Here is a 72,089-nt window from a genome sequence, read left to right on the forward strand (position 1 = left end):
CAAAAATTGGGCTGGGTGCCATGAGCAAAGTGATCGGATGTGGCTGTAATAGCAGCCCACGGGGTGGTTTCAAGCCACGAGCTGAGGATTTTGAAGCCCAGTAACAAGTGTTGGCTTAATTGAGGCCGAGTTATTGGGTTGTGGCACAAGCCCAACAACCAAAAAGGTTGTGGCATACAGGTCGGGGCGAGGTAAGGGCCTAGCAACAAGTAGGACATGGCAGAGAACTAGTCCAACTAACCATAAAACTGATGCAGACGGGCTAGGGCTTCAAGCCCGTGACAGTGACAAGCCCAACATGGCTTCAGGCATACGAGTTGTGGGTTGGGTTATGGACTAGGGCTTTCAGGCCCTTGAGATAACCATCCCAGGCCGAGGCTTGGTTGAATGGTGAGGGAAGGCAATAAGCCCCAGAAGGCTGCGCAAAGGTCCAAATCGGTGTCACAAGGTCTGTCGCCATGGTGGTGCTAAAAATTACCCAATTTTTTTTTCGAACCTAAGGTTTAAAACCCTAATTGCTTCTAATTTATGAATATACTTTGACTCACATATTCCACATAGCAAATATAATTGCATAATGCATGAAACAAATATATATATATATATATACATTGGCAAATATATGAATATATACAATATATATATCGGAAGGAAAATATAAATATAGGGGGGTTCATGCATAATGGGGAATGTTTTCATGCTTCAAGGTCGTTTCAATTATCTTACTTTATTTTAAGCGTACCTGATTGGCAGAAAACAATAAAAGCCTTTGAATTTGTAGAAGATCATTCGCAGAAAGCCAGAATTGCATCTCCTCAACATAGAAAAATTAAATTGAATCAATAGCATGTAGATCAATTCAAAATAATAAATTAATCAAAAAAAAAGAATGATTAAAAAGTAATACTCCCCTGATTGAAAAACAAACTCTCTTTAGCGCAGTGTCAAGAGCGTGCTGATAACGCGTTGTAGGCATAATTTATTGAACGATTATGGAGGCCATAGAGAGAGAAGGGGTGAGGCACATAGAGAGAAGAAGAGAGATATGTGTAATTGTGGGGGGTATGTTATTCCACCCCTTTGTGCCTTTATTTATAGTAGTAGGAAAGGTTCATTCCTTACCCTTTAGGATTACAACATTTAATAGGTAATCTACTCCTAATAGGAAAATAAGATACATTCTCATATCTACTAGGATTTACAAAATCACATTCCTATTCTAATAGAACTGCAACAAGCGGTTATAGTTTTAACACGTTGAAAAAAAAATTGGCGTTCAAATTTGAAACTGCAATTAGTAGTTGCAATTGGTTTTATTCCTTTCCCGCAAAAACTAAATCGTCTTCACTCTCAGGTATGTTACTTTGATGTTTGATTTATTTTTAATTTCCCTTTTTATCATTAACTCCGGATTTGATCAAATATATAGGAGTGATTGGTGAACCCCCAGTGAATGATGCATTTTCAATATATGAGTTGGTGGTTTCACAAGAAAATTACAGAAGAGGGGCAACAAATAGTTCCATTTTTTTGGGTAACTTTGTTTAATTTTTTTTCCTCCTATCCATGAATACAAGTTTGAACTTTTTTATTTGTGTAATCAGTTTTCAAGTTTGTTTCACAGGGAAAATATGGAAGAAGGAAGAGAAACAACAGAACAAGAGGGAATCGAAATAGTTTTGAGTCATCCTCTTCTGTTTTGGGTAACATAGTTTCATCCCTTTTCATGGTGGCCATGGTTTTGGGGAGAGAAACGAGGATGGGGAAGCTATCTTGGATTTTGCAATGGCATATGATCTCTTCTTAGCCAACACCTTCTTTAAGAAGAGAGAAGAACATGTGATCACCTACAAGAGTGGGTCGTCAAAAACACTAATAGATTTTCTTCTAATGAGGAAAGGGGACCGTATAACTTGTAAGGATTGCAAAGTTATACCGGGAAAGAGCTTGGCTAATCAACATCGCTTGTTGGTGATGGATGTACATATAAAAAGAGAGAGAAAAAAGAACAAGACTTGGAAGTGCCTTAGGACTAGATGGTGGAATCTAAAAGGAGAAAAACAAGCCATTTTCAAAGAGAAAGTAATCACCCAATGCGTGTGGGATAGAGAGGGGGAAGCTAGCCAAAGGTGAGATTCCATGGCTAGTTGTATCTGAAAAGTAGCAAAAGAGGTCTTAGGAGAGGTATTAGGAGAGTCCAAGGGCTTTGCTCCACACCAAAAGGAATCTTGGTGGTGGAATGAGGAGGTACAAATAAAGGTGAAGGCTAAGAAGGAATGTTGTGAAGCCTTATACAAGGATAGGACCGATGAAAATGATGAAAGGTATAAAAGAGCGAAGCAAGAGGCGAAGAAAGTTGTGAGAGAAACTAAACTAGCGGCTTATGACGATATGTATAAGCGACTAGATACCAAAGAAGGAGAGTTGGATATCTATAAACTAGCTAAAGCAAGGGAAAAGAAGACAAGGGACCTAAACCAAGTGAGGTGCATCAAGGATGAGGATGGAAAGGTTCTTGCTACAGAGAACACGGTCAAAGACAAATGGAGAGGTTATTTTCATAATCTTTTCAATGAAGGACATGAAAGGAGTACTTCTTTGGGGGAGTTAAGTAACTCAGAAGAGTGTAGAAACTACTCATTTTATCGTCGAATCAGGAAGGAATAAATGGTTGTAGCTTTGAAAAAGATGAAGTGTGGGCCCAGATGATATACGGATCGAAGTGTGGAAGGTCTTGGGAGAGACGGGTATAACATGGCTCACTGACCTTTTCAATAGGATTTTGAAAATGAAGAAGATGCCAAATGAGTGGCGAAAAAGCACTTTGGTACCTATCTACAAGAATAAGGGCGACGTACAAAATTGCATGAACTATAGGGGTATTAAGCTAATGAGTCATACAATGAAGCTCTGGGAGAGAGTTATTGAGCGTAGATTGAGGCAAGAGACACGGGTTTTGGATAACCAATTCGGGTTCATGCCAGGGCGCTCAATCATGGAGGCAATCTATCTCTTACGAAGATTGATGGAAAGATATAGAGATGGGAAAAAGGATTTACACATGGTCTTTATAGAATTGGAAAAAGCGTATGATAGGGTCCCAATAGACATTCTTTAAAGGATTTTAGAGAAGAAAGAAGTACGAGTAGCATATATCCAAGCTATAAAGGATATGTATGATGGAGCAAAGACTGTTGTAAGAACTCATGAAGGACAAACCGAAAGTTTCCCCATAATTGTAGGGTTACATCAAGGCTCATCCTTAAGTCCTTACCTTTTTGCATTGGTAATGGATAAGTTAACAGAACATATTCAAGATCATATTCCTTGGTGTATGCTTTTCGCAGACGATATAGTGTTGATAGATGAAACTCAGGAATGGGTAAATGCGAAGCTTAACCTTTGGAGAGAAGTGCTGGAATCTAAAGATCTTCGCCTAAGCCGATCAAAGACAGAATATATGGAGAGCAAGTTCAGTGCAAATGGAGGCCAAAATGAGTTAGGGGTGAAGATCGGAGATTAGGAAATACCAAAGAGCGACCGCTTTCGCTACCTAGGATCTATCTTGCAAAAGAACGGAGAATTAGATGAAGACGTCAACCATAGAATACAAGCTATATAGATGAAGTGGAAGAGTGCATCCGGCGTGTTATGTGACTGTCGTATGCCACTGAAGCTCAAGGGAAAATTTTATAGAACGGCAATAAGGTCGGCGATGCTGTATGACACAGAATGTTGGGCGGTGAAGCATCAACACGTACATAAAATGGGTGTAGCGGAGATGAGGATGCTTTGTTGGATGTGTGAGCACACGAGAAAGGATAAGATTAGGAATGAGGACATCCGAGGTAAAGTAGGAGTAGCCGAAATTGAAGGAAATATGAGAGAAAATCGGTTACGGTGATTTGGACATGTGCAAAGAAGGCCTACTGATGCTCCGGTTCGAAGATGTGACTACGGGACAGAGATTCAAGGCCGAAGGGGTAGAGGAAGACCTAGGAAAACTTTGGAAGAGACCCTAAGAAAGGACATAGAGTACTTGGATTTAAAGGAGGACATGATACAGAACCGAGCACAATGGCGTTCTAGGATTCATATAGCCGACCCCACTTAATGGGAAAATGCTTGGTTGTTGTTGTTGTTTTTTGGTAATTAAAGTTTGAACCTTTTCTATTTGTTATAAACTTTTAAAAATTGGGTTCATGTTTTCTATTTGTTAAAAACAAGAAGGAACCAAATGTCTTATCTGCACATTTGTCTTATTTAATTTGTTCAATTCTATCGGTTCCCCTAATTCAGTGTGATCTATTTGGAGTTTAATTATCTCACTTTGTTCATTTATTTTGGATTAATTATTTTTACTTGACTAATTGTTGGATTGGTTGGGTTTTGATATGGTAAGGTGTTGCGGTTCTTAGTGGATTAACTTCATACCTAATCAGTTTATGATAAGAAAACATGGGATCCTGACAAGGCATAACATGACAAGGGCTTCATGTATAAATGATGCAATCTGGTAAATTACACATTCATGTTTGTCGATTCATCAAATTCTCTGTCAAGTCAGTATTTTCATTTTCTTTGTTTCTTTGAATGTGTAGAAGGATACAGATTTGAATGGAAACAGAGCCACAGATAAAGATATTCACCTTCTCCCTAACTTTTTCTTCGTCATTATGTGTTCTCGAATTTGAAATTTGGTCTATTAGTGTTTAGTAATTTTGTATAGCTATTTCATGTTCTCCACTGTGGAGTTTTTTTGTGTGCTAATTAATCAATTTTATTTGTCTTTGTTTATGGAAAATGTCTACAGCAGCAACGATGATATTCCGTATAAAATGGCACATCTTGGCGGTTGGGAAATCGACAAGCAGGTCACACCTTTTGTACTTCGAGAAGGGGAATTCTCCAGTTTAATGTTGTTGCTATTTTGATCCTCCACGTAGCGGATTTCACCTAAGTAACTTTGTGCGTTTCATATGATATTTCTCAAATATTTTGAGATTTTGCTGCTAGTGTAAACGGTCAATATGAAGGTGCTATTTTTACTTTTTTTTGTATCTCTTGCACATTGTGTCTCTTTTGCAGAAAATGTGGTGTGGAAACACACCAGCGGGGCCTCACACACAAGTAGATAGTGTAGATATCTTTAGTCACCAGGGAGATTAACTGGTAAGAGGTTTTAACAAAGGCTTCGATAATAGTGTGTGTGGTACTAATAGATGGTTATCCTCACTTTTATGTCGAACTCAAATTTGGCTCTAACCTAAGCCCCCAAATTCCAACATAGCATGCAGGAACACTAATGTTTTCCCGTGTGATCTTCATACAAAGGTACGAAGAACTAAATATGGTTAGTTTACTTTTTGGATGCTTAAAAATATAATTTTAGCCAAGTCCCAACATGAGGTTGATGTTATAAATTTTTGGACTCTATTTTTAGAAAAAATTGGCATTTTCATCAGATAAGGTTCTTTCTATTTTGGATTGTGGGTCGAAATTATTAAGACACTGACGCTTGAGTGTTTTAAAAATAGGTGCATGACATATGAGTGTTTTGATCAAGAAAGAGCTGCTACAATTGCTGTATCATTTGACTTATTGTATAGTGCTTCAAAGAGGAAAGTAGAGACAATAAGTTCTCATTAGAGTAACTCTGTAACCGATTCAATGGATCATGTACAATTCTTTAAGTCTAACTCTTCAGATTCGTTTTTCCTTTTTATTACACAATAATAGATTCATTAATGATGCCATGTACAACTCTTTGAATTTATAAGAGCTATATGTAAAGTTACAATGACTGTATCAAATCATCATATAATCAGTTGTTTGTTAAAATATTATATTTTCTATTTTTAAACACATGTAAAACATCTTACGAGGCGCGTAGCACCCATGATTAAAAAAAAACTTGGTTTAAAAAGAAAATGTTAATGAAGCACGAAGCAATTCTTGAATAGACTAACGTATGTAATTATATTTGAAAAAGAATTTGTAGTTTGATTGCAAACAATGTGAAGCAACAAAAAAGAATTTGTAGTTTCATGAGTAACCATTAATTCACCAAGGATTTGAAGCAGCAAAAAAGGGTACGAAATGCACCAAAGCATCTCGAGGATTTTTTTTTTTGTAAACAATGTGAGCCTTTCTTCGTTGGTTGATGTGTGTTATTTTTTATATGCTAGCTTTTTCATGTAATTTTGTTGTTCAATGTATTCAATTGGGGTGGTTTTTCCTTTCTTTACAAACTATTTGATTTGGTTTGTATCATTGTTTGTTTTAATAGGCACAAGAGACATGTGATTGGCATTCTACCAAATTTTTTTTTAATAATCTTAATCATGCTTTTATGTGTAGAATATAATATGACAGGAAGATAAATGTGAAAATTTGCTACCAGTAAAAAATAAAAGAAGAAATCAACAGAGAAATTACACATTATGGATTAATCTAAAGTAAAAATAGAGGGAGTTAGAGCTAGATTACAAATAAACATCGGATATTTAAAAGATTTTAGGGCCACACAGCACCCTTAATAAATAAAAGCCTAACAAAGGAAGAAATCAATAGATAAATTACACATTATGGATTAATCTAAAGTAAAAGATAGAGGGACTTTGAGCAAGAAACTTTGTACGTAGCCACATGTGATGTAAAAAAGGACCTTCGCACTCGTAAGGCATGAAGAACAAGTATGAATTGTTTTTGTAGTAAAGATGTCCTTACGTATGCATAGATGTGAAAGGAAGAAAAAAAAACTCTAAATGCCACGCGTAGCGCACCATGATGTAAAAAAAGCCTTTTGCACACGTAAAACAGGTGCAGAAAGGCTAGTTTTAATAATTGATTTGTTAGTGTGGTTTTAATAATTGATTTGTTACTGTGGTGTTGATTTAATAATTGGTGTTGTTGAATTTATTATACTCGTCCATGAAGTTTTATTGTTCTTTACTCTCTTGATTATCAAGTTTCATTGTTCTTCACTCTTAATCTTAGACTCTTGATTGCAAATATTTAGTACGTTTGCGTCTAAAAACGTGAGACGTGTAATTTTTAAGTAATGCTTATATATCTTTTTTTATTATTATTAATTTTAATGATACTTGATGTGAAATAATTTTTTTTATGTATTTAGGGAATATATATCAATGTATGAAGAACCGAGACTCAAAAAATTTTAAGACCCCACTTCGAAGGCTCGCTTAGGGCTCCTAAATTCTCAAGATCGACCCTAAATGGAAGTAGTGTGGTCTGTAATGTAAATTAGGGATGAGAAGAAAATAAGAGTTTAATATTTTTTGCTAAGAAAAGCAACAGAAAATATGAAAACCAAAATCCCAAAACAAAAAATAATAAAAACGAAAAAAAAAAAAAGCGGGAGAGCGTTACGAACCACATGATGTGGCTTAGTGTGAAAAGGTTTTGAAATCTCTCATTGGCGGCAACCAGTAGGTTGGGAACACGTGTCAACACCATGACGTGCCATCTCCTAAAAGCGGGTGGGTCGGAGGTGCACGCGGTGCAAACGGGAACAGCTTTGCTCTTGACATTTTGTGTTTCTACTCATATAAGTAAAATGCCCCTCCACTTTAATAATGTTACGAAACTGCCACTTACAAATTAATACGGAGGGGTTTCTCTCTCTCTATTGTCTAATTCGTTGCTTGCATTACCAAATTACAAAATTTGAACAACATCAAACAAACATATACTTTCCCTTCGTCTCTCTCTCTTTTTTTTTTTTTTTTTGTCAAACAATAGATGTGTTAGATTAGATGACAGATTATGGAGTCGACAGAGTTTCGATATCTACAACGTGGTGCAAAGGTAACATTCTTCTCCATCACTGTGGTGGAGGACCACTTACCCCACTTGCTCTTTTCCTTCATCATGATGAGTACTTTTCCTTTCCAGCTATAAGTGGATGCATGATGAGTATTTTGAATGTATAGTGGTGAGTATTTTGAATGTATAGTGGCTTTTTTACATTACTGTACTATTATTAGGGGAGGGGAGGGAGAATTGAAAACTATTACAATAATTTAGGGGAGGGGGCCAGAACACATGAGTAAGAATTCAACACCATATCTACTAAGATATTAGATCACATGCATGAATGTATAGAGTGTTAATATCATCATTCTCTTCATTAACATTTCTTTTGTGGATTAAAGTTATACTCATTGAAAGCAAATTTCCTAAAAAATATTATCAACTTTGACGATATAAAACTTTAGCTTTTGTCTTCTGACGGTTCATTTCTTCTTTGTTCTATTAAGCCATTTGTTCTACATCACATAAGTTCAAATCTTACTTACTCCCCTTTACTAGATGGAAAAAAAAGGGAAATTCTTACAAGGCATTCTTGTGAAATACAATTTAGAAATTTTGAGAAAGGATAACAATTTTGTTCCAAAAACATTATCGGTTTTTGCTTTTAGTTCTTCATTCATTCATATCTAGTATTTGATGTTTATCCGAACCTTTAACCCATAATGACACACCTCGACTCGGAATGTCCACTAGAACTCCGAGTCGAGAGTGTTGGCCGACACCTGGAAGGTGACGAAGTCATAAAGTGTGATAATGTATAAAATGTGAATAAATTAAAACCTAAAAAATCCCTAAGTACGCGAGTGCGCGGTGAGCGGATCTAGACTCATTTCACGCGTGATACAGAGTATAGGTATAGTGCAGTAAGGTGAGGCAATGATTATACCATCACAAGAAAACATCTGTACCGAAAAGTGCCACGAATCCTCGTCGATACGGAACTCTGCTGCTAGAACCTAGAGGGGTACAAAAATAGAAAATGTGAGTGAGTGAAACAAAACTTTTCAAACAAATTCCAACTACCAAAAGTAATAGTCCTTCACCATAATACCTGTATAATTTCCTGGAAAGTAACAGGCGTGACTATAAATCAATACCATAACCAAAATAATAGTCTCACAATTATACCGTGTCAAATATCTCAATAAGAATAAGTACTCAGGTGAAATAAATCAATATGAAATGGCATATTAGCCGAATCCACCTATAGTGGCCTGTAAGGCTGAATTAATAGCTCATCAACATGCTAGTCGGAGTCACCTCATGTGACTTATACGACTTATCCATATCTCATCAATCAAGGCTAGCTCATAAGTCGGAGTCACCTCTACGACTTCTCCATATCTCATCACATATGCTAGCTCATCACATATCTCATCCTATATGCTAGCTCATCGCATATTTCATCGTATATGCTAGCTCATCACATATCTCATCATATATGCACATATTTCATCATATATGCTAGCTCGTCACATATCTCATCATATATGCTAACTCATAAGTCGGAGTCACCTCAAATGATCTGTACGACTTATCCATAGCTCAATAAGTATACCTGCACACGAGTCGAAACCACTTAAAGTGGTATGTACGACAGGACTAGGTGTAAATAAATATGCTCAAGTGCTACGATCACGTGAAGACTATGCGAATAATCGCGGGTCATCTACGAGTCGGAACCACCTATAGTGGTCTGTACGACAGGATTGTGCACCTACCTTGGATCCAAGGTGAGCGTAAGGTGCGGGAGGTGAACATCACGTGAAGGACTGTGTCCTGACCATGGGTGGGAGCACTAACACCGGGGTGCAAGTTTATGAGCTCTCAATGCATCTTAACATAACATGTACGATTCATGGGTAACCCGTACAACAGTGTCGGAGTTGCTTAAAACATTATATAGTCATTCCATAACTCCATCATTTTAACTAATACCATAAACTCACTTGAACTTACCTGGGTGTCATGTGTTCACCTTTGTACTTTAAGCATTCACAATAATTATGTGCAGGTAGTATACATATAGATAAACCACGATGAAATCTGATATTCAACCACTTTATAGCATTTCCAATTATACATATACATATATATAATGTGGCATAAAAATGCATAAACTATAACGCCCTACTCCCGAATTATTTATTTTCGGGAATAATTATCGATGACAAGCCCAACTAGACATTAGTTTAATTAATTATCATTACTTACGCTTCCTTTCTTCAGATTCTTGACCAACATTTAACCACCAACTCATAAGGTTAAATCTCATATTTTCCACCAATGTCTCTTACACTGCTTAATTCCCTAAACAAGGCTATTGTCTCAATTATTGTATGGTTGCATCTAACGTCTCGTTAGACTACCTATGTACCCTGAACAAGGATCAAGCCATTCGTAATTCACAATAGTATTTCAAAGCATTCACAATAATCATAAGCAATAATCAGTTTATAAACATTTATGGAATTGTCAATCATATATATACATATATATAATACATGATAGAATGGAAAAGACCCACCCACCTGAGGTCCGTACCACAACTTCCAAGCATGCATATCGGGACATTACAAACCATCATCGCCTATGACCAATTATCAAATCACATCTCAGAGTTCTGATCAATAAAATACATAATTTACATAAAACGCATCCCTACGTAATTCAATTTGAAAGATCTGCATCACGGATTTCTAATCCGTTACTTCCAAAGATTCACATTATACTTCTAGAACAACATCCTAAAGTTTCATTGTGATCCAACAGTCGGATCTCCGCCAATTGCCAAAATCAAGTGGCGGTCAACATTTTATTTTATGAACTTACAAATCCAATTTGGGAAGATCCATAAGTCGGATTCCCGATCCGTAAGTTTCTATGGTTCTCAAATATTACGTACTATAACATATTATAGTTTGGTGACGATCCAACGGTCGGATCGTCGATTCATATAATGACATATTAACGTAACGTAGAGAATTTAGATTCTAACAATCAACCTACGTCATACAATAACCAAAACTGAACTCAAAGCACCTAATTAGCCTAATAATAACATCGACAACCCCCTGGCCACGCGCCGCTGCACGCGTTGCAGCGGGTGGCGGTCGGCCGGCTTGACTCACCGGAAAATCCAACTATTTCCAAAAATTACCAAAATTTACAGGAATTAAGATCTCAATGAGTAGAGTAAACTTTATACCTGAGACCAAGTTTGATTTGGCCGGGAAAAGCTCCAATTTTGTTCAAACCCGCTGGAACCCTAGAAAATGGTGTGCTTCAATTCGACCTCCATACTCACTTTGACGCCTCGACCATTGCCTGGGCTTTGTTCTTGGGTTCTAGAGGAGTGTTCTAATGGTGGTAATTGAAGGAGATGGTTTCACAATTGATGGATTTTGGGCAAGGTCTCCCACGACACCCATTACTGTTTTTGTACTAAAATACTATCAAATTCCCTCTAATTTTTTGTGGAACAAGAAGAGAAAGGGCCAAGGTGATGATTGGGAGCAGTTTATAGGTCCAATTCGTCGAAAAATTGGACGAGAAAAGACGAGGAGTCACCGGTTTGAGGAAACGAGTTGCACAGGTCAAGGAAGACCCGTTTGGGTTCCCTCATTTTCTTCTTTTCTCCTTTCCCTCCTGGTTATTCTCTTCCATTCGTCACTCTCCCTCTCTCCTCATTTCTGATTGGGCAGTGCCCATCTCCTTCCTCTCCATCTCTTTTGCTGCCATCAGGCAGCCATTCCCCTTTCTCTTTCTTCTTCTATTTTCTCCCACAACCCTTGACATAAAAAAAATATAATAATAAGAAATGAATAAGATAATAAATAACAATCCTTACCCACGTACTTTTGAAATACGGTAAGGTAATAGTTCATAAGCGTCATGAACTAACGATCAACGAAAATCAATACCCTCGCCTCTAGAGTATTCTCATAAATTTCACATTTTAAGATTTATAAAATAATAAAATTTGAAACGGGTTGTCACACATAAAGTGAAATAACAAAAAGGAAAAGTAGATAAGCATGACATTAATTTGAAATATGTAAACCAAAGTGTTATTATAAATTTCTTTTAGGACAAAAGAAACTATTGACAGTGAGATTCGAAATCCCAACTTATTCAATTGGGAAGTTGAGAGATTTTAATGAATTTATAAACCTATGGATTTTTATGGAGTTTAATTGATTTGTAGAGATTCATATAAAATTTTGATTCAATTCCCTAAAAATCTCATGATAAAAAATGAGATTTGTGGATGCTCAAAATAACTACGAAATCTCTTAAATTCCCTCTAATTCCTCAACTTTTTCAAATTTTTTAAAATTAAATTCTAATTAAATACATGTTATAAACTTTTTAAAAATTTTAAAACACTTGGTTTTAAGTGACTAAAAAGTTTATTTTCAGTATGAGGGTATTTCAGTAATTCTGTAAACTCTACAAACCCAGCTCAAAATCTTTACCTTGTTCCTTGGTCCAAGAGGAAGAGACCGTCGTTCTTCTCCTCAAATTTGTAGCGCTTGACTTGTTCTGCACTGTTTTGGCTTGCCATAAGAAAAGTAGACCAAAAAGCCAAAGCCTTTGGTCTGAAGCTTCTTCCGCCACCCCCAGCCCTTCAACATATTCAGGGTCAGGCGGTAACCGTTGCTTTGCGCGTTAAAACTGTAAACTCAGCCACAAACACAAAACACCCTCACAGATATTGGTTTTTGGAGAGAGAAAGTTAAAGATAAATGCAGCCTAATAGTGTTTCTTAGAGAGAGAAACAGAGAGAGAGAGAAGGGACATTGCTTCCCGCATTTTCCATGCCTATTTCACTCGTTTCTCCCTCATGCGTGCAAGTTATTCCCAAAATCTTAAATCTCAAAAACCCAAACCCCATATTTTCTTTCCCATTAAAATCTCCTCTTTCTCTTTAAACTTCCTCATTCATCTCTCATACACCATTATTTTCCCTTTATTTGATCAAAACCCATCATCTATTTTATCGATTTGCTTTATTTGTTCTCGGTTGCTCTTGTTTATTGTGGTCGGTTGGAAAAAGCTCACAAGGTTTGCTGCTTTTAATGCTTTTACACTCTGATTTGTGGAGGTGAAGTCTTTCAAGGTTGATTTTTTTGTATAAAGGGTTTAAATTCATTGGATTTGGCCAAGTGGGTTCGGTTTAGGATCTGCAATTCCTTATTATTTTGGCAGAAATCTGGGGCTGGAAATTGATTTGGGGAAGATTTTCATGGTTTTTGGTTGTTTAGATCTAGATTGAAGCCATGGGAAGCCATATGAGCAAGAAGAGCGCTGAAACATCATCCTCTGCAACCAATCTTCATACAAATTTGCAGTACACAACTGATCAATTGAGTTCTTACGAGGCAGCTTGCAAGCTCGATGCAGACTTGCAGTCCTTCGACACGAATCTCCAAACCCGAACCAATCATGTCATCAGCACAATCGCGGCAGGAGTCGAAGTCCGAGCCCTCTCGTTGGATTCGCTGAAGGAGGTGACAGGATGCCTGTTGGAGATGAATCAGGAAGTTGTGAAAGTTATCTTGGAGTGCAAGAAAGACATATGGAAAAATCAGGAGTTGTTCGAGCTCGTTGATGAGTATTTTGAGAACAGCTTGCAGACTTTGGATTTCTGTACTGCGTTGGAGAAGTGCTTGAAGCGAGCTCGCGATAGCCAGTTGCTTATTCTCGTAGTGCTTCAGCGATTTGAGGAAGAAACCGAAATGGGAGGCGGTCAATACACAAGGACTTTGGAGGAGTTGAAGAATTTCAAGGCGATAGGTGATCCCTTTACTGAAGAGTTCTTTCAGATATTTCAATCTATTTATAAGCAGCAAATACTAATGCTCGAGAAGTTGCAAATGCGAAAGAACAAGCTCGATAAGAAGCTCAAATGTATTAATGCTTGGAGGAAGGTCACGGGTATGATATTTGTTGCTACATTTGCTGCTGTGTTGATTTGTTCTGTTGTGGCGGCAGCCATGGCTGCTCCGCCGGTTGCAGCAGCTCTAGCTGCGGCTAGTTCTATCCCAGTAGGCTCAATGGGGAATTGGATTGACTCTTTGTGGAAAAACTATGAAAATGCTTTGAGGGGTCAAAAGGAAGTGATTAGTTCAATGCAAGTAGGAACTTATGTTGCCATTAAGGACTTGGACAACATTCGGGTTCTCATTGATCGATTGGAAATTGATATCGAGTCCCTCTTGCACAATGCAAGCTTTGCCATTGACGAAGAAGCTGTGAAAGTTGCGATAGAGGAGATTAAGAAGAAGTTGGGAGTATTTATGAAGAATGTAGAGGATTTGGGAACTGAAGCTGATATCTGCAGCCGTGACATTCGAAGAGCAAGGACTGTGGTTCTGCAGAGGATCATCAAACATTCCAACAACTGAAAATCGACGACCCTCATATAACCAGTTTCTGTTTTTTGATGTTTTGAGGAAATTTCGAATTTGTGTAACTTTCTATTTTTTTTTTTTTTTTTTTTTTGCTTTCATCGTATTTGTTCGTTCTTTAGATTGTAACTTGAATACAAACAACTGGATTGATGTATATAAGAAATAATGCAAGATTATATAGCATTTTACCTCGTGTCTCAATATTTAGGCAAGAAATTGACTTCAAATAGTTCCGATTTAATGACAACATTTTGTCTTCAACCTCCTATTTGATTGCTAGATTTGATGAAATCTTTCCGTCCATAACTTTGCGATCTCATGGATTTTCGGAATGTCGTGCCGAACATATTTGAAGATATCGGAGTAAGAAGTCTCTTATTCATTTGGATTGCCATATAGGCATCTTTCTTCTGTTTAAAGAATGCTTAATTGTTACACGTTGAGAGTTGAAACTTGCAAGTTCCAAGAGGAGTAAGGTTATAGTCTCTCCCTCTATGGTTGGTTTCCAAGTTCACAACTAACTAAGCCAATTGTATGTAGTTCTCTTGTATCCATGTTTTTTTTTCCGGTAACGAGGAAAAACCCTTATGATTCGTTTAATTTAGGTGTTCTGTTAGGCTCAAGTTTACAGCTTGTCTCGTGCTCACTTTTTCCCACCGAGCCAATTGTATGTATGGCTTTGTATGCATGAATTTCCAGAAATTCACAAAAAAATAAAAAAATAAAAAATAAAAAAACACTTCTTCATGTTGAGACATAGCATCGAACTCGTTCATACTGAAAACAAGAACATCTCACAATCTAAAGGTCCTCAACCTGATAATTTAACTAGGGTGACAAGCCTCCCAACAGCATTGTGAAACTTTGGTACCTGCGTGTGCCCAAACGCAGACATGATCTCACCTTTCTGTCATCTGGTTATGTATTGAATCTCTCCATACTCTCTCTACAATTCAAGCCCCTTCCTCACTTTCGTAACTATGGGGGCATAAGCTGACCTGTCCCCTAACGCATTCCTCATCGTAATCTTGTTTTATGACCTCCTTGACAAGCTCCCTAAGTCGAAATCTGCAAAAGCAAATAGATCCATAGTTTCTGCGAACAAGATCAAGGCGGAACCATCAGCTACTTGCTCTCAAACTATTTGGTTCACTTGCAAGAATCTATCGGCAAGGAAGACTTGTAGTTTGGATAAAATCTCCGTAAAATAATACTTCGCATTCAACCTAAAGGAGAACTAGAGAAGCAAAACATGAGATCTTTCATCTAGATAGCTTGTAAAATTAAACCATAAATTGATAAATAACAGGTGACTTGTAATACAAGAAAGCTATGGCTAAAGTTACACTTCGTGTTGATGTGAAAAATAAGTTAACACACAAATTAACCCTCTTGTTGACAATTGTAGTATGGATAAGTAGGGATTGTTCTTAAACCGGGGATTAGGAGGGATTGCTAAAACACTCTAAACTGACTCAAATCTGTGAAACAAAGTTTAAAAATACGAAACTAGACTCAAAGAATGCAAAACTAAACTCTAAAACACTAAAACGAACCAAAATAATCAAAACAGCAACCAAACACTCAAAACTGCCTAAAAACCACTTTCTGGGCAGTTTTGAACACAAAGCATCAAATTGGACGAATTTGGGTTTTAACTTGTACCAAAACACTTAAAAACATAAACCAACACACTTTCCAATTAATCTAGGAATTCAAAATAATTGGGGATTTGATTTGGACGAAAATAAACTTAAATGGCAGATTGTAAGAGAAACAGATTGTAATACAAAGTTATGAAGAATCAATGGATGATGGAATGGCTAAGGGGTTCTTCTCCACACATGAAATATATGCAACCTAAATCGATTTCCAGTTATCAATTGAATAAGTTATGAACCTCGACACTCCAAGTTAATTAGGTCCGCTTAAATTAACCTTCAGATTTCCCAAGAATCATTGAATCGGATGAATATGCATCGCAAACAAATTATTCCTAACAAGTTCTCTATATGAACAGCATGATAAAGACACAAGTTAGAATCATTACATTCTTTGGAAATCATAAGCATCGACAAGGCATTTGTAACTATGGAAAACATGATACTCTTGCCAGGAATCTACTTAACACGATCGTGACTAGCGACCTTCACTACTTGCGAATATAAATTCATAACGATTAGGTGAAACAAATTTATATCCTATCACCAAATTCAAACATGCAAATCAAGCGTGCACTCTCAATCAACATGCAAGAATAAGTTCTAAATCCAATGGTTAAGCAAATTGTATTCACAACTTATGCAACGATAACTGGAAGTAATCAACTTATTTCACATATATAATCATGGTTTTGAATACACCCTTAGCCAAAACAAAATTAGCCAATCATACTTAAAGCAAAACAAAGATTACATGAATTAGACATTAAAATCCAAAGAAAGAAAACACCTAGAATGCTCCAACTTGGCAGCAAGTGCATCCAAGAATTCTCCTTTCCCTTGCTTGCGGCAGATTGGTTTGTGGACAGGTTTTGGGTAGTTTTATGGTGTAGAATGGATGAGGAATGATATAGAAAGGTTTAGGGTGAGTGTGGAGGAGTGTTTGATGGTTGGAGGGTGGTGGAAAACTCGGCAAAGAGGGTGGAATAAGGTGGAGTGGCTGTTATGTTTTCTGGGCACTAAAATGGTGTTTTTGGGGTGTTTTGCTGCCTAAGGTGAGTATGGACGAATTTTCTGCATGAATGATGAATATGGGAGGTTCAACCCTTTGCCAAGGGTTGTAAACATGTATATATAGGCCCCAAAAACCCTAGAGAATCAGATTAGGCAGTGGGGGAAATGCACAGCAAGGAGGGTGAATTTGTGGTGTGCAATGGTCCAAGGATGAAAATGGAGCAATGATGCAAAGTATGGAGGGTAAAATGGAGTGGTATTTCAGCTAGAGAGCATGAATGATTGTGTTCATTGCATGGAAATGAAAAGGGGAGGTGAAATGTTTCAGAAATTAGTCAAAGGTGCAGCAACATGTGTTGCACACGGCATTGGATCCCAAATGTGGATGATGGAGCATCAATTGGTGCATGGAATGGTTGTGAAAGTTGTGTGAAATCAGATGGGTGAAGGGAACAAGAGGTATGCAGCAATTGAGTGTGATAATTGAGTGTATTGGGGCATGAAATCAGAAATATTTTAGGGGACAAGGATGATTAAGCATGCATGGGAATCCAAAGGGAATGCTATGTGGATTGCACGGCAAGGATGTGTGTCCTTTTGTGGCTGAATTCATGATCCTTTGTACACTAATTCTTCACATTCTTAGCCTCTTTAAGTCTTCAATTTCGTCCAAACCTTGGTTCCAAATATGTGACATGCATTCCAAGCTCCATTTTGCTCCAAAATGCTCCAAAATGCATCTTCTTGCCTACTTTGTCCTTAAAATCTGAAAACACATGAAAATGACTTTAAACATTAAAATAACTAAGGAAACACGACATAAATGCACAAGAACAAGCCAACTAAGTCGCATAAATATGCTCCTATCAAATTCCCCCACACTTAGCTTTTGCTAGTCCTCGAGCAAACAAAGAAATAAAACGAAACGAAACGAATACAACACAACCTAAACCTTCCAACATTTGCCTCAGGGATTTCCAATGCACATGACATGTTAAAGATTATCATCCCCACAGATTTGAGTCATCTCTACACTTAAGCACATACTTAATCATAGTCACTACTTACTTGTTCACGTTAATCAATTAAAACAATGTTTTTGATGTAGTAACATGCCTTAGAGAAATCACTCAATTCCTTACAAGATATGCACTCAATTTTCACTTAGATTTTCTAACTACACACCCTATACTAGTTATATGTGAGAAGATTGATGTAGATATGGAAACGAACGCTCACATATATGTATAACAAAGAACGCAATTTCTGGAGTTAATAAGCATGTTAAGATATGATCTCATGAATGGAATGCTACTACTTAGATGCGAGAACCAGTGACACCATATGCTCATACCAAATTCAAACTCCACAAATTGAAACACATAACACTCAAGATTGAAGTCAAGGGTTGTAACGGGGCTTGGGGTGTTGGCTAACAAATGAAGGTAAGGGAAAACAAACGTTCTTAAAGCAATAGCAAATAAAATAATGAACTTGAACTTAGAATTCACTTAGATTGCAGAAATCAACTTTTAGACGTAAGGGAAAGATTTAAGCAACTCTTAGGGTCAAATTCAACTCTTTTTTTTTTTTTTCTCTTTTTTTTTTTTTTTTTTTCTTTCCACCCGTGCCTATGGCACACTACTTACATGAGAAACACTTCCCCCACACTTATTTTCTGCCATACATAATTACAAGGAATTCAATTTGAATCATGCTTTACTATGCTTTAAGAACAAGGGTATGGATGGTCCTAATCTAGGCTAGGTGAGGATAACGTGGGTTAACAAAGAACGTAGGCTAACAAGGCTCAATGGGGTTAACTTAAACAAATGATGAAGTAGGATACAAGGCAATTTGGCTTTGGTGGTGGTAACTACACAACTTTATCTTGAATATGTGTTATGCAAATCAATATCATGCTTTGAATGAAATGGGCATGAGTTCTAGCATTTGGAACTAAATGATGAAACGCTTTCTAAGTAGTAACCAAGCAAAAAAAATGAGATCATGCAACGACTTTAGAAAACAATAATGCACAGATTATCAACTCTCCAAATAACGTTTAGGCTCAAGTCTCACAAGGTTGTAGCGTTTGTTTGAGTTCCTTTCTTCAAGCATGTTACAAAAACTAATTTTTCCTTTATGATTGCATGTGAATTCATAAATTATAACTACAACCAAGTATAAACCAAAGAGCATATCAAACTTTCATCCATGTTTATAATTCTCTTTAACAGTCATGTAATTAAAAACCAAATCCTCATCATTGTGTTGGAAGGTACCCTAAGACACAAAATAAACAAACAAAAACAACTCTTTTTCAGTTTTTCAAAACAATTTTTCAAATTTTTATGAGATTTTTAGATTTTTATGTCAAAACATACTGAAACACTCCAAAACAGCTTAAAAACACTTAAACAGCAAGGAACAACACTAGAAGTAATGGGTGATCATTTTCTACAAATTATTTTTAGATTTTTATGTCAAAACATACTGAAACACTCCAAAACAGCTTAAAAACACTAAACAGCAAGGAACAACACTAGAAGTAATGGGTGATCATTTTCTACAAATTTTCATGCAAAACAATAGTTACCAATTCCCCCACACTTAAATCGAACATTGTCCTCAATGTTTCAAGCATATACTCACACCAAAAACAAGCAAATAACAAACGACAAATAAACATGACAAATATGGCAAAGTAAAAACCAGACAGAGTAAAGTTTAAGAACGCAAATCTGGTTTTGGAGATAGTTGATCTTGTTGACTTTCCACAGCTTTGATCTTGAACTGGATTGGAATTGTACGGCGAAGCTTTGCTCTTTGGCGATGTTGCAATTCCTTATTTGTTCTCCAAGCAGATGTGGCAGCTTCTCTAGTTCTTCATCTCAGACTCCTTCTGCTGGGTTGATTGTGCAAGCTGCATTCTTCTCTGCTTGTTTCTTCTGCACGACGGGCAGGCACGAGGTAAAGGTGTTGGTCTGTTTCTTTCTTCAATCTTTCCAAGTGCCCACCTCTTGCTTTCTTTCTCCTTGTCCCTAGTTGAGGATGAATCAGCACGTTGTCTCCACATGCTTCGAGGTATCATCTTCACTTCCCTTATACGTGAGAGACGAAGAGGAAACACAAGATGATGAGTACTCGAGAGCAAGTGCTGGCTGGAGAAAGGACAGGGAGAAAGCATGATATGAGATACTCGTGATCTCAACCTTTATGATATGAAATACTTGTGCTCTGGATGGGTTGTTTGCGGGGGTATCCCAGGGGATGAGAAATACAGAGTGACTCGAGAGGGTTTGTTGGAAAGCCATTTCAGAGAGGATGAAAGGTTAAGTGAGGCTGAAAATTGGGTGAGACTGCTTCACTTTGAAGTTCAACATTTATAGAATTTTCTTAATGGCTGGGAAGGCATTGTTCCATTACTCGTGTCGGCAAGCCTGGGATAATTTAACAGTAGTTTTCACGTGCATTCCGCTTCTCCAGAAATTTTTCGACAGATTGTGCGTGATTTACGCAACGCAGATGTGCAATTTGACAGATGCTGACACGTCTCGATAAAGCAGATGCCTTTTTAATATCCGGAATTTACGCTTCGAGTTCTGAGCTTCGTTGAGGGCAGAGATTGCATGTGACAAGTGCTGACGAGGCTGAGAGAGACACATGGTTGGAATCGGCGCTTCGACAGACTGCCCGTGATTTTCGCAAAGCTGAGTTTGTGTGTGACAGGTGCTGACGAGGCTGAGAAAGCTGACACTCTTCGATATCTGGAATTGGTGGTTTGTGAGCAAGCCCAACTTTTGAGAACTCTGGCGCCTCTTCAATCTCTTGAAATCCCATCACATGTTGATTTTTATAGAGGTGCGTAGCTCATTTCAAAGTGCATTGAAATTCCGCTTGTAAAACTCCCCTTTGCACTTCTAACCTCTGAATTTAGCCCATCTCTTCTTTCTCCAAAACCTCTTAAATATGTCTGGCCCTTCCGATCGTCGTTTTGACTTGAACCATGGTGAAGAAGCAGCCCCTCCTTCTCCAGACAACATATGGCGTCCGTCCTTCATATCCCCTACTGGTCCTCTTATAGTTGGGGATTCGGTGATGAAAAATGACATGACCGCTGTGGTGGTGGCCCAGAACCTTGTCACCCCCAGAGATAACAGACTGCTCGCTAGACGGTCTGATGAGTTGGCGGTTAAGGAGTCTCTGGCTCTTAGTGTGCAGTGTGCGGGTTCTGTGTCCAACATGGCCCAAAGCCTATTTGCTCGAACCCGTCACGTTGAATCGTTGGCGGCTGAAATACTTAGTCTCAAAGAGGAGATTAGAGAACTCAAGCATGAAAATAAACAATTGCACAAGCTTGCACACAATTATGCCACAAACATGAAGAGGAAAATTGACCAGCTGCATGAATCTGATGGTCAGATTTTACTTGATCATCGGAGGTTTGTAGGTTTGTTCCAACAGCATTTGCCGTCATCTTCTAAGGCTGTATCGCGTAGTGAAGCTCCAAATGATCAACCTCCGGTACCTCCTCCATCTGTGGCTCCACCGACTGCTGAGATTCCGCCGACTACTGAGACTTCTCCCAAGCAACCATTGTGAAGGCTCCCTCTTGTCTTATGCTGTGTTTCTTTATTTCCCAGTTTCCTGTTCATTTCCATGAAGTTTAATGTTAAAATCCTTTGCATATTTGTTAATGTTTCAAAATAGAAAGTCATACCCCAAAAATAATTAAACAAGCAAAAATATTAACAATCAAGCAAAATAAATGGTTTGCCTCCCTTGAAGCGCTTGCTTTAACGTCTTCCAGCCGGACGATGCCACATTGATCAACCTTCATGGGAACCCATGGCATGCAGTGGGATCTCCTCCACAACATGCTCCACAAAGTGCTCGTAGTACGGCTTCAAGCGATGTCCATTCACCTTGAATTCTTGCCCGGTTCTCAAGCTCTTAATTTGGACTGCACCATGCACAAAAAGATTAGTAACAACAAACGGGCCAACCCACTTGGAACGTAACTTACCAGGGAATAGACGAAAACGGGAATTGAACAACAACACTTTCTGCCCAATTTCGAAAGTCTTGCCTCGAAACATCTTATCATGGAATGCCGTGGTCTTCTCTTTGTAAATTCTAGCATTCTCATAAGCTTCATGCCTTATCTCATCAAGTTCACTCAATTGAAGCTTTCGATGAATTCCAGCTTGGTCCACATTCAAATTGAAGGTCTTGATGGCCCAATGAGCTTTATGTTCTAATTCCACGGGAAGATGGCAAGGCTTGCCATACACAAGTAGAAAATGAGACATACCAATGGGGGTTTTGTAAGCCGTTCGATACGCCCATAATGCATCATCCAACCGTAAGCTCCAATCTTTTCTATTTGGCCCAACGGTCTTCTCCAAAATCTGTTTGATCTCACGATTCGACACTTCGGCTTGGCCATTAGTTTGGGGGTGGTAAGGTGTGGAGACCTTATGCGTCACATGGTACTTCTTTAGTAATGCCTCAATGGTACGGTTGCAAAAATGAGACCCGCCATCACTAATTAGCACCCTAGGCATCCCAAACCTAGAAAAGATATTAGTTTTCACAAAATCTGCCACAACTTTAGAATCGTTAGTTCGAGTGGCTTTCGCTTCCACCCACTTGGAAACATAATCAACGACAAGTAATATGTAAGTGAAACCAAAAGATGAAGGAAAAGGACCCATAAAATCGATACCCCAAACATCAAAGATTTCAACAACAAAGATGGGTACCTGCGGCATTTGATCTTTTTGGCCAATATTACCTGTCCTTTGGCATCGATCACATGTTAAACAAAAGGTTCTAGCATCTTTAAACAAAGTAGGCCAATAAAAACCACATTCAAGAACCTTAAAAGCTGTCCTTTGGGTGCCAAAGTGACCCCCACATGCATATGTGTGACAAAAACTTAAAATTGAGTGAAAATCTGATTCATGCACACATCTTCTTATAACCTGATCTGAACAATATTTCCACAAGTATGGGTCATCCCAAACATAAAATCTAGCATCCTTTTTAAGTTTATCACGTTGGAATTTGTTTAGGGTGCTAGGAACTTGTTTAGTCACCAAATAATTCACCAAATCTGCGTACCAAGGAGCACTTACCTGAACGGACAAGAGTTGTTCATCCGGAAATGTTTCGGAGATGGGAAGATCCTCTTCTTCACGCACCAACCTGCTTAGGTGGTCGGCAACAACATTATCACTCCCCTTCTTGTCCTTGATTTCGATGTCAAACTCTTGAAGTAGAAGCATCCAACAAATGAGTCTAGGTTTAGCTTCTTTCTTGGTGAACAAGTACTTCAAGGCTGCATGATCAGTGAAAACAATAACTTTAGTACCAATTAGATATGATCTAAATTTATCTAAAGCAAATACAACCGCCAAAAGTTCTTTTTCGGTTGTAGAATAATTCAACTGAGCATCATTCAAAGTGCGTGAAGCATAATAAATAACATGTGGCTGTTTATTTTTTCTTTGACCCAAAACAGCGCCAAGTGCATAATCCGATGCATCACACATCAATTCAAAGGGAATGGACCAATCCGGGGGAGTTATGATGGGTGCCGTGGTGAGGAGGTCCTTGAGATGCTTGAATGCCTTCTCACATGCCTCGTTGAACTCAAATGACACATCCTTTTGTAGGAGACGGCATAGGGGTTGTGCAATCTTGGAAAAATCCTTGATAAACCGTCTATAGAATCCTGCATGACCAAGGAAAGAACGAACCTGTCTCATAGAAGTGGGAGAGGGTAAGTAGCGTACAAGATCTATTTTAGACTTATCAACTTCAATTCCACGTTCAGAGATAATATGACCCAAAACAATACCTTGTTAAACCATAAAATGGCATTTCTCCCAATTTAACACAAGGTTTGTTTCAACACAACGTTTCAAGATTAAAGTGAGATTATCCAAGCAATTATCAAATGAATTACCAAACACACTAAAATCATCCATGAATATCTCAATAATTCTCTCAACATAATCAGAAAAGATGCTAACCATACACCTTTGAAACGTGGCAGGAGCATTGCACAAACCGAATGGCATGCGTCGATATGCAAACGTTCCAAAGGGACAAGTAAAAGTGGTCTTTTCTTGATCATCCGGGGCAATAACAATTTGATTATAACCGGAGTATCCATCAAGAAAGCAATAAAAGGAATGACCGGCTAACCTTTCGAGCATTTGATCTAGGAATGGCAATGGGAAGTGATCTTTCCTTGTGGTTGAGTTTAGCTTCCTATAATCAATGCACACTCGCCAACCGGTTTGAATTCGGGTGGGCACAAGCTCATTCTCCGCATTCTCCACAACCGTCACTCCAGATTTCTTGGGTACACATTAGATAGGTGAAACCCAACGGTTATCGGAGATGGGATAAATCACCCCACAATCTAGAAGTTTGATTATCTCCTTTTTCATAACTTCCATCATCGGAGGGTTAAGACGGCGTTGAGCCTCTCTAGTTGGTTTGGCCCCCTCCTCAAGAAATATGTGATGCATACAAGTCGTAGGGCTTATACCTTTAATATCGGCCAATGTCCATCCTAGGGTAGATTTGAATTCCTTCAACACACGCACTAGCTTCTCCTCCTCTTGTACCGTGAGGGATGAGGAGATGATGGCAAGTAGTGTCTCGTTTTCCCCCAAAAAGATGTACTTCAAATGGCTTGGTAGGGGTTTGAGATCAAGTATGGGTGCCTGAACGATGGATGGAAGCAACTTGTTAGTCGAAATTGGAATGAAATTAAAGTTAGGAGACTTACCACCATGCTTAGGTAGTGACTCAAGGGCAGCAACCAACTCAAAAGTTTCATCACTAGGAGGCACGACATGGCCTAGTCCATGTATGCCGTGGGTTACACTAGAATCTGCCCCCTTGGTTGTGAGTTCCATTCCTCGTGTAATGACTTTTTCAAGCGCATCGTCATTCAAATCTTCAAGATATCCCTGCGCCAAAGAGTCAATTATATCAATAGAGAAACATGAATGGTCCTCACTAGGGTACTTAATGGAATCAGAAAGATTAAAATTAACAACTTCCCCATCAAATTCCATGGACAACGTTCCACTATACACGTCAATCTTCGTCTGGGCCGTCTTCATGAATGGCCTTCCAAGGAGGATGGGCAATGAAGGAGCATGATCTGATTCATCCATTTCGAGCACATAAAAATCTGCTGGGAAGACTAAATGATCAACCTGCACCAAAACGTCTTCCAACACTCCATTTAGATAAGCGTTAGATCTATCAGCCAATTGTATGATTACACCATCATGTTTCAACTCACCTAAGTTCATGGATACATAAATGGAGTATGGCATAACATTTATAGAGGCTCCTAAATCTAGCATGGCAGATTTGAAAGGGGTGTTACCAATGACGCACGGAATTGTAAAGCTACCCGGATCTTTGCATTTAGGGGGTAGTTTGCGTTGCAAGATGGCGGAGACATTCTCACCTACCTTTACCACTTCCTTAGTTGAAATCCTCTTCCTAGTGGTGCATAGCTCATTTAAAAACTTAGCGTATCTCGGGACTTGCTTAATGGCATCCAACAAGGGTATGTTGACTTGAACTTTCCTAAGTGTCTCAAGGATGTCCTTTTCAGCTTCTTCCTTCTTTGTTTGCACAAACCTGCTAGGAAAATGAGCATTCGAAGGCACAACATTAGTAGAAACTGGATTTGACACATTCTTACCTTTATTGGATGAATTGGACAGATTTGGAGCCATGGGGGCTTGCGGCATAGGTGTGTCCACCTTTGCCGTGGGTGGGCATGCTTTCTCCTCCTCAAATTGAAGTTTTTCATCCTCTTTGTGAACTGTTTTTTATGAAGAACCTGCCCCAATCTCTTTTCCACTTCTCAAGAGTATGGCCTTTGAACTTTCAAAGCCTCCCTTCGGGTTTGGAATGGTAGAACTAGGAAGCCTTCCTTGGTCTCTAATCTGCCCAACAACCTCGGCAATCTGCCCCATTTGTTTCTCTAGTTGGTCCACTCTTTTGTTTTGATTTTCCTGCCCATTAGTCAAAGTGGTTAGTAACTTAACAAGTGTATCATTATCCAAAGCATTACCTGAAGTATTTGGGGCAGATTGTGGTTGGACTTGAGGGGGTGCGTATGGTTTGTTGTAGAAGCCCGATGGTTGTTGCCTAAAGCCTCCTTGTGGTTGGGCTTGTTGTGGCTCTCTCCATTTGAAGTTTGGATGGTCTCTCCACCCCGGATTATACATGTTGGAATATGGATCATGTCTTGGCTGATTTTGGCTTTGAAACCTAATGGCATTAGCGCTCTCCCATCCACCATTCTCAATGAGTTGAGGACACTTTTCGGATGCATGTCCTTGGATAGAACATACGCCACACACCATGGGTCCTTGAATCTTCATTCCCTCGGCCATCTGTGAAACAAGAGAAGTAAGATTAGCTAACTGAGATTGAATATTGGAAGTGGAACTTACCTCATGCACTTGTTGCCGTGGGGGTCATCTTTGGCCTACACCCTCGTATTGTTGAGCGTTCAATGCTCGATTAACAATCAAGATTTTTGCAGCCATGGGCGTTTTGTCCACCAATGCTCCACCCGCCGAAGCATCGAGCATTTGACGTTCTAATGGTAGGAGCCCTTCGTAGAAGTATTGCAAAAGCAACTCCTCCTTCATCTGATGCTGTGGACAAGAAGCAACAAGTGATTTAAATCGTTCATAATATGTAGGAAAAGACTCACCTTCATCTTGTTGAATTCCACTTATTTTTTTACGAAGAAGAATGATGCGAGAAGTTGGGAAAAACTTCTCCAGAAACGCCCTCTTCATACTCTCCCAAGATGTAACTGTACCAGGAGCCAACTCGTATAACCAATCCTTGGCTTTGTCCATTAAAGAGAATGGAAAAGCCTTCATCTTTAAAATACTTCCGTCAACGGTAACCGGAGTCATACTTGAGCACACCACTTCAAATTCTTTCAAATGTTTGTTCGGATCCTCCATGGACAGCCCATGGAACTTTGGAATGTGGTGGAGCAAACTTGACTTTAACTCGAACTCTTCGGTTTTACCTTGAGCAGCCATGGGATATTGGATACACAATGGTGCGGCATTATCCAAACCCGAGGCGGCAAGCTCCTTGAGCGTACGGTTGTCCATGGCTATACCTTGCTCTTCTCCACCCACTTGTGCCGTGGGATCCTCCTTGTGCTGTTGGTTCCTCCTTCTTCTCAAAGTTCTCTCGAAGTCGTCGTCAAAGTCCAAAATATGCTCACGAACAGGTCGGGAACTTCGAGTCATGCACTAGTACCTAAAAACAAAGAAAACAAAACAAATCAGCAACTTCAACAGAAACTTAAACAAAATACAAAAATTCGAAAGAAAACAATCCAAGAGATTAGCAAAGTTGCTAATCCCCGGCAACGGCGCCAAAATTTGATGTGAAAAATAAGTTAACACACAAATTAACCCTCTTGTTGACAATTGTAGTATGGATAAGTAGGGATCGTTCTTAAACCGGGGATTAGGAGGGATTGCTAAAACACTCTAAATTGACTCAAATCTGTGAAACAAAGTTTAAAAATACAAAACTAGACTCAAAGAATGCAAAACTAAACTCTAAAACACTAAAACGAACCAAAAGAATCAAAAAAGCAACCAAACACTCAAAACTGCCTAAAAACCACTTTCTGGGCAGTTTTGAACACAAAGCATCAAATTGGACGAATTTGGGTTTTAACTTGTACCAAAACACTTAAAAACATAAACCAACACACTTTCCAATTAATCTAGGAATTCAAAATAATTGGGGATTTGATTTGGACGAAAATAAACTTAAATGGCAGATTGTAAGAGAAACAAATTGTCATACAAAGTTAAGAAGAATCAATGGATGATGGAATGGCAAAGGGGTTCTTCTCCACACATGAAATATATGCAACCTAAATCGATTTCCAGTTATCAATTGAATAAGTTATGAACCTCGACACTCCAAGTTAATTAGGTCCGCTTAAATTAACCTTCAGATTTTCCTAGAATCATTGAATCGGATGAATATGCATCGCAAACAAATTATTCCTAACAAGTTTTCTATATGAACAGCATGATAAAGACACAAGTTAGAATCATTACGTTCTTTGGAAATCATAAGCATCGACAAGGCATTTGTAACTATGGAAAACATGATACTCTTGCCAGGAATCTACTTAACACGATCGTGACTAGCGACCTTCACTACTTGCGAATATAAATTCATAACGATTAGGTGAAACAAATTTATATCCTAGCACCAAATTCAAACATGCAAATCAAGTGTGCACTCTCAATCAACATGCAAGAATAAGTTCTAAATCCAACGGTTAAGCAAATTGTATTCACAACTTATGCAACGATAACTGGAAGTAATCAACTTATTTCACATATATAATCATGGTTTTGAATACACCCTTAGCCAAAACAAAATTAGCCAATCATACTTAAAGCAAAACAAAGATTACATGAATTAGACATTAAAATCCAAAGAAAGAAAACACCTAGAATGCTCCAACTTGGCAGCAAGTGCATCCAAGAATTCTTTTTTCCCTTGCTTGCGGCAGATTGGTTTGTGGACAGGTTTTGGGTAGTTTTATGGTGTAGAATGGATGAGGAATGATATAGAAAGGTTTAGGGTGAGTGTGGAGGAGTGTTGATGGTTGGAGGGTGGTGGAAAACTCGGCAAAGAGGGTGGAATAAGGTGGAGTGGCTGTTATGTTTTCTGGGCACTAAAATGGTGTTTTTGGGGTGTTTTGCTGCCGAAGGTGAGTATGGACGAATTTTCTGCATGAATGATGAATATGGGAGGTTCAACCCTTTGCCAAGGGTTGTAAACATGTATATATAGGCCCCAAAAATCCTAGAGAATCAGATTAGGCAGTAGGGGAAATGCACAGCAAGAAGGGTGAATTTGTGGTGTGCAATGGTCCAAGGATGAAAATGGAGTGGTATTTCAGCTAGGGAGCATGAATGATTGTGTTCATTGCATGGAAATGAAAAGGGGAGGTGAAATGTTTCAAAAATTAGTCAAAGGTGCAGCAACATGTGTTGCACACGGCATTGGATCCCAAATGTGGATGATGAAGCATCAATTGGTGCATGGAATGGTTGTGAAAGTTGTGTGAAATCAGATGGGTGAAGGGAACAAGAGGTATGCAGCAATTGAGTGTGATAATTGAATGTATTGGGGCATGAAATCAGAAATATTTTAGGGGACAAGGATGATTAAGCATGCATGGGAATCCAAAGGGAATGCTATGTGGATTGCACGGCAAGGATGTGTGTCCTTTTGTGGCTGAATTCATGATCCTTTGTACACTAATTCTTCACATTCTTAGCCTCTTTAAGTCTTCAATTTCGTCCAAACCTTGGTTCCAAATATGTGACATGCATTCCAAGCTCCATTTTGCTCCAAAATGCTCCAAAATGCATCTTCTTGCCTACTTTGTCCTTAAAATCTGAAAACACATGAAAATGACTTTAAACATTAAAATAATTAAGGAAACATGACATAAATGCACAAGAACAAGCCAACTAAGTCGCATAAATATGCTCCTATCACGTGTATTGTAACTACAACCTCTAGTGGTATTCTATATGTGAAATATGTAACTACTAATTTTATATGATCGAATAATGTTTCATTTTTCATGTAAAATATGTAACTACTAATCTGGACGAGTACATGGGTAGATTTTACTACGGCAAGCGAGGGTAGCTAGCCGCTAAGATCCTAAAAATCTCCCTACTTGACCGGATTTTGTCCACCCAAAAGTTGGTTAAGGCGGAGCAAAGATTGTCATTTCCATGATTTTAAGTTTCCAAAACATAAATTGAAATAACAAAGAAAAAAAAGTGAAGAAGGCAACTTTAGAGTATGCTTCATAGGGAGACTTTTAGTGAAGAAGAAGACCTATCTAGTTTATTTTTCTTGAGTCGAACGGTGCTGTTACGATATGTTCTTACTTTTAATGTAAAATCGTTCCCATTATGGTAAAGGACCAAAACGTCCCTACCAACCCATCTTATTATTGGGCCAGGCCAGGCCGAATAATGACATTTCCAAAAGCATGCATTCGGTCCACTTTCTTATTTTCTTTGCTTTTTAATTTAATTTTATTTTAATCCACTTAATGCTGGGTATTCCTTCACTTGGCTTGAAGGCGAGAGCAACAATAAGCATTATTTTGCCATTAAAATTAAATAACCAAAAATCCACACCTCTATTTTTCTCAAATCCCTCTTTCTTCCATTTCTCCATCTCTCAATCCGCTGCTGCACCTCACTGAATCGCGAGCTCAGAAACAGGCCGTAGAGATCCGGCACCCCCGCCAATGGAGGCTTCTCCGCAAGGCGGATTCGACAGGGACAAATCCAAGCCCTCCTCTCCCATCTCCGTCGTCTCCAATTTCTGGAAAGCTAATTTTCAATTTAATGTTAAGCTTTCAGTTGAAGCTTTAGAGTTGCAGTTTTGCTTGAACAATTTGAGAATGGTAGCTCTGTAAGGACCCGCAAGTTTTTCTTTATGTCAGCTCTGCAATTTGCTTATTGGATTCTGCCTTACTGGCAATACAAGGAGAAAATAAGCTTTGATTTATGCTTCATTTCAATCAGATATGTGTATATATAATTATATACACACACAACGTTTGTATGTACGTATGTATGTATCAATGTAAATTGGCGCGCACAATTTTTTAACATTTTTTTAGAGAAATGGTGCAACTGACTAATTTTATTGGGCGTTATCGAGTTTTGTGTTGAATCACTAAATATTCAAGTAAAAGTAAATAAATTGCGTGATCGTTGTGTTGTGTGAACTCCACCTATGTAAGTTTATCTTATATTGCCGGTCCCAAGCCCGGATAAAGGAGGAGGGGGAGGGCGTCAGGTAGTCGACAACTGGCACTCCACAGTTACGTCGAATCCTTATGACAATGAATCCAGAACGAAATCGCACTAAAGCTAGGACGTCACCCGTAAGTGGCGCGCTGTGTGGCCCGAGCACAATGATAAGTGAGCAAGGGTCGCTGTATCTCCATCGGCACCCGGATGCAGTGTTAAATGAGCAAGGGGGCCATAGAAACTTCTTTTCGAACGACTCCACTCAAAGTTGTTTGGGAGCATATGCTCCTATCAACTTTACACAAGACACACAAAAGAAGTACTTTGATCCTATTAGACGGGGGATGGTGAAGAAGCTAGGACAGAAGGGTAGAGTTCAAGAGAGTAGAATGCGTTTAGGAACGTGGAATATAGGAACCTTAACGGGAAAATCTATGGAAGTAGTGGAAGTTATGGTGAGGAGAAGGATAAATATTATGTGCCTACAAGAAACTAAGTGGGTTGGTCTTAAGGCAAAGGATCTAGAAAACTCAGGGTTTAAGCTTTGGTATTCGGGCACAAATAGAACGAGAAACGGTGTTGGCATCATTGTGGACAAGACCTTGACACAAGATGTTGTAGATGTTAGAGGGTAAGAGATAGAATCATGGCAATCAAGATTGTAATAGGGAAAGAACTCATCAATGTGATTAGTGCGTACGCACCTCAAGTAGGGTTGGATACGAGTTCGAAGGAGAAATTTTGGGAAGACCTTGGAGACTTGGTGCAAGGAATTGCTCAGACGGAGAAGTTATTTATAGGAGGAGATTTAAATGGACACGTGGGCAGGGAGAAAGGCAACTATGGAGATTTTCATGGTGGCCATGGTTTTGGGGAGAGAAATGAGGATGGGGAAGCTATCTTGGATTTTGCAATGGCATATGACCTTTTCTTAGCCAACACCTTCTTTAAGAAGAGAGAAGAACATGTGATCACCTACAAGAGTGGGTCGTCAAAAACACAAATAGATTTTCTTCTAATGAGGAAAGGGGATCGTATAACTTGTAAGGATTGCAAAGTTATACCGAGGGAGAGCTTGGCTAATCAACATCGCTTGTTGGTGATGGATGTACATTTCAAAAGAGTGAGAAAAAAGAAAAAGACTTGGAAGTTCCCAAAGACTAGATGGTGGAATCTAAAAGGAGAAAAACAAGTCATTTTCAAAGAGCAAGTAATCACCCAGTGTGTGTGGGATAGAGAGGGGGAAGCTAGCCAAATGTGGGATTCCATGGCTAGTTGTATCCGAAAAGTAGCAAAAGAAGTATTAGGAGAGTCCAAGGGCTTTGCTCCACACCAAAAGGAATCTTGGTGGTGGAATGAGGAGGTACAAACAAAGGTGAAGGCTAAGAAGGAATGTTGTAAAGCCTTATACAAGGATAGGACCGATGAAAATGGTGAAAGGTATAGAAGAGCGAAGCAAGAGGCGAAGAAAGCTGTGAGAGAAGCTAAGTTAGCGGCTTATGACGATATGTATAAGCGACTAGATACCAAAGAAGGAGAGTTGGATATCTATAAACTAGCTCGAGCAAGGGAAAAGAAGACAAGGGACCTAAACCAAGTGAGGTGCATCAAGGATGAGGATGGAAAGGTTCTTGCTACAGAGAACGCGGTCAAAGACAGATGGAGAGGTTATTTTCATAATCTTTTCAATGAAGGACATGAAAGGAGTACTCCTTTAGGGGAGTTGAGTAACTCAGAAGAGTGTAGAAACTACTCCTTTTATCGTCGAATCAGGAAGGAAGAAGTGGTTGTAGCTTTGAAGAAGATGAAGCATAGAAAAGCAGTGGGCACAGACGATATATCGATTGAAGTGTGGAAAACCTTGGGAGAGACAGGTATAGCATGGCTCACTGACATTTTCAATAGGATTTTGAAAACGAAGAAGATGCCAAACGAGTGGCGAAAGAGCACCTTGGTGCCTATTTACAAGAATAAGAGCGACGTACAAAATTGCATGAACTATAGGGGTATTAAGCTAATGAGTCATACAATGAAGCTCTGGGAGAGAGTCATTGAGCATAGATTGAGGCAAGAGACACGGGTTTCGGACAACCAATTCGGGTTCATGCCAGGGCGCTCAACCATGGAGGCAATCTATCTCTTACGAAGATTGATGGAAAGATATAGAGATGGGAAAAATGATTTACACATGGTCTTTATAGATTTGGAAAAAGCGTATGATAAGGTCCCAAGAGACATTCTTTGGAGGATTTTAGAGAAGAAATGAGTACGAGTAGCATATATCCAAGTTATAAAGGATATGTATGAAGAGCAAAGACTGCCGTAAGAACTCATGAAGGACAAACCGAAAGCTTCCCCATAACTGTAGGATTACATCAAGGCTCATCCTTAAGTCCTTACCTTTTTGCGTTGGTAATGGATGAGTTAACAGGACATATTCAAGATGATATTCCTTGGTGTATGCTTTTCGCAGACGATATAGTGTTGATAGATGAAACTCAGGATGGGGTAAATGCGAAGCTTAACCTTTGGAGAGAAGTGTTGGAATCTAAAGGTCTTCGCCTAAGCCGATCAAAGACAGAATATATGGAGTGCAAGTTCAGTGCAAATGGAGGCCAAAATGAGTTAGGGGTGAGGATCGGAGATAAGGAAATACCAAAGAGCGACCGTTTTCGCTACCTAGGATCTATCTTGCAAAAGAACGGAGAATTAGATGGAGATCTCAACCATAGAATACAAGCTGGATGGATGAAGTGGAAGAGTGCATCCGGCGTGTTGTGTGATCGTCGTATGCCACTGAAGCTTAAGGGAAAATTTTATAGGGCGGCAATAAGGCCAGCGATGCTGTATGGCACAGAATGTTGGGCGGTGAAGCACCAACACGTACACAAAATGGGTGTAGCGGAGATGAGGATGCTTCGTTGGATGTGTGGGCACACGAGAAAGGATAAGATTAGGAATGAGGATATCCGAGGTAAAGTAGGAGTAGCCAAAATTGAAGGAAAACTGAGAGAAAATCGGTTACGATGGTTTGGACATGTACAAAGAAGGCCTACTGACGCTCCGGTTAGAAGATGCGACTACGGAACAGAGGTTCAGGGCCGAAGGGGTAGAGGAAGACCTAGGAAAACTTTGGAAGAGACTCTAAGAAAAGACTTAGAATACTTGGATCTAACGGAGGACATGACACATGATCGAGCACAATGGCGTTCTAAGATTCATATAGCCGACCCGACTCAGTGACTTGGATTTTTCAAGTCTCCAATCGAGAAGTTTTCCCCACTCGGGAAATTAAGGGAACACTACCTCAACCTACATGCTCCACTCACAAAGCTTCAACATACAAGCTTTAACAAAAGAAAAATTCAAAGAACTTAGTGAAGAAGCCTTTGGTGTATTTAACACAATACGTTGAAATGAAACAAAGCTTATTTATTGATATCTCTAAGAAGTTACAAATATGTACATATACACGAGTCAAAATAAACAAACAAGAGGGAGCATTCACAAAGGTTGCTTAGGAGAAGTCTCAGCAGTCAGCAGAGCCCCAGAAAGAGAAGGCACCGGAGGGGGATCATTCGGAGCCTCAGTATTGGACAACACCCTAGAAGGACGAGGCATCGGAGGTTGATCATTTGGAGCTTCATTACGCGGTACAGCCCCAGAAGACGAAGGCAATAAATGCCTTTGGAACAACAAACCCACAAACCTCTAATGATCATGTAAAATCTGACCATCAGATTCCTTCATCTGGTCAAGCTTCCTCTTCATGTTTGTAGCATGGTCATGAGCGAGCCGGTGCAACTGTTTATTCTCATGCTTGAGCCCTCTAATCTCCTGTTTGAGACTCATCACTTCAGCCGCCAATGATTCAACTTGGCGGGTTCGAGCAAATAGGCGTTGGGCCATATTAGACACAGAACCTGCACACTGAACACTGAGAGCAAGAGAATCCTTAACAGCCAACTCATCAGACCGTTTGGAAAGTAGTTTGTTATCTTTGGGAGTGAGAAGGTTCCTGGCCACCACCGCAACGGTCATATCATTCTTCATCATGGAATCCCCAATGGTAAGAGGATCAGTAGGGGATAAGAAGGATGGGCGCCATATGTTGTCTGGAGAAGGCGTGGCTGCCTCTTTAACAAGGTTCAAGTCAAAACAACGGTCGGAGGGGCCAGACATTTTCAAAGGTGTTGAAGAGAAAAGAGGTCGGACAAATCAAGATCTTAGAAATGCAAGAAGGGAGCTTCTACTGGTAGAGATTCAAGTGTGCTTTGGAACTTAATACCAGCCTCTATAAAAATCCGCACTCGATGGAGCTTCAGAAATCGAAGAGGCGCCTGCTCAGAAATCGAAAAGGCGTTTGCTTTCTCAAAAGCTGGGCTGCTAAGAGACCACGAGGGCCGATCTCAGGAATCGAAGAGGCGTTTGCTTTCTCAAAAGCTGGGCTGCTCAAAGACCACGAAGGTCGATCGCAGAAATCGAAGAGGCGCTTGCTTTCTCAAAAGCTGGGCTGCTCAGAGACCACGAGGGCCGATCTCAGAAATCGAAGAGGCACCTGCTTTTTCAGCCTTGTCAGCACCTGTCACATGCACACTCAACTTTGCGGAAATTACGGGCATTCTATCGAAGATTTCTAGTGAAGTAGAAAGCACGTGAATGTTACTGTTCAATCATTCACTTTCCACACGCAACATCAGCTCACGGGTACCACAGATAACTTTGCCAAAAATCTCTGACAAAGTTTAGACACGTGAAGCTTGCAGCTCCCATTACATCGCTATGACCAAGAAAGGTAAAAGAATAGCAAAGAAACAGCACTAACAAAGTTTAGACACATAAATTTTGAAGGTCTAGCTACCATATTATTACCCACAAGGGTAAAGGAACAGGACCATTGCTGGATAATTGGAAAGTCCCTGTGGGTCAACCTTTGTGCTCCGTGGCAAGGTAGACTAGCAAACAGGCCTAACCTTTACTCACATTCGAGAAAACACTCCCAACAAGATTGCTTGCTTCAAGATCGAAGAGGCACCGTCCTCCGAATCTCGAGAGCCAGACTCCCAACATGATTACTTTCTCAAAAAGCGACGAGACATCGCTCTCCGAATCTCGAGAGCCAGACTCCTAGCAGGATTGCTTTCTCAAAAATCGAAGAGGCACCGTTCTCCGAATCTCGAGAGACAGATCCCCAACAGGATTGCTTGTTCGAAAACCGAAGAGGCACCGCTTTCTCAACTTCGAGAGCCCCTTAGATAAAACTTGTCTGTAATCCTCACACCGCTTTCTCAACTTCGAGAGCCAGATCTCCTTGGATAAAGCTTGTCTGTAATCTTCACACGTAACATCAGCTTTCCAGATACCACAGACCACTTTTTCAAAGTGCTCTGACAGAGTTAAAACACGTGAAGCTGGCAGCTCCCACTACCGTGCTATGACCAAGCAGGGTAAAAGAATAGTATTACTCCTTGTTAGGGAGACTCCTATATATGTCGACCTCCATCCTCAACGGACAGGCAGACCTGCAAAAATGCTCAACCCTTCCTCATATCTGAGAGGGTACTCCCAACGAAGCCTCTCGAAATACTCAGCTTTCTTTCCCCCTGAGAATACCTCTGCAAACAAGCTACACTAGAGCAAGAATATCTCATATCATCAGGGTTAAAAGCAAGAGTATCCCATATCATGCTTTTTCCCTGTCTTTTCCTTTGGCCTTGTTCTTACCTGTAAGACAAGGAGAAAGAGAGCAATCAGTCAGCACTTGGAATCAAGCTTCCAGTCCGAAACTGACTGCCTGGAACCCCATTGCTCTCGAGTACTCATCTTCAACATCTTATGCTTCCCGAGAAGATACCACATCTGCCTGAGGAACAAATAGGGCAAGTGAGAAGGATACAAGGAAGCATGTGGAGACAAGCGCAACAGAACACGTGCCGATACATCCACTACTTTGTCAACAGCAAAAGTATCCCATATCAGCAGGGTCGAACGTACTCTAGATTTGATGGACTTGTTTTGACCCTCAAATTCTTCAGTCGGCCTTATACTCTGGTGGAAACAAGAAAACCCTCCAGCCCAGTTCAAGAATAAGCCTGTGGAAAGTTACTTCTTCAAAAGCAAAAGTATCTCATATCACATTTTCTCCTTTTCTTCTCTTTATCCTTCATGCTACCTGCAAGATAAGGAGAAGGATAACAATCAGCCGGAACTCGAAATCAAACTTCTGATCTGGGACTGATTGCTTGGAGCTCTGATTGCTTACCTTGTCTGTCACCTCTTTCAGCAGATCCCCTAGCTCGGCGACTTGGGGGACTCCTACTACATGGTTTGTATCGCGCTTGACCAAGCCTGAAACTACAAGTAAGCGTCAAGTGAAATTGATACATTACCTTGTGGATCTCCACCAGTTAAAGATACCACCCCTGGAGGGAGGAAGAGTACTTCCAAAGAAGCTGCCACATTTACCTATGAGACAGATAAGGCAAGTGAAGACGATACCACACTTCGGTACTTAAAAGTTTCGTGATTACGAGATCATTCTTCCACAATATTTCCGAATGTCATTTGTACTAAATCATTCACTTGTACTCACTAAAGGAGAGCTTGAACCTATATATTGTGTAAACCCTTCACAATTAATGAGAACTCCTTTACTCTGTGGACGTAGCCAATTTGGGTGAACCACGTACATCTTGTGTTTGCTTCCTGTCTCTATCCATTTACATACTTATCCACACTAATGACCGGAGCAATCTAGCGAATATCACAAACTTAATATTTAAGATGATATTCTTTGGTGTATGCTTTTCGCAAACGATATAGTGTTGATAGATGAAACGCAGGAAGGGGTAAACGCAAAGCTTAACCTTTGGAGAGAAGTGTTGGAATCTAAAGGTCATCGCCTAAGCCGATCAAAGACAGAATATATGGAGTGCAAGTTCAGTGCAAACGGAGGCCAAAATGAGTTAGGGGTGAGGATCGGAGATCAGGAAATTCTAAAGAGCGACCGTTTTCGCTACCTAAGATCTATCTTGCAAAAGAACGGAGAATTTGATGGAGATCTCACCCATAGAATACAAGCTGGATGGATGAAGTGGAAGAGTGCATCCGGCGTGTTGTGTGACCGTCGTAGGCCACTGAAGCTCAAGGGAAAATTTTATAGGACGACAATAAGGCCGGCAATGTTGTATGGCATAGAATGTTGGGCGGTGAAGCATCAACACGTAGGTGTAGTGGAGATGAGGATGCTTCGTTGGATGTGTGGGCACACGAGAAAGGATAAGATTAGGAATGAGGATATCCGAGGTAAAGTAGGAGTAGCCAAAATTGAAGGAAAGAGGAGAGAAAATCGGTTACGGTGGTTTGGACATGTGCAAAGAAGGCCTACTGACGCTCCGGTTCGAAGATGTGACCACGGGACAGAGGTTCAGGGCCGAAGGGGTAGAGGAAGACCTAGGAAAACTTTGGAAGAGACCCTAAGAAAAGACTTAGAATACTTGGATCTAACGGAGGACATGACACAAACCCGAGCACAATGGCGTTCTAGGATTCATATAGCCGACCCCACTTAGTGGGAAAAGGCTTTGTTGTTGTTGTTGTTATCGTTGTGTTGTGAGAGTGAATGAGTTTATTGATAAGAAATTTCGGAAAGGCTTAAAATGTTGCATAGTGGAACTAAAAGATATTCTGTGATGGAGGTTGGAAAACCGTTCAGTTTGGTTTAGCATCAGTTAGGATCGGAATGATGCCTCATGGATTGACTGCTGTGGCGACCAAAGTATTTGCGTTGTGAACCAAAAGTAACAGGAATGTCATTGCTGAAAAGTTGAAAACTTGATATCAATGGATGCTTTTGTGTTTTTCTTACAGATTTTGACTTGGAGAAGGAAAAAAGTGTATTGGATGAGCAAGGGCTTAGGATAGCTGAAAATCAGGAAAACAGCCAGAAGAATAGGCGGAAGCTTGCGGAAAGCACTAGAGGTATGCCATTATATCTTTATCATTACCACAGTTTACTTTAGTCTACACTAGCATTTGCCTACACACTTTGTGTGTATGAACACATATTTTTAGAAAATGAGAAGGAGACAGGGAGAGATAGAACGTAGGGGGAGAGGGAGGTTTTTGTTTTTGCTTTTTTATTTTTTATTTATTTTTAATATTGAAGGTATTTTAACATCATCTATAGGTGATGCTTCAATAAAAAACAGTAAAATTTGGACCCGTGAAATTACATTATTGCCCATCATTTTTTTGTGTGATAGAAGACTAATTTGTCTTTTCACCATCTTTTGGTTGACAAATAGGGTTTCATTAATTAGTAGAGATTAGTTGGTCTAGTAAGAGAAGAGGACCACCTCTCCGTGGGCCAGCGTGAATTTCTTCTTGAAAGTGCAGATATTGGGTACCTTTGCAAGGAGGCCTTTTTCTGTGTTTTAATTGTTTCATCTCACTTTTTCCGCTTTGCATGATGGAAAACATGTTTGTTAATTTACAAATTGCTTTTCTGACAGATTTCAAGAAACCTTCTCTGGAGGAAAAGTTAAAAAGGTCGTACCCAGTGCACAAGGCTCCCGCGTTACGCAGGGTCTGGGAGAGGTGAATGTCGGCTAGCCTTACCCCCATTTATGGAGAGGCTGCTCCCAAGTCTCGAACCCGAGACCTACTGCTCATGGGCAAAAGCTAAATCTCTTTAATTCGTTACTTAGAGGTTACCAAGAAGAAGTTGATAATCTTACCAAGAGAGCAAAATTTGGAGAGAATGCTTTTCTTAACATCTATCAAAAACTTTATGAGGCTCCAGATCCTTATCTGGCGCTTGCTTCAAGTGCTGTAAGTACTAAGTACCACCATCATACTTAGTGTTTTCTAATATTTCTGAAATATCAAACCTGATTTAATACATGCCTTGATCTTTAATACCTTAAATGGAATGAACTTCAATGATATTCAGGGACCAAGCAGATATATATGCATGAAATGAGTGTACATAACTCTCAGGAGATTTCATTGAACGCTACAACTTGCTCTTTAAATTATGTTTTCGGTGATTTTGAAATCAAAATTTGCTTGGCCAGCTTTATGGCCGATGTGGGCCATGGCGATTTTGCTGTCTATTTTTCGAAGTTCATAAAACAACAACAACAACAACAAAACCTTATCCCACTAAGTGGGGTCGGCTATATGAATCCTAGAATGCCATTGCGCTTGGTTTTGTGCCATGTCTTATGTTAAATCCATGTAGTCCAAATCTTTTCTTAGAGTCTCTTTCCATGTCTTCCTAGGTCTTCCTCTACCCCTTTGGCCCTTTGTCTCATACTCACATCTTCTAACCAGAGCATTTGTAGGTCTTCATTTCATATGTCCAAACCACCTTAACCGATTATCTCTCATCTTATCTTCAATTTTGGCTACTCCTAATTTGCCTCGGATATCCTCATTCATAATCTTGTCTTTCCTCGTGTGCCCACACATCCAACGAAGCATTCTCATCTTCGCTACACTCATTTTGTGTACGTGTTGATGCTCAAAATGAGTCTAGTAGAGATGAGAATGCTTCTTTGGATGAGAATTAGAGCAAAAAAAAATTGCTTCAAGTTAAAAACTTGATTTTATAAATAAGTGTAGTTTAACCAACAAAAGATTTGAGAATTAGAACAAAATTGTGTTGTGACTCTTGTGAGCCCAATTAAAGTATCATAGTGTTGGCTGAGCAATGGTTTCATAGAATATAGATGACCTGGAAAAGTTTTATTATTAAATTACTGCATCCCTTATTGACCACATATTGCATCTCTTGAGCTTGTGCTATGCTCTTCTTGTAAGTTGTGCCTTATGTGTATGTTTTTGAAAACCTTTATTCATCTCATGCAGGAGCAAGATGTGAAATTGTCTGAACTAGAATCTGAAAATAGGAAAATGAAAGTTGAGCTTGAAGAATTCAGGACAGAAGCAACTCATTTAAAAAATCAACAGGCAACAATAAGAAGACTTGAAGAGCTGAACCGCCAGTTAGAGCAACAGGTTTGTAATTACTAGTTTCTTTTGTTATTTAACAAGCACGACTATACCTTCTCAAGTGGTTTGAAGTTTTTCTCTTTCTCTCAATATAGAATTTATTTGAGTCGCGGTGTGATATTTTTAATAATCACATCCTGCCATCTCAAGTTGGATATATTGGTTTGGTTGATAGGTTTCTATCAGACTGTGAGAAATTAAAAAGGATGTCAGATTCTTGGGGTTGCGAGGTGGGTAGTTGGACAATAAAGTACTTCGGTCTCCCTCTTGGGGGTAGGCCAAGAGCGCTTATGTTTTGGGATCCAGTGGTAGAAAAAATGGAAAAAAGACTTCAAAGTTGGAAGAAGGCCTTCTTATCCAGAGGAGGTAGATTAACTTTGATTCAATCTGTTTTGGGAAGCTTGCCAATCTACTACATGTCCTTGTTCAAAATTCCTTGCAGGGTGATTGGACGCCTAGAAAAACTAATGAAAGGGTATCTTTGGGAAGGGGTGGAGGAAGGAAAGAAAAACCATCTGGTGAAATGGGAGATAGTTATTAAAAGTAAGGAGGAAGGGAGTTTAGGTGTGGGGAATTTGAGGAAACGGAATGAAGCGTTACTGGCTAAGTGGTTATGGAGATTCCCAAAGGAACCAAATTCTCTCTGGCACAAGGTGATAAGAAGCAAGTATGGGCTGCAGGATAATGGGTGGAATGCAAACCCTCCACTGCGGGGTTCAAGTCGCAGCCCCTGGAAAGATATTTCACGTGGTTACCAATTGTTTCTACAATGCTGCAAGTTTGAGGTGGGCAACGGGGAGAGGGTGAGGTTTTGGGAGGATGGTTGGTTGGAAGGGGGACCATTGAAAGAGCAATATCCTAGATTATTCTTGCTATCGAGAATGCACAATCAAAACATCTCAAGTTTTGTGGATCATTCTATCAATTCTTTGAGCTGGAATTTTGATTTCAGGAGAAATTTGAATGAGGTGGAGATAGAAGAGGTGGCTTGATTATTACAAAAAGTGGAAAATATTCGCTTGTCTCAATCAAGAGTGGATAACAGAAGGTGGAAACTGGACTTATCAGGATTGTTCTCTTGCAATTCCTATCGCTCTTTCTTGAGCAACAATGAGATTGTGCAACATTTTCCACCCTCTTCTCAGATTTGGAAATCAAAAGTTCCTCCAAAGGCCAAAGTTCTTGGGTGGCTAGTGGCTAATAGGAAGCTCAATACTTGTGATCAAATTCAAAGGAGAAGCCTTTTTATTTGTTTATCTCCCCATTGGTGCAGTTTGTGTAAAGCTAAGGAGGAGAGTGTTAAACCACATTTTTCTCCACTGTTCTTACACGATTCAACTGTGGTGGAAATTGTTTCAGGAGGTTAGAGTTAGTTGGGTCATTCCAAAGGGTTGTTTCGAGTTTCTAATCACCAATTTTGAGGCTCTAGGAATTGGGAGGAAAGCTAAAGCTTTGTGGGGTTGTCTGGTGTCGGCGGTTTTTTTTGGAACATTTGATTGGAGGGTAACAAAAGAATTTTTGAGGATTATACTGGTGTGGGGGAAGCATATCTATGGGGAAGAGTAAGATATTGGGCAACACTCTGGGCTTCAATTTCGAATGATTTTAAGAATTACCCCCTTTCTCACATACTGTGAGATATGTTAGCAGCCGTAAAGTGATTTTGGTTGAAGTTTTGCTACTTGTAATCAGATCCTCTTGAGAGATTTTCTTGTTTTGTTATTGGTGGATTTCTTATCCACTTCTGTGTAATTCCACTTTTCTTTTTTAATAAAATGTTTTTAGTTTCTTCTCAAAAAAAAAAAGAAAAAAAGGGTTTCTATCAGACTCCCTCTGGTGGGCTATCTCTTAGTTAAAGTTAGATGTAATCATGTAAACAGTTTTGAAACTGAAGGTGGTCATTACCTTCCTTTATCATGCTATGCACTCTTGTAGTTTAATTTCAAATTCATTGTTGTTTCTCTGATTTCATTGAGACTTTGTTATAATTATTGCTGGAGTATTTGGCCACAGCGAAATCAACAGATTTAAATTTTAAAGTATGTTTTTAACCAGTGGTGATACCTCCCTTTTAATGTGTGAACTTTCTCATGTTCTATTAGATGGAGGATAAAGTTAAAGAAATTGTGGAGATCAAGCAACGCAGTTTTGCAGAAGAGAACCAGAAAATACTTGAGGTCCTAAAAGAAGGGTAAAAATTCCTGACAAAGATTTATGGGAATGATACCAAGGCAAAAGTACACTAGGATCTCTGATTGGTTTTGTTTTGCGCCTTTTGATGTCTTTATTAAAAGCTGTATTATCTTTTTGCGTATCTTGATTTATGATCTGTTCACTTTATACAGAGAGCAATTGTTGCAAGATCAATTACGACAAGCTAAAGACAGTGTTTTCAATATGCAGAAATTACACGAACTTGCTCAAAGTCAATTGTTCGAGCTTCGTCCTCAATCAGGTGAATTTCAAATTTTCTCATTTCTTCCGGGTCATCTAATCTCTGCACTCAATATAATAAATTTTCTTGAAGCTTCTCATGTTTTCTCTAATCTTTTCAGATGAAGAGAGGGCAACCAAGCAATCCGAGGTCAATCTTCTGATGGATGAAGTTGAACAGGCTCAGACACGGCTTTTTAGTCTTGAGAGGGAGAAGATGTGTGCTAAACCCAATATTTTTTTACATCACTAGATTGGAATCATTGTTTATTCAGTTTCTTGCTTTTTCTTCTTGCAGTCAATGGTTCCTCATTGTTGAAGCCCCCTTTTTCATTGAACATTTTGCAGGGATTTCTGCGTTCCAAATTACAGACAGCAAACGATGACACTGAAAGTAAGAAAAGGTGAGGTAGTTCAGTGTTTTATTTTGTATGTCCCCGGAAACTATTGTCTCAATTTGTTTTTCTTTTCTTTCAGATGGTAGTTATTTGATTCCATGAATTGTAGAATATAGAAGTTTAGAATATTCAATCATTGCAATACATAATGCTTATTAAGTAAATTTTATCATTTGGCCTCTATTGTAAGGATTCTGTGTATTCTATGTGAAAAATTGCTGCCTTAAGAAATTAAGCATAGTCATCATCTTGTTATTGTAAAACTTAGAAGAAGGTGTGTACTGAACCCAATATTTTTTATGTTACAAGGTTTGAATTGTTCATAATTCACTTTCAAGGCTTGTTGTGTATTCTTTATTTATAGGTGCTGCATTGTAGTTTCATAGTCTTTTGTTTTATGGACCGTTGAAAATAGAAAAGTCCCTCCTTTTTTTAGAAATTTAGAATTTTCAATCCTTGAAATACATAATGCTTATTAAGTGATCATTTGTCCTGTACTGTTAGGATTCTGCTTAATCTGTTAATAATGTTGCTGTCCTAAGAAACTAAGCACAGTGACATAGTCCTCATCTTGTTATTGGATAAACCTAGAACTTATAGACAAAAATAAAAAGGCAATAGAAAAGATCATTTTCCATTCTTATTCACTGAACTATCTGATTTAATTTGTGTTTCTGGTATTAGATATTTTGATGTTCTTCAGTTTTTACCTTGCTCTGTATGTTGGATTGTTCTGGTATTAGATATTTGAAGTATCCATGTTTTGTTCCTTCATTGAGATTAAGTCTTTATTGCTGTGCCACAGTGATGTTGATTCAACTAGCGTCCTTGAGAATTCTTTAATTGCTAAAGAGAACTGAACTCAACATGGAACTTCACAATATTGAAAGAACGTTATCAAATGAAAGAGAAGAGCACCTGAACGAGATCAAGAGGTTGAATGCACTGCTCATTGAAAAGGTATACTTATTAAGAACATAACAAAAAGTGCTGTTAGGGATTGAACATTGAGTATTTTAGATAGTTCTTTATTTAAGCTCTATGATGCTCCGGAAACCCAAGTCATGAAGTTGCCACCCTCTTATTTGATTTCCTGTATTATGTATCACCCTCTCATTTAATTTCATGTATTATATAGTTCATCTTCCAGCTCCCGTAATGTACCACAGTTATCTTTATTTATTTTTATGTCTCTATTGTAAGAACTTTATCAACCGCCTTTTAATTTAGGAAGCTGCTCTTGAGGAGATGAAGAACTTCAGGCACGGCCAACAACAAAACTGGTTGATGATTTGCATAAAAATGTTAAAATTTTGCAGGTAATGCCATCTTTCTCTACATTCTTTAGCTTGGAAGTTGCCTGTTATCATTTTAGCTTCAGTTTTGTAACTGTTATCTGAAGTTTTTACACTTTCGAGCTGTATTGTTTGTTGAAAAACGCCCACTAGACCTTGTTCTTTAATGGAACCAACGGCAATAGACTAAACTAGCAAATATTAGAAAACTTAGAAACGCACAAGAATTATACTGGTTCGGCAGAACTTATGCCTACGTCCAGTTGTGATTTCTTTAGGTAGAGAAATCACTGCTCCTTTGATTAATAATAGAGATTACATAACTTTTGCAAACCTTAGAACTAATCTCAAAACTCTTGGCTGTCTGGCTGTTTTCTTTCTCTCCTTAAAAATCAGCCTTGCCGCACCCTATTTATAGACATAGAGTTGGCTTACATGTCCCAAGGCTGATTGAATTCCTATTTCTAAGTGGATTAGGAAATTACATTTATCCAAATCCAAACCTAAATTGAATAAAGAAAACTGAAATTCTATCCTAATCCCTCTAGGACAACAATCTGTATCTCTAATTTTCGTAAACAATCCTAAACCAATTAGGACATACTTGACGAGCCAAAAACCTAACATTGTTTAGTTGTTTATACTTGTGGTCAATGTTGTTTGGAGAAATCAAATACAAAATTTTTGGTGAGGAAACTAAGCTCTAACTCTAAGAAAAATTGAATTCATTGTACACAATGCCGGAAATCAACTTACTACTGCATCATACCTTCAGTGTTTAATGTCTTGAGTATGTCGTTTAGTAGTCTACGACTCTACAATGAGAATTCACTTATGGGGCTGCCATGAAAAAAACTGAGAAATTATTAGTTCAAGTTTGTTAATTTAAAATGGTAATTTGGCATTATTGAGTAAACTACTAGTCCATCTATTTCTAAAGTTCATTGTTAATATATACTTCACATGATTGAAATTCAAGCTCTATTTCAATGATTATTACAAAGGCTTACAACAGTGGTTATATTTTTTTTTTTCTGCTTGATTCTTGTCCGTTGAACTTGTAGTTTCTTATATTTAACTCCTGGTTTGTATACTTTATTTGTTCTCATTTATCTTCTGTACGACCATAGAACTCCTAGTTATTTTTCAAACATTGTTCTCCTTTTCTTTAGTACCTCAACAATGTTCTGTTAATCACTGATTAACTTGACATTGTTATATTTGTAGGCAGTTGGTTATAATTCAATTGAGGCTGAAGATTGGGAAGTAGCTACAAGTGGGGAAGAGATGGAGTCTCTTCTTCTCGATAAAAACAGGAAAATGGAGCATGAGCTCACACAATTGAAGGTATGAAGACATGCATGCAGCAGACACAATGATTGGATTCCTATCTAGCTCTAGTCAGAGATAGAACTTGATTTAAATATTTCACAGGGATCATAGCATGTCTTTCTGTGGGAATCTATGGAGTGTAGTTCAGTTGATGCCTATTCTATTACCGACCTCTTGTGTCTGTTGTATTTTTTATTGTGCTGCTTTCAGGTTAAACTTTCAGAGAAATCATCCTTGCTAGAAAAAGCTGATGGCAAGATATCAGAACTTACAGTAAAGGTTAATGAACAACAAAAATTAATCCAAAAGTTGGAGGATGACATACTGAAGGTGAGCATTGATTACTCATGGTGCCTGTATGATTGTTACTTTTGGTTTCCATGATATGAACTATGAAGTATAATTATAATCTTGATATAGTCAACATCTTTTGCAGTTGCAATTTTGAGAAGTAGAATTGGTTCAGATTTCATAGAAACTAAAGTCAGCTAATATTGACATAAACACATTCAAACTCTCAGGCGTATATGAGCAGAGAATGCATGTAGGAGTACAACTTTGTACTTGAGTTACCCCTCATATTTTCTAAACTTTTACCTTGCCTTTCTACTGCAGGGCTATGGTTCCAAGGATAAAAAGGGAATTCTATTTGACGACTGGGATCTTTCAGAGGCTAGGAGCACTGAGCCGTCTGAGGTACTCCTCATCTCCCTACCTCCAATCCCCTCCGCCCGCCCCCCCTCCCCGCCCCCCCCGGCCGGACGCGTACATATCAATATCTCTCTCATTTTCGCCACCATAAATTTCTTCACATGAAATTTCATGAGTCATGGGGTAAAAAAATTTGGAAAATATAACATCTTTGCTGCAATAATGCAATTTGTTTCCTGCCTGGCTGTTTTGTTGAATTAGTCTTCAATCAAATATTTTCATTTGTTGGGAGTAAATTGACTTGCAACTCCTAAGGTTTGCGTAAGGGATTGAGGTTCAGTTAGTAAGGAATGGATCACAAAATGTTAGATAGGAGCATTATGAAGGCATGTGAGAGGGATTTGGAAATCTCTACTTGGAAGGAGTCATCTACAAATCCCTTTTATATGCTTTTGTAATGCTCATATGGTGCATTTCTAATCCCTCCTATCTATCATTTTTTTATCCATCCTACTAACTTGATCTCAATCCCTCCGGAATTGGGCCTAAACGTGTAAGAAAGTTTGAAATCACCAAGTTAATCTTGTTCTTATTGGTAGTCCTTTTCTGTACCTCTAAAAACAAAGTATAGCAAAATACATGAAGTTTTGTTTTTTTTTTTTATGCATTCTAGTGCTTTGGTATATCATCATAGAACAACATTGGTGATGATTGTCAAATTAGCTCACAGTTATTTTATCACGGGCCTCATAGGTTTTAGCCTTTTAACTACAACATATTTTGGTAATTACGAATTATACGTGTGAACTTTCCGTGTTTGATTTACAGTTAAGTTAGTTCTTGTCATTGCACTATGCATTCCATTTTACTCTCTGGTTATCAATCATTTGGTTTCACGTTAATTTGTTTTGTTAACAATACCCTTTCCGAATCAGAATGCAGATCAAAAACATGGTTCCTTGGACCAAGACCAAAGCTCAATGCTTAAGGTTATCTGTAATCAGAGAGATCGATTCAGGACACGCATGAGAGAGACAGAAGAAGTACGTTGTTAATTTTCAAAGAGCTATGGTTGCTTTGGTTTGTAATCTACCATATCATGTGGCTAGATTACTGGTCTAATCATGCAACTTTGCTGACTGATTTTATTATTTTAGGAAATAAGACATTTGAAGGAAAAGATAGGAGCGTTAACAGTGGAACTGGAAAAGACGAAAGCTGATAATGTCAAACTCTATGGAAAGATTCGTTATGTTCAGGATTACAGTCTTGAAAAAGTAGTTTCTAGAGAATCAAAGAAGGTGTTATACTTATTATTGTATTAGGAAATAAGACATTTGAAGGAAAAGATAGGAGCGTTAACAGTGGAACTGGAAAAGACGAAAGCTGATAATGTCAAACTCAATGGAAAGATTCGTTATGTTCAGGATTACAGTCTTGAAAAAGTAGTTTCTAGAGAATCAAAGAAGGTGTTATACTTATCTACTTTTATCCTATATGTGCTTCTGGTTCCCTTTTCTTCTTTTAGACGGAATGGCTGGGGTTTTTTTGGGTCAATTGTCGGAATGTTTGTAGTTCCTCAATGCTCTATTCTTTTTGTGGTATATTTCAGCCTGCAGATGATCTTGAAAGTGGTTTTTCGTCAGATGTTGAATCGAAGTACAAGAAGATATATGAGGATGACATAAATCCTTTTGCAGCCTTCTCGAAAAAGGTACTTTCTGGTGAAGTTGTAAAGTTTGTTAGCAAAGATGCATATACCCTGTAATCGGACTTACAGATGTATATTCCTTTTGCTGTCTTTTATTTTTTAGAGGTCATATATTAACTTCTCTTGTATTATAGGAAAGGGATCAAAGATACAAGGAGTTGGGTTTCAGGGATAGAATTACTCTAAGCAGCGGACGTTTTCTTCTTGGTAACAAGTAAGATCACATGATCTTATTCTCAACTACCCAGACATGTATCAAAATTTTCTCCTTCTTTTCACGGTCGTGTATTTTGTCATATTGTACTAATTAACAGTGCAATTCCTGTTCCATAAAAAATGTGCAATTCTTGTTTGTTGCATCTCTTTAATAGAATCCAAGCCAACGTGAAAGTACACGGTTTTGGGACATTGGAATTAAGGCCAAGACTTTGGAGCCATTTTTAGTCCACTTTTTGGACTCCCAAAAGGTATAAACTTATTCTTCTCCTCCCAAGCTTCATTTCCATATAAAGAACGTCGAAAATGGTGGAGAAATGTGAAAGTTATGAAGTTTTAAAAATTTTACAAAAATCCGGCCAACTTTTTCAGATTCCGACGAACCAGACGACGGCAGGGACCAGAGAATTGAGGAAGGAGGAGAATATTCCGTTAAAGTTAACGGAATATTCTCACGCTATTAGGTATGTTCCTTTAGAATTAATTGAATATTCTGTCATACTAATGAAATATTCCCTAAGAATCTCCCAGCATGTGGCCGCCCGTGCTTGCGGCGCGTGGGGGCACGGATCGCCTCATGGTTGTGCATGGTCGACATGTATGGGTCCGTGACTGACGTCGAGTAAAATGGTTTTGTATATTTAAACCCTTCATTTGAGCAAACTATGGGTGATTTTCCTAGCCTATTCGTGTATGTTTTAATTAAATAATTACTATAGTTGTTTCACATATAGGAGAAAATAATCCCCAGGAGGTACGAGGTCAAGCAGGCTAGGAGGCTCCGACTACGTATTAGTGAATGAGCATTTGTTTTATATATATTATATAAAAAGTTTTATGGTTTCCACAAATGCATTTGGATTTAATATTATGCCTATCATGCCATGTTTCATTTCATTTTAAAAGTGCTATTATATTGTTGAGATTTATAAATTGTCATTGCATGTTCATATACATTTTATCTACTCATCATGCATGCTAGCACCGGTGTAGTACTCACCACAGGCCATGCCAGGCTTCACGTGTATGTTCACATTGCACAATATGCTCACTTTGAATCCATTGTAGGTGCCAGTCCTGTCTTAGGTTGCAATAGGCAACTAGGGCTAGTATGTGATGCGCTTAGCACCAGTCTTCACGTGATTGTAGTAATAAAGCATATATTATGATTACATCCAGTCATGTTCATGTCAGAACTCCTCTGCATGAACTCATGTGTTAGCATAGATTGATGAGCACTTGATTTTTTATGCTATGGTTGAGATATTATGATTTGTTGTGTTTCTTGAATTATTGATGAATTACATTTGTTTTCATACTTATACGTAGTATGATTTTCTGGAAACTATACTTGTTTTATGGTGAGGGATTAGTATGTTACGAAAAGAAACGTGTTTCTCAAACCTTTGTTTTTGCCCACTCACACTTTCTGTTTTTCTCCCCTCCAAGACATAGTTAGCTGAATCTCCTATGGCATATGAGGGATCTCTGGCGATTTTGACATCCATCCCAAATAAATGTAGGAGTTTATTTCTAGTTGTGTAATAAGTATCTTATCTAGATTTGACTGCTCTACTTATGTCGTACGGTCATCTATGCTCTAAATACTTGTGTATTATGGGTTCTTTCCACTACTACGCACTCTCTTATTAGCTTAAATAAATTTTGAATTTGGTTTAAATTTATTCATATTTTTGCACATCACTTACATTTTGGCTATGTCACATTCGGGTGTCGACTAGCATGTCTCAACTCCGGCCGGAGTGTGTCAACTTTAATATCCCCCAAAAGTGGAGAAAAATTTGTGTAAGACTCGGTTTGCCACTGAATTTTGCTAAGTGACATTACAATTTAGTCAAAATTTACCACATGGTAAGTTTAAATATTCTTCTATTTTAAATTTGTCATAATTATATTTTCTACTAATTAATATTATCTAAGATATTGATCTAGCCGTTCATATTTTTTTCTCACCCTTCTCATTTTCCTTCTCTTCTCCAACTATCATGAAATGAAAAAAAAAAAAATCCAATTTCAAAATTATAGTTAAAATCATCCCAATCCTCAACTGTATCTTGATTGAGAAAATCCACCCATGATCGAAATTTCAGTCTTCGCTTGTCAAGGTAGAAGAAAGAAAAGGAAACAAAAATTTTATTTAATATTTTTGTGGTATCCAATTTTGTTGTTAGTCAAAGTAGATACTACCATTCATATTTATTGATAAAATATTATAATTGTAGATGCCTTTCGTTTAGGGAGCTTTCATAAAAAAAGTTTGGGCTAAGTTTATTTTAACCAAAAACTATGCTATCACTTTATTTAATGAAAAAGAAAACCCTTAATTTTTAATAAAGAGGACAAAAGAACTTGAATTTTAATGAAAATGACAAAATTTTAATATAATTTTTTTAAAAAAAAATAACCTTACTCGTGTCCATTACAAACATTGTTTATGAAACTGAGTAATACTATACTGTTTATAAAACTTAACGGTACTACACAATTTATGAAATTGAACGATACTATACTATTTATGAAACTGATCGGTACTACATTATTTATGAAACTGAATGGTACTACACTATTTATTGGTATAGATTCATAAATAATGCCTAGTTCTTAGTTCACTTTCATAAATAGTGTTTAGTTATTGGGTCCAGTTTCATAAATAATGTATAGGAGTTGATACAATGTCATTCTTGGTCCAGTTTCATAAACAGTGTCTGGTTCTTACTCCACTTTCATATATAGTTCCTAGTTCTTGGGAATGTTTATAAATAGTGTCTAGTTCTTAGTCCAATTTCATAAATAGTGTACAGTAGTTTGAACAGTTTCATAAATAGTATCTCTTTCTTGGTCAAGTTTTATAAATAGTGTATCTTTCTCCGTCCAGTTTCATAAATGGTGTCTCTTTCTAGGTCCAGTTTCATAAGTAGTGTCTCTTTCTTGGTCAACTTTTTGGTTCAGTTTTAGAAATAGTGCCTTCTCTGGTGCTGCATCCCCTAAGCAACAACCACTTTCATGATGGTGATCGTGGTGGTGATGTCCATGCCGATGGTGTTCTTCATGAGATAGCTAGTCATCCTTCCCTTCTTTTCCACTTTCTCTTCATGAGATACCCAAATCAAACTCAACTCTTGCTACAAAGCTGCAGAGCTTTGTAATTCACATTAAAATCTAACTCAACCCAACAACCATTGCAGCTTGTTGGTCAGCATCGACTCTACACCTCCTGCTCATTGGAGAATTGAATTTTCTCTGAATCTCTTCAATTTCTTAGCTTTCTACACCATACTTAATTTTCTTCCATTATCAATTTACAAAACAAGAACTTGAAAAATGTATGATTTAAAAACAAAGAAATAAAATAAAAATAAATAAAAAGACAGTAACAACAGTTTGAATTCTAACCAAAATGAAAAGGTGATGACTGATTAGTAGACGATGGGTCATTTGGAGTGGTCAATCAGTAACAAAAAGGGATTCCAGACTTTGAGCAATCATCCAATCGTCGGTCATCACCATTTTCATTGGTTAGAATTCAAACTTTTCTTTTTATTTATTTTTATTTCTTTGTTTTTTAAATAAAACATTAAATAAAGTTATGAGAGCTTTAATGAAAAGATACCAAGAAAATTACTAAAAACATAAAAACAGAAGAAAGAAATACAAAATTGAAGTGGGTGAAAACCCCAATGTTTGAAGAAATTGATTTAAGTACCTCAGAGCGCTCATTGGGCAACTCCTTGCTAGGATCAAAGCCAGCGACCTTCTACCCATTGAGTTGCACTCGCGCTAATAAGTTTTTTTTTTATTTCTTTATATTATAATTTTTTTTTTGTTTTTCTTGTCGTTATCATTAAATAGAGTTATATGATAACTTTTAGTTAAAATTCAAAGTTTTGGAAGCCTTTTAGACCTGCTAATTTCTTACACGACACGAAAATAACGGGTTTCAAGTCAACACAACAACTAATCAAGTTGTTTTCAGGTCATATGATTGATGTGAAATAATCCAACACGCAAATTAAATCCTATTGAATATGTAATTGTAGTATTAAGCAAGTAGGGATCGTTCTAAACCGGGGATTAACTAGGGCTGCTAATCTACTTAAATTAAACTCTAAAACACTAAACTAGACTTAAAAACACAAGACTAGACTTTATAGACTCTAAACTGACCTAAAACACTCAAAACAGCAAAACTAACTTCAAAAGACTCAAAACAGGTTCTAAGAACTATTTGGAAGAATTTAACACTAGTGAGACTCAAAACACTAATTTGGACAGATTGAAACACCTTTTTAACTAATCAAAGACACTTACTTGAAAGGGGGATTGATCTGGACGAAATTAATTAAATTAAACAGATTGTAAACTAAAGCAAACTAGGTATGAAATTGGATGAATTGAATGGTGAAATAGGCTAGTTAGAGGATCCTTCTCCACACATAAACGTATGCAACATAAATCGATTTCCAGTATTTTTTCTTTAAACCATGAATGACAATGCCCCAAATTAATCGTGAATGCACAAATTAACTCTCAAATTTCCCTAAATTCATTGAATTGAATGGACAACGCATCGCAACCAAATTATTCTTCTCAAGTTCCCTATATGAACAGCATGTTAGAGATACATTCAAAGATCATTAAGTTCCATGGAAATCATAAGCATTGACAAGGCAATTATAACTATGAACTGCATGATACTCTTGCCAAGAATCTACTTAACACGATTGTGACTAACAATCTCCACTACTTGTAATTATAAGTTCCTAATGATTAGGTGAAAGTCCCTTATAATTTAGCATCAGATTCATGTATGCAAACTAAGTATGCATCCTTAATCAACATACAAGAATAAGTTATCAATCAAATAGATAAGTAAATCACATTCATGTTTTATGAAACAATAACTGAAAGGAATCAATTCATATTAACATATGTCCATGGCTTCGAATTCACCACTAACTAATAAGAACTTAGTTACACATGTTCACAGCAATTGAAAAGCAAATTGAAATAAACATCGAAACTCAAACGAGGGAAGAAAGAACTCTTAGAACTCCCAAGGATGCAGGTGGCTTGTGCACAAGGTCCTTTTTCATCAATGGAATGCACAACAAGGATCTCCTTCTTCTCCAAAGGGTGCGGCAAAGATGTATGTTGGTGGAGAATGATGTAGAATGGTGTAGAATGGTGTATGAGTTGCGGCAGATTGTATTTCTGAATGGTATGGGGGTGGTGACGGATTTTGGCTGAAAAACACATATATATAAGCACGGCAAGAGCTAGGGTTAATCAAATTAGGGTTAAAACTTAGCAGATTTTAAGGATTAGGGCCTAAAGGTGCGGCATAAGAGTTTAAATCCACTAAGAAAAGGGTTTGGCCCAATTAATTTCTGAAAAGGATTTGCATAACCCAAATCCACAAGGATTTGCATAACCCAGAATCCAAAGGGAATTGGGTAAGGAAGGGTGCGGCACAGATTGGAGGGAAAAGGAGTGGCTTGCAAGGCAAGGCAAAAACCTTCTAGAAGGGAATAGGTGCCACTTTTGTAAGGATTCTAGAAACAATGTGTTTTGTGGCTGATTTGGGACTTCTAGAAGATAATGCTTCTAGAAATTGCTTCTAGAAATAGATATTTAGGTCCCCTTGCAGCTAGAATTAAGGCATTATAAGATAAGGATAGGATAAGATAGGATAAGGTTAGTTTGGATAAGATAAGGTTGGATAAGGTTTTGGATAATGTTTCTTCTTTTGAGCTGATTCCTTATCTTCTTTGTCTTGAATTTAATTTCTTCATCTCCTTTTAAGATTCCGAGCCTTTTGAACTCCAAAAATGTCCATCCACCTTGGCTCATACATGTGCTATCCATTTAGTGCCCAAAACTACTCCAAAAAGCTCCAAAATGCCCTTTCTTGCAAACTTTGTCATTTGGACCTACAAACACACGAAAATAGCTTAAATCACTATAATAAACACAAATTAACTACGAAAACGCAAGAAAACAAACTAACTAAGTTGCATAAATATGCTCATATCAATGATAAGAACCCGTTAATAACGGATCCTTAATAGGTTTACACGAAGGTGACACATGGGTAACTTGTTTTGACACGTTAAGAAAAAAGTTATTTTGATGATTTTAATTTTTTAAACTACTATAAAAACTTACTATAAAATACAATAGTCATAGTGTATATGTATATACTGTATATTAAATATGTATTATTGTATTATTATTCTATATAAATTTAAAAAATTTAAGTTTATTTATTTATTTATTTTTATAGTATACTATATGTCACATTCTGGCCCGGGTCCCCACCACATCCTGGGCTCGACTCCACCGTAGCGCGATATTATCCGTTTTGGGCCTCGACCACGCCTTCACGGTTTTGTTTCTGGGAACTCACATGAGAACTTCCCAGTGGATCACCTATCCTGGGATTGCTCTCGCGCGAACTCGCTTAACTTCGGAGTTCCTACGGAACTCGAAGCCAGTGAGCTCCCAAAAAGCCTCGTGCTAGGTAGAGATGAGAATATACATATAAGGGTTACAGGATCCACTACCCTGGGCGATGTGGGATGTTACAATCCACCCCCCTTAGGGGTCTAACGTCCTCGTCGGCACACTTTCGGCCAAGGATTGGCTCTGATACCAAATTGTCACATCCCGGCCTGGGCCCCCACCACATCCTGGTCTTGACTTCACCGTAGCATGATATTGTCCGCTTTGGGCCTTGACCACGCCCTCACGGTTTTATTTCTGGGAACTTACACGAGAACTTCCCAGTGGGTCACCCATTCTGAGATTGCTCTCGCGTGAACTCGCTTAAGTTCAGAGTTCCTACGAAACTCAAAACCAGTGAGCTCCCAAAAGGCCTCGTGCTAGGTAGAGATGGGAATATACATATAAGGCTTACAGGATCCACTCCCCTGAGCGATGTGGGATGTTACACTATAGGCAAAGAGTGAGACTAAACAATTATAAAACACATTAAAAATAAAAGTATCAAGTAATTTAAAACCAAACACATTAAAAATTATGATAATTAATTTACAAGTGCGAAAAAATATGAAAAAGCTCGTGATTGCATTCTTTACGCTATGAGTATGGATACATCGTCGTTTGAATTTTTAAAACCATTTAAACCCTCATGAATAGTATTTTTAAGGGAATTCAAAATAAATAAAATTCACAATCATTAATGTACAAGTCTAAAAAATGTAAAAGCATATATAAATGTGCAAGGTTCCTCAACCTTGAAATGCAATTCCCTTCATTTTGCATATCCTTGGACATTTGGTATTTTATAGTAATGTACTAATGTTTTTTCATTAGGCTCTTATTTTGGAATATGTAATACTTGTAAGATTTTTTCTTATGTTTTGAATTAATATTTATGTGACAATGTGGTCTGCATATACTAATTTAGTATTATGTTTTTTATTTTTTTGGGTCAAATTATGTTTTCCATTTTCATTATTTTTTTTATATTTAAAATATATTTCTTTAACGGGTAATGGGTTAGGCCATATTACCGAATAATATTGAGGGGTCGATTTCGGGTCGGGTCATATTACTCGTTTACTTTAACAGGTGTTACACGACATGACCCATTAAGATATTGGCTATGATACGAAAATGACAAGAATGTAGAAAACACGATACGAATGCCAGGTCTAAGCCATTTTCATTGGTTTCATATTTTTTAAACTAAATTTACAAACCAAATAATGTGGTTGTAGATGATTGGATTATTAAGTGTCAATTAACATGCTTGTTTTTTTATTGATGACACATCATTTGGTTTGCAAATTTTGTTTAAAATTTTTGTCTCCCTAGCATTATCATTTTCCTTAACCTATCTAGTAATTCTTTTGCAGGCAAAATTCCATCGTCATTTAGCAACATGCATCAACTCGAGTTGTTAGACCTCTCACAGAATAACTTGATGCAATGCAAGGTTGTGTTCTGCTTTAATTCTGGTTTTGGCACCAAGCAAGTGCGTGATGCAATGCAAATATCTATAAAATGAATAATATTTCCACAAAAACTTCATAACAATGTGATCCGAAACTACATGGAAGGCTTCAGATTATTTATTGGGAACCCAAAGAGCACGGGGGTAGTGTGAATTTGACTCGTCATCTACTTTCATCTTCCACTTGGCTATGCTGGTGTCTGTAGGGGTGAAATTTCTCGCTCTCTTCCCTAGTTCCTTTTTTGAGTACCTCAATTAGTCAGTCAATAGCTTAGTCCCACTAGATAGACGTGGAAAGACTTTAAAGTCCACAAAGCACAAGTCGTTTGAAGCTGTAGCTATCAGCAATTTTCAGTTTCAGTCAAAATTAGAGACAGATAAATGAAGAAACTGAAGAGGAATAGAGACCATGAAGATTGTAATAGCTATGAGGCATAATGGTGCATGATATCTTGATATGATCAAAATCTCTAAGCCCTTAATCAACCTGCAAGTAGCACAAAGGATAGAGAGGGAGAGGGAAGGAAGAGAGAGCAGAGCTCTTGAATTGTTTTTGTTTATATTTCCTTTTGTGTAAATTCTGATCCGATTACAATTGAGGGAGCTCAGCCTCCTTTTATAGACTTTATACCTTTAATGCCAGCTGGCTTTCTAATAAACTTCACTAAATATCAGGAATAAGCCTAACAAATCCAATATTAAACTCCAAATATTGATTAAGCCAATCACTAAATCCTAAGTTCATAACATTGCTTACCCCTTAAGAACAACCTTGTCCTCAAGGTTAAATTGAAGAACTGGTTGTACTTCTCAATCGCTTGCTTATCCCCAGTGAAAGGTGCAACTGTTCTAATGGTACCAACTGTTAGTTCTACTATATTGAGCTTGTCACTGAATCCTATGAGTTGAAGAATACGACTGAGCTTGTGTTGCGTATTTTTAACCTTTGTGAATTCCCTAGTAGCATGTTTGAGATCATCTTGGACCTCATCTTCCAACTCAAACTGGCTCATGCCCTTCCTGCCCTTGAGATGGTAGAAATCAATAAGGTCATGGGGTGGTGCAATCAATATATGGGCCTTAGCTTTACTTTCTTTTGTTTCCCAAAGCTGCTTATTTGCTAGCATTTTCACAATGCTCTATCTAAATGACTCTAGCAATATCTTCCTCACTTTACCTTTGTGGCATAATAATTCGATGCACAACACAATTCTATCTTGATAATCATTATCAATCAGATGTGGTAATACTAAAGATTGACTCAGTTGCAGCAAAGAGACCATGATCAACAATGCATGTGTGGTTGCTTTGTTTGCTACAACCTTTGGAGGCTGAATCTTTTCCAATTTCAAAACAAGCTTCGTTAATGTGCAAACCACAATTGTCTCAAGGGAAAAATCACTATTAGATGATGTAGTCTTTTTAATTGTACAACTGAATTTTGTCGGTGATGAAAAGCAGTTACTCATGGAAGAAATGAATTTTGTGTCTTCGAGATGCTAAGGCATTGATCCATATACAGAACAGGAAAATTCTACCACATGTAAAGCTTGATGCAACTGACCATCCTTCTTATAAGCTTGTCCAAGTGTCAAATATAACTCTTCAAGCAAAAGAACAACTCTCTAGGACTTGTGGTCTAATGGTGATGTTGGAGGCCATTGTCTAATGTCACAAACTTCAATACAGTCCACCTCACCCCACCCACAAACACAAAAATTAACAGATGAAGGTGGCCTATTATAGGTTTTACTATCTTAGTCTGTTAACTTGAATTCAATAGTTTGCAGTTGGTGCATCCATCTGAAAGATTTAAAGGAGTTGAGCAGACCCAAAATTTCAACCATGTCTTTCACCTCATTCCGTGAATTAAAAGAAGTTGGTAAGTGGGTGCACAAATTTACCATACAATTCTTCAGCAGCTCAAAAATTGAATCAAATTCCTTCGTCACAGAATCCTTCACAATTGGTACAGAAAGCTACTCATACTTGCGAGCTAGTAGCATGGCTGTCACACCAACCAACTGAAGCTTTTTTCTAATCACCATTTGGCGCTCTAAGAACATGTTTATAACATTTACAACAATGAATTGTGTCTCATCCATAAGCTTAAACTTGTAGTGGACTATAATAAGCCAGTCAATGAGAATTACCCTCATTGTCTTGTTGATGTCAGGTTGGTACCTTGTAACTTGGGAAGACAGAGCTTGACTTCACTTGAGCTTTTAAAAGGGACATTTGAGTTTTTTGATATGGGAAATACCACTGAGACCTACCTTACCCATAACAGCCTCAAATGTAGAATTAGTAAATGTCAATGAAAGCCACTGTTGCTTGAAGCCCCTCTTATTGGGTTCTACCATAAGCCAATACTCAAAAGCTGAAAAAATTGAAGAAGTGGCATTGCCTTCCCCTAGAGCAACTTTGATATCCTTGTCCCAAAAGAACTCAATTTCCAGTATGTAGTTTGTAACGGTTGATGTGTTCCAAAAAGGCTTGAGCATCTGCCATAAAGTGGCAATGTGCAGCTCAGAACTTCCATGAGTAGTTAAGTGCAAGGTCTTAGGCAACATGATATTGAAGAGAGCTCTCATATTGTGCAGTGCCTCTTGGCATGCATTGTAGCATTCTACTGTATCAGTGTCTTTAGTTACAGACCACGCAAATTTTTCATTGGATGCTTCTTATACAAAGGTCTCTTAGACATTTCCCCAAACAATTCCAATGCATAAAAATCTTTCTTCACAAATTTTCCCACAAGATACCAATTAACCCATCCACATTTATCAATCAAGAAGTCTTCATACATGATCGTAATAACACCAGTATAATATGCCAGAATAAACTGCAAAATCCAATGCCATTCGTCCTTCCGATTTGTAAAAGTGGAAAGCAAGGATGTCAATACCTCATGTCGATGCTTCGTGGTGTTCGTATGGGTTGATATTGGTTTGCAGAGGTGTAGGATTTGCAATTTGAAGCTCTTGTGATCTTCACACCCCTCAATGTGGGTGGTAATATTGCTGAAAATGGGAACGGCGCAACAGGCATGGGTTTCTCAAAATGTTGCAGTGGAATTGTGGCTGCCACAGACTCTTTCAATTGGGGCTTGACTGAATAACTTGCAAATGCTCTCAACATTGGTGACGATAAGAGCAATGGCGAAATAGAATGGTCGTGGATTGTTGACAGAATTCGCAGTAGGTTACCGTTTCCATCGTGCATCTCAAGTTTTTTAAGTTTCTGGTGACCTGCCTCGATCAATTCAGCTTCCCTGGAACACATCGAGGCTAGATCAGAATATCCCTCGACACCGAGAGCTAAGTCACGGCGGAGTAAAGCAATTTCACGGCGGAGCTCTGTGAGTACATGATTCATAACCTTGTGAATGACGTTGTGTGCAGAATCCTTAGCTTTGCGGACCACATCACGCATGAAGCTTTAAAGGAGTCGATTACAGAGGATAGAAAGGGAGAGGGAAGGAAGAAAGAGAGCAGAGCTTTTTAATTGTTTTTGTTTATATTTTTTTTTATTTAAATTCTGATCCAATTACAATTAAGGGAGCTTAGCTCCTTTTATAGACTTTACACCTTTAGTGCCAGTTGGCATTTCTAACAGACTTCACTAAATATCAAGAATAAGCCTAACAAATCCAATATTAAACTCCTAATAGTGATTAAGCCAATCACTAAATCCTAAGTTCATATCACATCTTGGAAAGAAAAAAAAAAGAATTGAGAGTGTTTGGACACATAGAAAATTAGGAAGTCGACGTTAATGTAATAATACAATGAAATACCCAGGACAATTCTTAATCTTGGGATAGAAATTGGACATTTTGAATGTGCACACGCCATGCACAACAATCGGACAGAAATATGATTTTTCCTACACCTTGAAATGACCAAATTGTTCTCCCATATAAATGGGTTATCCATAAATTCTAGCTCTCATTTCTCATTTTGTAGAGAGAGAAACAGAGAGGAGAGAGAGAGAGAAAATCTCTCTCGCCCAATCTTCTTTATCCAAGAACTCTCTCTAACCCACCCATCTTCTTTATCCAAGAACTCTCTCTAACCCACCCATCTTCTTCATCCAAGCTCTCTCTCTCTCTCTCCCTACATTTCAAATATGCACAAGAGCTCTCTCTAACTCATCCATCTTCTTTGATTTTTACCTTTTCATTTGTAGGTTTTGTGAACTGGGTTTGCTTAATTTTGCTTTTTGATTGATGGATTTTTGTAGTTGAAGTGATTGGTTTGGTGCTTCTTAGAGGAGACTCAAATCCTTCAATTTTGATTATTTGTTTTTATCATTTCTTTGATTTATATGTGGGTTTTCATTTCATCTATCTTGTCCCTCCCTCTACTCCCTCTCTCGATCCAAATTTACAAGTACTAAAAAAGGGTTTTGCTTTTGTTGCAATTAAATGAAAAAACATATTAAAAGTCAGTTGCTTTTATAGAAAAGATAAATTTGAGGGAAAAGAGAGAAATCAGAGTGGAAAGAAGGAAGAGAGAAGGATATGGACGAAATTGTTTCACATACTCATTCGCTCTTTTCATATTAAGATCGCTCATACACTCTATGTACACAACATGTACATGACATACACATGTTATGCTCAGATTTGAGCTCAACCAAAAAACTCATAGCTCACAGCTCTCTCTTTGAAATCCAAAAAAATGATGCAATTAGATAATTCCACTGCTTCCTTTTTTGTTTAATAGAAAAACTAAATGAAATTATCACAACTAAACTCATCTAAACAACAATAGGTTTCGTGCGACTATAGGCTCAGACATATCGATAGAGCATATTGGCCGTTAAGCTTTACACATGGGATAACTTGCTATGATACCATGAAAAAAATTAGGATTCAACAATAAAACTAATTGGCAATATAGAGATTTGTTCAATTACTTATAAGCACATATAAAGTTTCTTATTTTTCTTATGGGGTGTGATATCCACACACCCCATTTTACTTCTCACACACCTTTTTAATTTTCGGCCATCGGATCGGATGAATTGAAGAAGATCAACGGATAGAAATTATCAAAGGGTGTGTGAGAAATAAAATGGGGTGTGTGGATAGCACACCCCTTTTCTTATATGAAAAAAATCCTTGCTTACACGCAGTGTAGTGCTGACCCTGCCCCCACTTTCCCTTCCCAATACCGTCCTTTTTTTTTCCTCTTCTTTTTTGGTTAATGCAGAGAGGAGAAGAGACGAAAAGACTTGATAAGTGAAAGCCAACCACCAACGTGGAAGCTTTTTCCAATTCGACAAGATCATTAATATTTAAAGCCACCATACCCAATACATTTCTCTTCACTTTCCCTGAGCTTCTCACTAGGATTATAATATCCAAAATGATTTCCTCTTTTTCTTGATTGCTGAGTTAGATTGCTGATCAAATCCACCCAATCAATCAATCCGGAGTCTTGAAACTTGATCCAACGACTAAAAATAGGGACCCTTAAAAATTATAATAACTTTAGCCGTTTGATCAAATTTCAAGAGCCCGAATTATGTGATTTGGTGGATTTAGTGGAATGGATCCAGAGGGATTCCCTTTCTAGATTGCTGAGTTACCCTGGCTGCCACGATGCCAATATCCAACTTGACGGCAAGTGTCACCAAGACTTGAGGAAAAATAAACGATTCAAAATCATCGAAATTCTAAATGGATATACCCGACAAAGAGTCCTAATGAAATAAGAACTATATTTTATTTGTAGCGTTTTAATTTAATCATGCCCTTCTAGTTTGTTTTGGAATATTTTGTTTTGTATTTCTCAGCCTGATTAGCAATAAATTTTCTCATGCCGTCAAAGCTTTGTTGCGCTGAAGAGTCATATATGAAACTAATGAACTAATATAGAATGTCACACCCCAATCCCGACATACGTCCAAGATCGGCACGTGATGTCACAAAATATTCGTATCTTTAACTTACCCCACCTCTGGGATATGACAAAGCACAACTCAAAAATCAAATCACATAGTAATTTTTTGTGCACTTTATGGCTACATCTAACCTCTTCGTTAGACTACCTATGTACCCTCAATAGGGATCAAACCATTCGTAGTTCACCATTCGTCAAACTCTAATCTTTTCGTAAAATACTTCTAACAGAAATCATAGGGTACCACACTACACATCAACCATACACCAAACAACAATTGTCACCTTATCATACACACAAGTATGCCAATCTCACGCATATGCTTTCCAATTCATCCGCCATATAAATCACTATGTTTCACATAATACCGCAATTCATAGTATGCTACATCTCAAAAAACAATCACTATGTTTCACATAATACCGCAATTCATAGTATGCTACATCTCAAAAAAACAGTCAACGAAGCACAATGTTATTCTCTAGCCACATTGATCAATGAGTCTTTCATAATAATAACAATCATATCCAACATCATTCCACAATCACTCCAATTAATCAGTCCCATGAATCATAGATGCACGATATTAACATTTAACTACGTAATCAATCATCAAGATCACATATCAATTCACGAAATTTAATAAAGGAATTCAACATAATTCCCTGCATGGATTCCAAGTAATAACAAGGTAAATCCAATTTATAAACACAATGTCTACTGTGAACAATTTCTGTTTACTCAATTCTAGGGGCCAGACTAACTTTATGGAAGTGAGCAAGAGTAGGGATTCTAGACCACTCCACAGAATCCAACTAAACTATGGTAGCCTATTGCAAATGTACCAAGTACAACTAATCCTCAGCACCCCTAGAATGCGTATGATTCCCCATCACGGTTAGACCAAGCAGAACCATATGCATAAGCTCATCGTGCAAGCAGTGATCACCCATCGCAGATATACCAAGCATGATCACCCTTGAATACGTATGGTCACCCAATGCGGATATACCAAGCAGAACCACATCCTAACTCTAGGTAGTGATCACCCAACGCGAATATACCAAGCATGATCTCTTCTAGAATGCGTATAGTCCCCCAACACGAGTATACCAAGCAGAACTATATGCATAGTCTAATAATATAGGCAGTGATCACCCAACGCGGATATACCAAGTATGATCACCCCTAATAGTCCCTCTGAATACGTATCGTCCACCAATGCGGATATACCAAGCAGGACTATCCATGTACCACTGCTACATGGTGCAGTAAATTCAACACACAACCTACCCATACCTCAACCCCTATGAGTTACAGCATAGTCACCCACACCGTTAACTACTCATAGCCACCAACTAATATGTCACACTTCATATAAGTTCCACATAATGCTTCTAATACGATTGTAGGATCACATTGTTATAACCTTTATCATACATAGTATCAAGAAGGTAAATAAACATATACATCATAATATGACATCCCATACACGTAAACCGATGTATATATTATCTGAGATAACTCACTAACCAATACAGGCCCACTAAGCCCTACATAGTCTCTAGTAATACTGATTTTAATATTTAAGATCAATTCATAGCATATTGACCAAAAGTAAGCAGTAATTAGATTAATACATATAAGGTTTCCTAGAACCCCCTACCTTGAATTCAATTAATTTTGTTCCTTTGAAGAACCTAATCGGAACACAACAGTGGTTACAGTACAAACAAAAGTATAAATACAAGTAACACACATTAATAACCAAACTAAGTGTTTAATCACAACATTAATATTATCTAAAGAAAGTACACTGATTCTGGAATCTTACAACTCAAATAATATCACTCAAATAGTAGTAAAGAAGATTAGAAGGGAATCTGGAAAAGAAAATAGGTGTAGTAAAAAGAGTACTCTGCTTCTCCACAAAATCTGCAGAAAAACAACATTATTGGACCAAGTTTAGGCTCCCTTTAGAACATTCAAAACTAAACCAAATCGTGTAATATTATATGGGTTTTGAAGCTTGTGTTCTATACTTTAAAAGCATAGTTGATAATTTGATTATTACTTAAGTGTTAATTAACATACTTATTTCTTATTACTTAAGTGTTAATTAATATACTTATTTCTTATTGTTGACAATCATTTAATTTGTAAATTTAGTCTACAAAATTTGGTCTACCTAACCCTACTTATAAAGAGATGAAGAGATAGTTTCTCCTTTCTCTCCTTTTGAAATAAAAGGCATGTACTTCATACAAAGTGACTTTTCCAAATGGGAGTGTCTTTTGAGTGATGATTTCTGGCAATTGACTCTAAAGCAGCTTTCACATGGTCCAAAGGGAATGAGCCACAAATTCCACATACACTCAATAGCTTGCACTCAAGTAAAGAACAATTAGAAAAGATGAAAACACGTAATGCAAGATGTGGCACCAATATCTTTGAGTGAATAATTGCCAAAACCGCAAGAGCAGCATCTCTCCGTTTCTCTTGTAATAAAGGTGCAATTTATTCCCTAATTTTCTTACACTCTCACATAAAACAAAGGGTAATGCTAGAGGGACTAAATTTTGTAAATTAAATTTTGTAAACTAAATAACATAGAAGTTAATAATTGGATTAACGTACTTATATATTTCTTGGGAGTTTTAATGAAAAGAGCTTGGGTTAAGTTTATTTTAACATAAACAACCATATAACTTTATTTAATGAAAAAACTTAAACTTTAATGAAAATGACTTAAGTTTTAATGAAAATGAAAAATGTTTAATATAGTAAAAAGCTTCATTGAAAAGGGCATGGGTTAAGTTTATTTTAATAAAAAATCACCCTTTAACTTCATTTAATAAAAAGAGCTTAAACTTTAATGAAAATGACTTAAGTTTTGATGAAAATGAAAAAAGTTTAATATATCAAAAAATAAAATAAAATAAAGCAATAAAAACTAACGTGTGACCCACACACTATTTTTGAAATTGAACGGTACCATATCATTTCTGAAAGTAAACAGTAGTACACTATTTTTGACACACCCCAACCGAAGTCAAGACGTGTTAGTCATCACGTGAGCGTGACGCAGCCTTGAGCGCAAAGCGGAAGCGATAAAGAATAAGGAAAAACGAACAATTTAAAACCAAGCAACTAGCAATTCCAGTTAAGAAAGGATGCTAGTGAGGGTCTAAGTGTATAAATACACTTTCAGAGCAATAAGAAGATCTAGTTGCAGTCAAGTAGGACAATTACTAAGATACAACACCTTAAGGTGAATCCTACTTTTCAGATTCTGTCAGAACACCGTTGGATTCCTCGTGGCCACCAAACTCTGCTACCGAAAACCTGGAGGGGTGAAAAACAAAATTGAGTGGGTCAGTAAAACACATTTACACAAAAACCTTATTGTCCTTGAATATACTAACCCTTCACCGTAAAACAAGTATATAGATATTTTCCCAGAAAATAGAATACATAAATATGTATATATCTCAAATCATACTAAAAAAAATCAAGATTCATATTTGTATGTCTGTCATGCCTATATAAAACAGAATAAGCAATTCAGGTAATAATAGTTTCATAGAAATATAACATGTTGGCCGAAACCCATGTGGTAGTTTGTACGGTTGAATTCATAGCTCAAAAGTCAATCTAACCGGAGTCACTACAATGATCTATACGGCAATATACTGCAAAAGAGTCGGAACCAAATGCAAAGGTCTGTACGACGATAATGGGTGTAATATAATTATGCTCAATACTACTCTCACATAATAGCCGGACGATTACTCGCTAGTCATAAATAAGGTCTGTACGACAAGACTGTGCACCTAAATTGGATCCAATGTGAGCATATGGTGCGAGAGGTGACATAATGATGCGAAAATTATCTTAACACACAAATTTAACCCTCTTTTGACAATTGTAGTACAAGTATCAGTAGGGATTGTTCTGGACTGGGGATTAGGAAGGCTTGCTAATAACCTCTAAACTGTCTCAAAAATATAAAACTAAACTTAAAAACACTTAACAAGACTCACAAGACTCAAAGCAAACTTAAAATACTCAAAACAGCTTAAAACAACTAAATAAACTTAAACTAGACACTAGGAATGACTTTGGACGAAAATTGACTTTTACTTGAATCAAAACACTTAAAAACACAAACAAAAACAGATTTGAAACACTTTGAAACAAAAAAACTTAAAGAGGGGTTTTGATTTGGATGAAGTTGTAACAAACAAACAAGTATGAAAAACTAGACAGATTGTAAAATAAATTTGAGAAATAAGATGATGGATGGGATAGCTAGAGGCTTTTTCTCCACACATGACATGTATGCAAATAACTTGATTTCTAGTTATTACTTCATTGAATTATGAACAACAATGCTCCAAATTAACCATGATATCACTAGTTAACTCTCAGATTTTTGTTGTTTTATTGGATTGGATGACATCATTCGACAACCCAAAACATTCTTCTAAAGTTCCCTACATGACATCATAATAGAGATACAATCAAAGATCATTACGTTTAATGAAAATCATAAGCATTGACAAAGCACTTGCAACTATGACATCATGTCACTCATGCTAGGAATTGAACTTAACGCCATCGTTTATAAGCGACCTTCACTACATGTGAATATAAGTTTGTAACGATTATGTGAAACTTCCTTATATTCTAGCAATGGATTTATGCATGCCAATTAAGTGTCGACCCTTAATTAACAAATACAAATAAGTTATCAATCAAATAGTTAAGCCAATTGCATTCACGATTCAAGAGTTCATAACTGGAATGTATCAAATTATATTGCACACATAATCATGGCTTTGAAATCACCCCTAGCCAAAAGGGGTTTAGCCACTCATATTTACAACAAAACGAAAGGAAATGAATTTAAACATTAGAAACAAAAGAAAGAAAACACCTAAACACTCCAACGATCCAAGTTGGCAAGCAAGCACGTCCAACCACTTTCCTTCCCTTCCTTTGCTACGGCACAAGGTGTTGGTGAGTGTTTGAAGGTTTGTTTGTATGGAGGAATGGATGTGAAGATGAATGGATGTGTGTTGGATGAAGGTTGTGTTGAAATGGGAGTGAATGATCTAACCAAGTATGAACTAAATTTATGTTACACACACTTCCTTTTATAGAGGAAGTCCATGGCAATGGAGGGGAACATGGAGTGGTGTAGCAATTAAGTGCAATGATTCAATGTAATGATGCATGAAATCTGAAATGATGAAGGGAACAAGGAATGGTGTAGCAATTGAGTGCAATGAGTTGTGTTTGAAATGATTCAAAGGTGAAAGTGAAGTGATGATGCAAAGCATGGGGGTAAAATGGAGTGGTGTTGCAATTGAGTGTAATGATTCAATGTAATGATGCATGAAATCTGAAATGATGGAGGGAACAAGGAATGGTGTAGCAATTGAGTGCAATGATTCAATGTAATGATGCATGAAATCTGAAATGATGGGGGAACAAGGAATGGTGTAGCAATTTAGTGTAATGAGTGGTGCTTGAAATGATTCAAAGGTGAAAGTGAAGTGATGATGCAAAGCATGAGGGTAAAGTGGAGTGGTGTTGCAGCTAGGGAACATGAATGATTGTGCACATGGTAGAGAAAGGAAATGGAGGTGGAATAATGCAACAAATGAGTCAATGGAGGGAACTTGGATGATGATGTACGACATAGGAATCCAAAGGGATTGCAATGGTGGTGCACGACAATGATGGAAAGGTAAATGGTGGAGTGACACCCCTTTGTGGCTGAGCTCTTTGTCCTTTTTACATTAATTCTTCTTTCTCTTTAACACATTCCTAGCCTCTTTAGTCTTCAATTTCGTCCATCCACCTTGCTCCATGCATGTGCTATTCATTTCAAGCCCAAAACTGCTCCAAAATGCACCAAAATGCATCTTATTGCTTCATAAGGCCTATGGACCTACAAACACACGAAAATAGCTTAAAATACATAATTAATTAAGAAATAACAACATAAATGCATGAGAACAAGCTAACTCAGTTGCATAAATATGCTCTATCAAATTCCCCCACACTTAGCTTTTGCTAGTCCTTGAGCAAAACAAAACAAACAAAACACAACCTTGTCCTTCCAACATTTGCCTCAGGGATTATTAATGAAACATGACATGTTAAAAATCATCATTCCCACAGATTTTTGTCATCTTTACACTTGAGCACATACTTAATCACAGTCACCACTTACTAGTTCACAATTAACCAATTAAAATGATGTTTTGAATGTAGTAACATGCCTTAGAGAATTTGCTCAATTTCTTACAAGATACTCTCTATTTTCACACACATTTTCTGACTACACACCCTACACTCCATATGTGAGAAGATTAATGTAAACACGAAAGACTAGGACTCACATATGTTATAACAAAGAAAGCAATTTTCTGGAGTTATTAAGCATGTTTAGTTATGATCTTATGAATGGAATGCTACTACTTAGATGCGAGAACCAGTGACACCATATGCTCATACCAATTTCAAACTCCACAAATTGAAACACACAACACTCAAGATTGAAGTCAAGGGTTGTAACAGGGCTTGGGGGTAATGGCTAATAAAGAAAGGATAGGAATAACAAACGTTCTTAAAGCGATAGCAAGCAAAGCAATGAAATAGACACTTGGAATTCACTTTAGAATGTAGAATAAACTTTTAAATACAAAGGGAAGATTTATGCAACACTTGGGGCCGAATTCAATGTTTTGGACCTTTTTTTAACAAACTTTTTTCTTTTCACTCTTTTTTTTTTCTTTTCTACCCGTGCCTTATTAAGTACTTTGGCACACGCACACACACACAAGAATCACTTCCCCCACACTTGCTTTCTGCAATACATTGATCAAAAAGGAGTTCATTTTAAATCATGCTTTACTATGTGATAGGAGCACATTTATGCGACTTAGTGAGCTTGTTATTATGCATTTCCATGGTGTTTTCTTAGTTAAAGTAGTCTTTTAAGCCATTTTTGTGTGTTTTCAGGTTTTAAGGGCAAAGTATACAAAAAGATGCATTTTGGAACCTTTTGGAGCAAAATGAAGCTTGGAATGGATGTCACATACTTGGAGCCAAGGGAATGGACGAAATTGAAGATTAGAAGATGATGATTCCTACTTGAACAAGGTTTCCTAGTTGAAGTAGGAAAGTGCCTAATTGAAGATGAAATCCTAGTCAACAAAGGATTCCTAGTTGATGTGGGATTCCTAGAAGAATGAAGATTCCTACTCAATCAAGGTTTCCTACATGAAGTAGGAAAGTTAAACCTAATTGGCCTTGAGTTTCAGCAACAAAGAAGTATTCCAAGTCAAAGAAGGAAAAGGAGTCCAAAAAGAAGAAGGATTGATCAAGACAAGCTTTCCTATTCCTAATGTGCAAAGGTTTCACCTACAAAGAGGAGTGCTAAACACTTTAGGACACCTTAGCCTTATTGTAGAGGAATGTCGCACCTATTTCAGCAAGGGAACCCTTTTCCTTGCATGACAAGACCTTCTAGATGCCTTAACCCTTCACACACATCCTTGTCGTGCCTATCCATTCCAGAAGACCTTATTTCCTTGCCTTGCAAGGCTTTCTAGAAGCCTTATCATCCATCCGCACCCCTTAGCCCTTTTCCCATTTTAATTCTGATTTCTAAGCCTTTTTCCTGGTGGATTTGGGTTCTAGAAGTCCATATCAGATTTCCCTAGGGTTTTATGTGCCTATATATACTCTCATTCACCCCTTGGCCGAATTACCACCTCTCATACACCCCCATTCACGCCAGAAATTCCTCTACACTCTCTGCCGCATCCATCACTCACCATACTCCATATTTTCTGACCTAAAACATCTCTTGCCGCACCATACACCCATCCTAGCCTTAACCTCATCCTTCTACACCATTCCTAATCCCCAAAACCTGTCCCTAACCCTTGTGCCGCAACAAAGGAGAAGGAGGAAAGTCTTGGACGTGCTAGCTGTTCAGTTTGGAGCGTTGGAGCGTCTAGGTGTTTTCTTTCTTTTGTTCTTAATGTCTAAATTTGTTTATCTTTGGTTTGTGAGTATGAGGAACTAAACCCCCCTTGGCTAGGGGGGATTCGAAACCATGTTTTATGCTTGCTATATGATTTGATTACTTTCAATTGCGTTTCATAAATTGTGAATTCAATTTACTTATCTATTTGAATTAAAATTGATTTGTGTGTGTTGGTTGAGAGTGCACACTTAATTGTCATGCATAAATCTAATGCTAGGATATAAGGGAGTTTCACCTAATTGTTATGAACTTATATTCGCAAGTAGTAAAGGTTGTTGATCACAGTTGTGTTAAGTAAATTCTTGGCATAAGTTTCATGCAATTCATAGTAACAAGTGCCTCGCCAATGCTTATGATTTTCATAGAACTTAATGATCTTTGCTTGTATCTCTATTATGCAATTCATGTGGGGAACTTGTGGGGAATGCTTTGGGTTGTCGTATGCAATCATCCAATTCAATAACTTTAGGAAAATCTGAGGGTTAACTAGTGCAATTAACGGTTCATCTGGGGCGTTGGGAATTCATGGTTTATTGAAAAGCAATTGGAAATCGTTTTGTATGCAAGTGTGACATGTGTGGAGAAGAACCTCCTAGCTAGCCTTTTATCCATTCACTTTGATAAAATTCGTCCGGATTTCATTAAGTCTTTATTTTGTTTGTTTTGTTTTCAAATTCGTTCAAAATCAATCCCCTTTTATTTTGTTGAGTCATATTAGTTAGAAACTTGCTTAGTTTGTGTTTTTTGGTGTCTTGAGTCAAGTTATAACCTATTTTCATCCAAATTTGTGTTTGGTGTTCAAAACTGCCCAGATTGTGTTTTTAAGGCAGTTTTGAGTGTTTATGTGTTGTTTTGTGTCTTTTGGTTTGTTTTAGTGTTTTAGAGTTTAGTTTTGCATTCTTTGAGTCTAGTTTAGTGTTTTAAACTTTGTTTTATGTTTTTGAGTTAGTTTTAAGTGTTTTAGCAATCCCTCCTAATCCCCGGCCAAGAACGATCCCTACTTACATTCCTTACTACAATTGATAAAAAGAGGGTTTAATTTGTGTGCTTATATATTTCGCATCAAATTTTTGGCGCCGTTGCCGGGGATTAGCAAAGTTGCTAATCCCTTGGATCTTTTATTTTAGTTTGTTTAAATCATTCCAGATTCTGACCTTGTTTTTGTTTTATTTTGTTTTTAGGTACTAGTTTATGACTCGGAGTTCTCATCCGATTCGTGAACA

General features: G+C 37.8%; 2 protein-coding genes and 1 pseudogene across 2 annotated transcripts; all 3 read left to right on the forward strand.

Annotated features, from left to right (window-relative positions):
• Positions 1–2,726: 2,726 nt before the first annotated feature.
• Positions 2,727–34,776, forward strand: LOC126623460 (uncharacterized). Its single transcript, XM_050292373.1, has 2 exons — positions 2,727–2,827; positions 32,804–34,776. The coding sequence occupies exon 2, from the start codon at positions 33,250–33,252 to the stop codon at positions 34,075–34,077; it is 828 nt and encodes a 275-aa protein (XP_050148330.1). The 5' UTR covers positions 2,727–2,827; positions 32,804–33,249; the 3' UTR covers positions 34,078–34,776.
• On the forward strand, positions 12,364–14,440 carry LOC126623458 (UPF0496 protein At4g34320-like). Its single transcript, XM_050292372.1, has one exon. It carries the CDS (start codon positions 13,119–13,121, stop codon positions 14,244–14,246), a length of 1,128 nt encoding a protein of 375 aa, XP_050148329.1. The 5' UTR covers positions 12,364–13,118; the 3' UTR covers positions 14,247–14,440.
• A 4,674-nt stretch (positions 34,777–39,450) lies between the features above and the next one.
• On the forward strand, positions 39,451–48,889 carry LOC126623459 (protein CASP-like; annotated as a pseudogene).
• Positions 48,890–72,089: the final 23,200 nt, after the last annotated feature.

Source organism: Malus sylvestris, chromosome 5 (genome assembly GCF_916048215.2).
Source record: "Malus sylvestris chromosome 5, drMalSylv7.2, whole genome shotgun sequence".
NCBI lineage: Eukaryota > Viridiplantae > Streptophyta > Magnoliopsida > Rosales > Rosaceae > Malus > Malus sylvestris.

What these genes read in the sequence shown, in the direction of transcription:
- LOC126623458 (XM_050292372.1), top strand. Translation starts at nt 13,119, where the DNA reads ATGGGAAGCCATATGAGCAAGAAGAGCGCTGAAACATCATCCTCTGCA.
- LOC126623460 (XM_050292373.1), top strand. Translation starts at nt 33,250, where the DNA reads ATGGATGAGTTAACAGGACATATTCAAGATGATATTCCTTGGTGTATG.